Source organism: Anoplopoma fimbria, chromosome 5, assembly GCF_027596085.1.
Source record: "Anoplopoma fimbria isolate UVic2021 breed Golden Eagle Sablefish chromosome 5, Afim_UVic_2022, whole genome shotgun sequence".
Taxonomy (NCBI): Eukaryota; Metazoa; Chordata; class Actinopteri; order Perciformes; family Anoplopomatidae; genus Anoplopoma; species Anoplopoma fimbria.
Genome location: NC_072453.1, coordinates 15,992,795 through 16,064,159, shown reverse-complemented (window position 1 = coordinate 16,064,159; position 71,365 = coordinate 15,992,795). Strand labels below are relative to the sequence as shown.

The following is a 71,365-nucleotide window of genomic DNA, read 5'->3' as shown; positions in this document are numbered from 1 at the left end:
ACCCATAATCAGCTGATGAAGAAGAAGAGGTGAAAGAGAGAGAAAGCTGTAAATAAATGAAGCATAAAGTTAGTATTCCAACTCTGAACTTAAGCTGAGCTTCATCTACAAGACTGAGGAACTGCTAAACTAGACATGTCAATGATATTCTTGTGTTGAGTTTGTTTTGTCAACTTCTTTTAAGGTCAAGAAAGAACTCTCAGTCTTAACTGATGAATTTCTTGTGGACTTATTTAATTTATGTCAGTGTACATGATGTGAACATTTTATTTATGTGATTTCATTATTGTGTAAGTCTTGTGAACAGATAGACTGAAGATAGATAATCTGTGAAGATGTGATGCTGCAGATAACTAGAATTTAGAAAAGTCAAAGGACAGACCTGGTGGTTTAAACGGGGAGACTTTTTTGCGATGTGTCTCTTCATACACATCGTCAATTGTGTCCAGACAGCATGTCTAGACAGGTAAGGTCGTTCATAGTATAGTGTGTTGTGGTCCATGTTTTCTGACAGGACCCTGAAGCCTGATGCACAACTCTTTCCCCCCTCGTAGTCCAAACCCCAACTCCTTCCTCTCAGAATAACCCCCTGCCCCGAACGCCCTCACAACACCATCCAGAATTTCACACTCTCCCCTCAGGCCTCGACTCGGAGCGGGAGGCACCTGAGCCGTTTGTAGACCTCGAGTCTGAGTGACAAACCTGCAGCACAAGCCACCAGTATTCACAAGGTAAACAGACACGTCAATATTTCAGGACTGTTTAGGTGTACGCAAATAGAGACACATGTACAGTGAAGTAAAAATGAATAAATGTTTTAGGAGTAGGCCTTGAGAGTTTGAAAAAAGTGAATTAAATTAAACTGAACTAAACTGAATGGAATTGATTTACTACTTTTTAGCTCTATGTCAGAAAAGCTGTGTAATTTCAGGACAAAACTTAAATCAAAGCACACATTTAAGACATACTGGTAATACTGGAGCACATAGTGAAGTAAAAAAAAAAGTTGATTTGTATGAAAACTGCTTCAAAACAAAATAACACTCACCTTTCAAGCTGTTATCAAATAATTTTATATTATAGCAACAAATATAACAAAGGAAATGATAACAGACAAAGGCTAAATTAAGAATGTAGTCGTTCATCATCGAGCAAACAATGGTCTTGACCTGCCAGAGACATCAGATTCATCAATTTAATTTCCTTTTGCGGACAATCTCCATGAATGGCTTGAGCATAAACATAAAGGCTTTCTTTCTCGTCTCTGTCCGCACAATTTAAGACCGACACTGAGTACAACAGATTTGTCATCAATGTTACTGGAGGCCAACAACCAAGAGAAAGAAGTTCAGTACGGTTTAATATGACAGTTCACAACATACATATTTTAATTTCATAATCCAAGTGAAGTTCAAAAAGTATTTGCTCTTTGCCTCTGCTGCTTAATTTTGAACGAATCTTTTGTATTTCTTTCTGAATCCATCTATATCAACATATGACATTAGAGTGCCCCTTTACGTTATTTGGGAAGATTGATACAGCTCTGCCCCCTGTTGCAAATATTAACAAATTGCAAGTTAAAATGTTTCTGTGTCTATGTGCATTGTTTTTGACATTCAGACAATTGAGATCCTTTAAACACACAGGGAGAAGACGGTGGAAAGAACACATGACCCTTTCAGACCCATAACACATATAGTCAATGCAAAACATTGAAATAATGCACAAACATTTAAGAACAGAGTTCGACTTGTTTATTATTGTTTTTCAGAGCGTTTGAAGTACATAAATTGCATTAGGGAACATAATGCTCCAAGCATGGACTTATAAGACACCTACCGTTGCAGGGGTGTAACATTGGTCACACAAAAACAGAGCTTCCTTTATATAACAGTACATTAAAAAAATAGCTTTTTTTCCAGTCCAAAGTTTAGCAAATAAAGTCTGACAAAAAAAGTGCCTTTATAATAGTCACCCAACCAATAAAACTCATCAGAAATGATGTTATTAAAAACTTGAACCCCTTAAATCATCATATATTTAACAATAAACCTATATCACATTTTAAATCCATTCAGGAAAAACCAAACCAAAAAATGTACATCTCTTTACTCCTTAATCTCAATTTGGATTACAAATTATAGTTAAACATTTCACAGCTCTGGTGTCAAAACACAATATGAAGCATTCAAACATACGAAGCACCAGAAGCATATAAGCATAAGTGATTGCTCCTGCGACAGGACAAAAAGCCCAACCCCCACCCAGCAACGTGTGGCGTCAACCAGCTGCCCGTTCATTAGAGAGGAAAGGTTCGGGACCAGTGTCACCATTTGATGCCACTTAAATCCTTTCAGTTGGCTCCAGATACACAATAGCCTCATCCGATAGCAGGAGAAGGTAAAAGAAGGGAGGGAGGAGAGTGAAGGGGAGGCTGAGGGGAAATTACAGAAGGAGGAAATGATCCAGAATGATGACTGTGGTGCTGCTGCTGGAGGTGATGATATCACTGCCATTGTACTGTAAAAACATTTACAGAATCTGTTGTTGAACAAGAAATTCTACCTTCAGTTTCAATATATAATCTTACAAGTGCAAAATGGTCTTAGATGGTGAATACCACTGATGATATAGGTGCATTGTCCCTTAAAGTATCAATTTAAATATATTGAAAAATAAGAAATAGTTCAGGATATGGAGTAGTATCAGCACTTTATTTTGGAAACCATCTAGTGCCACACAGTCTGACAGTATTAAGTATTACATAGTTCAAACTCTTTATTGAAGCTATATGATGTTTAACAAGACTGAACAATTTCATTTAACTGAAATATTTAGCCTGCCATATTTGAAATCTTTGTTCATTTTATATTGACCTTAAAGTATTAGGTTATATTGGTTAGAATAATGATGATGTTTCTTAATACTTGATAAATTCCACAAAGCATAGTAAATATTTAGCACTTGGTTATTAGACTAAATATGGTCCAGGTCAATGTATTGTGCATGTATCTATCTATCCTACTGCAAATATATTTTATTTGCATAATATTGAAGTCCTTCATGCACAATGAAAATATCAACTAAATTACCCTAATAAATGTACATGTGTGATTCGTCATGTTCCTCTTAAAACTCACCTGTTCCTCTCTGCCTTCCCCTAAGGTCTTGGTAATTTAGATTGCTTGTGTTTGGGTGGTTGTTCAGTTTTAATAGATATTCTTAGATTTCATTATGATTTAAATTCTTATTTTATTTTTTGTTTGTTTTTAGCGTTTTTATTATTATATTTGATTATTGTGATTCTTCTACCCTGTGCAGCACCTTTGATATTTCTTTGTATTTTAAAGTGTGCTATATAAATAAAATCCACTATTATTATTATTATTATTATTATTATTATATTCAGTCATGATGAGAGCTGACCCAGTGACGTCACGATGAAGTCAGAAAAGTAGGAGGGGAAAGAGAGAGAGAGAATGATAGAGAGAGAGAATGATAGAGAGAGAGAATGATAGAGAGAGAGAGATAGATGTAATCCAGTCCTCTGTGTATAAGAGTAATAATAATAAAAAAAAACAATGCATCTGATGTCTCAAGCTGGTCAGCATCCTCTCTGGAGGAGTCCATGAGGAGGGCCGGTGGCCGACAGGGAGCGGTCCTCTGATTCCAGGGCTGCCTCCTCCTCCTCGTCTGTGCAGGCAGAGATGGCCATGGGAGCGTCGGGTCGCAACGTGGTGGTGGAGAGAAAAAACCTCATCACCGTCTGCAGGTCGGTTTATTCACATTGTTTAAGTGCATGTGCTCTGGTGTGAGTGGAGGCTGTGGTTCATGGTATTAATCATCAGTAGAAAGTGTGCATGTGTCATATTTTGCCTTTGGCTCTGATGGTGTTTGTATTCCTATCATAGATAATACATGTATACACTTAAAGCAATGGTTCAACATTTTTGGGGAATACACTTATTTGCTTTCTTGACAAGAGTTAGATGAGAAGATTGATATAACTGTCATTCCTTTGTTAAATATGAAGCTACAGCCAGCAGCTGCTTAGTTTAGCTTACAGTCTGTGCCACAGTGTGTCATTTTAACATGTATTATCTTCTACAGATGAAATTAATGAAATATGATAAATAATTTGGTGAGCTTTAGGGTTTTCATTACCTTTTCAAATAAAGACATATTTTTGACATGCACGCTTACGTCATCCTCATAATAAGTCATTTTAATGAACTCTGTACCATCAGTGGGCCTGTGCGGACAAGGAGCCTGTATGTGCATCACGACCTTTCATTAAAAAACCCCAAAAACATTTGATTTTAATATATACAATCAGACAATCCACAAACAGGACTCTCTGTGTGAGTTTAGCAGTGTCATCCTTGTCAGCACGGTTTATTTCCCCTCCGTCCTGATGGCGTGGTTGCTATGACGACAACCTTCCTGGGGCAAGGACTAGCTGGTACCCCAGGGACTCAGGGCGGGGAGGCAAGATGTTGGGCTGTACATTAAGTCCTGATTGGACTTTTTAGGGTATTTGGATGAAGGTTTGCACTTATATGCCCTTTGCCAGAACTTGAACACATAGAGACATTAACATACTTCATTCATGTTAACCACGCAGTGTATACAAAGACACAAACCATAATTACTGTGATTACATGCATTTATTCTCCAACTTACTGAGGAGACCTTGAGGAAGATACAACTTCTGTCAGATCCAGAGATGCTGTCTGTAGTTGAGTCGAATTTCAAATGTAAACAGCTGCAGTTAAAGTAGTTTGCATCACATTTAAAGCTGCTATAATTCATGATTTATAATAACAATAGATCAAATAATGCGTAATGTGAAGGGGGCCACTTGTAGTGATGAACCCACGGAGACTTTTTAATTCACCACAGCTCTATACGGATCATTTTGGCAGCTTCCAGCTCATTGTTTTGATTTTCAGGCCCTCATCTTTAGAATACTGTGTTTTGGTTCATTCTCACAGTTGTGGCTCATGGTGTCGTAGGTGCAGGCGGAAATATTCTGATAAATGGCTTGAAAATGACTCAGCAAAAAGCCAAAGAGACAGATATTTTCCTCAGTAGACCAAAATCAGAACTAAAAGAGGAGCAAATTGGACTGCCTTTCATTGCAAGTTTAAATAAACATAAATAAAGGATTATCTTAAATCATGTCTCATACACTTTGTGGTAATTAGCTTTGCAGATTTATTAGTTGGTTATTTATGATCAGACATTTAGCCTGCACTGTAGTGATGGACTAAATAAGTTTTAGGCTTTAGGCAAAACCAAGGTGCCGCTGAACTTGGCAGTAAAATATAAAGACAATATAAGCAGGATCTAATTTAGATTAAATAACGTCTTTTCATGTAAAGATAATCAATGTAAGGCACCTTAAAAATGTTTTTGCCATAATGATACAATCCTTAATTCAACAGCGCAGTAAATGTCTAAACCCTGGCTTCATGTTCATGCTCAGTCTCTGAATATGCTGCTCGTTCTGCCAAGATTCAAGTCATTGATGACTTCCAAAGTCAAGTTGGAAGTTCAGGCATCAAAAAACTCATATCTGTTTCATGTGTCTGTTTTAAGGCCAAGTCATGTGACTGGAGTCCACAGACTGGACATGTGGACTCCAGTCACATGTCCATTCATACATTATGTACTTGTATACTGTCAAAACACACACATTCAGATATCTGGTGCAGGTGAACAAGACAGTACCTCTGCGGAGCCACTGACAAGCTTATCTGGGTAAAGTCATGTCCCTGCCGCCTGTAATACAGTGAAAACATGGGGGATTGTGAGGATAGTCATCCAATTATTGTCCAGTATCTGGCCACAGTCAGAGCAGCTCAATGAGACATTGTTGCCTCTGGAACAATGGGGAATGAAATCACTCCTCTCAGTGTGCAATGGCATTGTCTAACGGACACACACGCAAAACACGCAAACTCACAGTGTGTGTGTACTATAAAATGCTTAAATGTGTTTTACTAAGAAGTCAGCAAAACATGACCACTATCTATATCAGAAGTAGTGTCTCTCAATCTACTGCAGAGATCATGGCGACCAGGGCCGTGGTCCATAATGCCCCTGTCACCCCACAGCAAAGGTGTGGACTCAAGTCACATGACTTGAACTCAAGTGCACTGTACTTTAGACTCGACTTGACAAAATCAAAAAAGATTTGCGACTTAATTTGGACTTTAACACCAATGACTGCTGACTGCTGGACTTGAGCCTTTTGACTCTTTGAAAGTATGTTGTTTAAAAAGTGTGCCACGAATCAATTCATTTCCTTTCATTTCCTGATTCAACACATGTTTAACGCTATTAGTTTCCAGTCTGTTGAAACTTAATTCACAGGATCTTTTTTTTTTTTAACAAGTTTAGTCGTACTTGTTTTAAGAAACTTGTTTTAACAAGTAAAATCAAATTACAAAAGGCATTAATGCTTTTTGGGAATTTAATATATTATTACTATCTTGTTAAAATGACATTAAAAGTGGTGAAAACAGCATTATGAAGTAGGATTCAAAACTCAAAGTTTAGGACTCGGAACTTGACTAGGTACGTGACTTGGGAGTTGAGTGAAATGACTTCAGATTTACTTGTGACTTGCAAAACAATGGGTTGGTCCCCCATCTGCCCCACAGCATATCTCCTCACTGGACAAATAGCATTTGGCAGGTGTTTTTGCAGCAAATGGACCTGCTGAATTATTTAGTCTCCAGGAAAATATTAAGTGGAGTGGTCATTTCAGCAGAAGGATAATGTTGCCTTAAATAAACACAATGGGTGTTTATATGTTATGGCAGGAGGTCAGTCCTTTAAATATGCAGGTACTTTGTGACACTAGAATCAATTATTTATTTTTAAAATATCTAGCTATGCTAGCCGTACAGGGATGGCAATGTTGGTCTCTCGGCCCACCACTTTAGTCCACAATGAAATATTTCAATAATTAAAGATCACCATGAATTTGTAACAGACATGCATGGTGACCAAATTGTGCATTTATTTGTCCAGTTTGTGATCAAATACCTGCTAAATGAAATTACATTCCCAACAGCCTCAGCTGTTAGCACTCTAACACACTAATTTAAGGTGGTGGACATCCTTTATGGAATATAATATTCATAACTATGTTTTCATTAGTGTATGATCACCTAAACTAAGAACCATTGTGCTTTTGTTAGCTTAGATTCAGCCTTTCATAACTACATAGGGAGTCCACCGTGTAGCATCGCCATGTTTCTACAGTAGCCCAGAATAGACAAACCAAACACTTGCTCTAGAGAGAGCAACATTTCCTTCATTTTTATTTTTATTTTACAGAACTATTCCAAATAGTTTTCTCCTGACAGTTGTTATACTTAAAACTGTTTATCCTGGTATGTTCGGCTGAATGTGTTTACCCAATTTCCTGATTTTCTCAAAGTGTAAACAATAGGCTACAGCGAAGTGCATCATAAGAGCAGGCATTATTACTGTGATAATAATAATATAATAATAACAACTGTGAAGGTATTACATCAGACTAGAGTCATAGGTTCAAGCTTTCCAGTTCCAAGTAAACTGAGTTATTGGAGCTTCCTGAAAGCTTCTCATGAACAGCTTCCTCGCAGTAAATGGTTGAGTCAGCCGGATATGGATAATACAGTTTGACTGTGGGCAGAAATCCATATCAACAAACAAACATGTGGGATAAACATACAGTGTGTGTTTAACATAGGTTCTGATTTAGATGCTTTTGATGTTATCCATTTCACAGGTTTTTATTATCATTTCACTTTGTTTCACTTTATTCATTATTCCTTACATGGACTTATGTGATTTATTTTTTTCAAGTAGAAAAAGATAAATTATAGTTTGATCAACGAGGTGTTCCTCCTACAGTAAACTGAAACAAGGAAAGCAGTAATCCACTAATCTGTTCACTGACTCATCTATTCCCATGATGACTATATCACTGGAAACCATGCTCTCTGTTTAAAACTTCTCTTTTTCTAGGTTTTCGGTGAAGACGCTTTTAGAGAAATACACAGCCGAGCCAATAGATGATTCTTCTGAGGAGTTCATCAATTTTGCATCCATCCTTGAACACATCCTCAGCCATCGTTTCAAAGGTATTGAGCCTACAGGGATTTTTTCTGGGAATGACTGCATGTTGAGGAAACTCAAAAGAACATCTGGCATTGAAGCAAACAATCATATTGAAATTGTTTAAATGCTGTTATAGATAATGGATTTTGTGAAGACAACAAAGCTTTCCAAACTGACTTTTTAAATATTAAAAATTCAAAAAAAGAAATGAAGTAATTTCTCATTTAACATTACCTAGAATACATTTAATTCTCTCTACATTAAAAGTTTATCTTTGCTTTTAAACAAAATATAGTAGTATATAAAAGGCTATTGCTGTACAAAATTCACACACATAAAGCAATTAACAAACAAGTCTTATTCAATGGCAACAACGTTGTTTTGATCAAACACTGTGGGCTTCCTCTCATACTCTGCTGCCAAAGACTTTACCCGTTATGAAGGAAATACCATTATATGTGTCCACAGCTAAGTTCAACATATCAATATAACATATTCGCATAACAATATTCATGTTTACACTGTCTTTTAGGCTCCGGCAGCTGGTTCGATGGTCAGAGGAGTTACTGGGACTACATCCGTCTTGCCTGCCCTAAAGTCCCCAACAGCTGCATCAGCAGCATTGAGAGCATGGAGAACATCAGCACCTCACGAGCCAAGGCGAGTTGGATAAACGCTCACAGTAATAACTGTCATAGAAAACTAACAGGATATGCAAACCTATTTAGGTCATTGAGCTTATTCAGCCACCTTCTGTGTTATAATGGTGGTAGTGAAGATTTTTATAAATATACATAATGGTAAAAATGGGTGTGTGTTAATTTCTTAACCCTTTTGCGACTCGTTCAGGGGCGAGCCTGGATAAGAGTCGCCCTGATGGAGAAGAGGCTGTCTGAATACATCGCTACTGCTCTGAGGGACAGCAGAACAACCAGGTAAGAGGCCACACACACACCTAACTATACCCCATCCCTACTAGAACCATTTTCTCATCTGCTTGTATTTGTCTCTGCGCTTTAGGAGGTTCTATGCAGAAGGAGCCATCGTGTTAAGAGAGGAAGCCACGGTCCTAACAGGGATGCTCATAGGTCTCGGAGCCATAGACTTTAGGTGAGGGGACTTGACCTTTATACTGGGACATCTTATGCATCAAACTGATTATTTAAGACAGGTATGCAGAATTTTTGACTCATGTCTGTGTGGTTCCACCGCCATAGTTTCTGTCTGAAAGGGGAGGCCTTCGATGGGAAATCTTCTGCGGTGATTGACTTCACACCGTACTTGAAGTTTACACAAAGGTATGTTCAACGACACTGCACAGAAAAAGCATTGTCTCAGCAGATTTAATCTCTGTAATTAAAATAGATTTTAATACTGAGGGCTTGAAAATAAATCATTTGACTGCACCTGTTGTAGCTATGATTACCTGAGTGATGATGACGACCGGCAGAGTGTTGAAAGCAGCACAAGTGACGACAGCGTCCCCGAACATCCCTACGTCCCCCTGGTCACCGACGAGGAGAGCTGGAGCACAAAGTGTCGCAAGATGGAGCAGAGGTTCAAGATTGTCAATGCTCAAAAGGTGTGCAGCCATATTTCTGTGCTTAAAAATATGCAGTATTGTATTGCTTGAAGAAACTGTATTAAGAAAAGTGTTAGTTAGTTAAACATGGCATGTAAACTTTGAGTGTTTTTTGTGTTGACTGCATAGGGTTGAGGAAAAGTGTGCACACAGCAAACTACGACAATTTCTATAATACACTCAGCATCTCAGATGGACATTGTCTAATATGAGTGTCCAAGGGGTGGTTTCCTTTCACTCAGTTCGGATGTGCGTTGTCAGGGTTACCTGGAGGAGCTGGTGCGCCTGCGTGAGTCCCAGCTGAAGAACACGGAAACAGAGAACAAGAGGCGAAAGGCCCGACTGGAGGAGCTACAGAGCCACAGCACACAGGAGAAGAAGGAACTAGAGGCCATAGTACTGGAGCTTCAGGAGCAGCTGTGAGTGATGTAGATAGAGGGTGGTGTCCCACCCTTAAAACCATTCAATATAATACACGCTTTCATTGTTTTAGTTGACCACAGTCAACAAAATCCACAGGCCTGGATTTGATTGCTTCTTAGTAATGTATTTTATCCTCCTGTTTGTCAGGACAAGCTTGATTCCATGTGACCCCAACCACCTGGCCAAGAACCTTTCAATCCCTTTGGTCAACCAGTGGCCGACTCTGCAGCCATACAACAGCCAAGACGAAGTCAAGCTGTTCCGCAGGTTGGTGTTAAAACAGTTCCACGCACACACATACTGCGTTATATCGTAAAAAAGATTGAAGATAATATTCTGTTATATTTACACGGATGGCGAGTAATACGGCTAATTTCTGCTTCTGTAAGGATCATATTTTTTTTCATACATTTTTGCTCAAAACATTATAATCAAAATAGTTGCGCAGACATTTTGAGTCGACTAAATAATTAATACTCATTTCCGTTCTACCAGCAACTTTAAATGTCTATAATGGTTCCAGTGGCATACAACAGGGTCCATAACAACACATTCCAACAGAAATATACTGTAAATTGGCACACTTTAATTCAACAATCAACTCTGGAAATGTATTACATGCCAAAACTTACCACAATCCTCATCACACATAAACACACAATTGTCATGGCTAATCTCTGTTGTCGTGTTAACTCCTTTATTTGTCCTTCTGTTGACCTTTAGGAGGAGTTTCCCCAGCACAGAGCTGCTGTCAGTAGAAATCAGCCTGGATTCAGACTCCCAGAGGAGTGCGGGGAAACAGAATGGAGGAGCCTGGTGCACAGGTGACATTTTGCACAATAGGTTCTCATAAGATAATAAGTGAGTAAACACACACACACACGCACATACACACACTCTTGATTTGACCCACACTTTGTATGTCTATCCCACCCCTGCAGAAAAGGACTACACCCCCTCCATGATGGGCCTCTGTGGGTCCTTGGCCTCCCTCCCGAGCTGCAAGTCTCTGGCTAGCCTCAAGTCCAGCGAGTGTCTGGTCAACATCAGCACAGAGAACAGTCCCGCCCTCTCTCCCAGCTAGGGGGCGCCAAAAATGCACTGCCAGCCACTTAACTGACACTGAGACAATTCAACATGAATACGGAAAGACTATTTTGGGAGGTGGACAAATGCTCTCTTTCGTGGCCCTTTACCTTTACCCTCTGAACCCAGCGCTGTCTTAACTTACACCTTTTAAGCATATGTTAAAAAAGAGTAGCTACCCTGTCTGGGACTGTCCAACAAAGATGCAGGAAGAGCTGCTGTACTGCCCGACGGCCTCCTGCAGTTTCACTGTCTTTAAATGTCTTGACATGATTATGTCTCCTGGAATGCAAACAACTGGTCAACATGTCATGAAGCTTGATTTCGTGCAATTACAGTCATGTCTGTACTGGTCACATTCATCAAAACTCACTATAGGGTTGTCCTGTATGTACTTGTCCATTTGTCTGTGTCTTATCAGTCTGTCGGTGTGTCTTATTCTGCCTCTTGCATAATAGTGGCAGTGCAGGGTGGATGAGCTGTTATAATCTATTTGGCAACAGAAACAATGGTTTGCCATAATATATTACACTATTAGAAGAAAGATAAAAACAGAGGCTTGTTCTGTGCTGAGTTAAAATAGCCGGAGGGATTTATGATGAAGATTATTTGGAATTAACAGAAGCAGCTTTGTGATATTCGGATAAATAATAGGCCTTGTTCAATCATACAGTTGGTTAGACACAGATATTAGGATGTGACGATAAAGACCGGTCAGGTAACAAAGGTTTGCAGAGCCACTACAATGTGAACATAAAAAAGCAGACTTAATATCTATTGCATACAAATGCAAAGTGCATTATGACTATGCAAAATGAATGTTTTCATTGTCTTTTTCCTCAAACCTGGCTTGATAGAGTAATTTTAGCAGGAGAGAAATAGTGAATGTGCAACGTGTGAGTGTTTGTCATTTTAATTATTTTCTTTCTCTCTTCTTTTTGTATTTTAATTAATTTCATGACATACTTCCTTGTATCATTTACCATCGTGTAAATTGCAATCTCGTGAATTGCTGTTGAAAGTTGGGATATATTGTATTATTTAAAACTGCAATAAAACTGCCTTTTTTTGAAACATTAAATGTTGGTATACAATGGATTTGCATGTTCGGGGTTTTTCGCTCTAGAGATGTTAATGTCAATCAGACAGTCCACCACTTTGGTCCATAAAATTACAACAACTATTGAATGTATTGCCAGGAAATTTTTCAACAGACATTCATGTTCCCCAGATTATGTATTACACTGACTTTTCCAATAGCGCTATTGACACTGTCAATTGTGCTTTCATTTAACCCTTTGTCCAAATACCTGCAAAACTAATGACATCCCTGGTCCCCAGAGGATAATCCTAATGGTTTTGGTGATTCCATGACCTTTGCCCCGCTAGCAGGTTAAAAGTGTTCACTTAACTAGGGAAATATCAACTCTACAAGATAGATTGGCATACTACTAGGTACAGATATTCATGGTTTCAAGACAATGTCTCTTACTGATTTAAATAATCCAATGACTTTTCCTATAGCACCACTTGAAATATTCATTTTGTCCAGGACCACCATAACTAATAAGAATTCCATGACCCTAAGCTGCACTTTGTGTTTAGTGTTAATAAGTAAATGTTAGCATGCTAACCCGCTTAACTAAGATGGAAAACACAGTGAAGTCTAAACCTGCAAAACATCTAAATACATGTTAGCATTGTCCTTAGCATGTAGCTGGAGACTTTAAGTCTTGTTTGTTAATGAATTGCAGACACATTTACAGTCAACAGCATCATTTCTTGCAAGTCATGTTTGTTGACATTTGGTCTCTCAGAAACGGCAGAGTTAATTCATTACAAACCTGATCAGACATGAAAACGATTGGGAAGCAAAATAGAATTGGTTCTAAATGAACTTACTGTATGTCCAAGAAACCGGACACACGCTCTCTCGCCCTGTGCAGAGGTCACTTTTTGTTTTCATGCTGCCCCTTTGAACCTAACTTTGTGATGCCCGACATTGTTTCTCTTCAAATGGGTCTGAAATATCTTATGTGAGGTCATAGGTTAGGATCATTCATTCATTAACACAGACAAATACACAGAGCTAAACAAACAACAGCTGAAGGTCCTTTGGTAAACGCTGGAAAAGCATTATGTAGGAGACACATTCCTGATCAACATACTGTCCAATTAACTGCCGGGCTGTAAAATAAATGAATACCGGAAGGTTGGTTTTAGTTATCTGGCTTTGTCTTTAGCTGTTTTGTGAAAGTGACATCAATTGTTGGGTGCAGTTGCACTAGATAGATGAGCTGGCTGCTGGACATATGGTTCAGCACTTCACCCCTCTGTGATAAAGCACATTCACTCCCATTATGGTGTGCCAGACGTATGAGTGTGTTATCTAAGTGTGGGCCGAGGTCTCGTGTGAGTAAGTGCACATTTTGGGCCAAATTGATGTGGGTGAGGGGGGAATGGGAGCCTTTGCACTGGTCTAGGATCTGCCCCTAAAAGTTCATGCCATGTTATCTCTAGCCCCTTCTCTTGTCTGACCATTGGCACTCCCTTTTACAAAGTGTCTGGATATTTATCTCCAAAAACACAGACCCATGCACACACACCACCCAAAACCACTTCACAGTCCACCCAGATGGTGCACACACGCCCATGTGGGTTGATTCGATAGGCCTCACGATAGTATGATGAAATAATTTGTGAATGAAGGTGATGATTTAACCATACCAGCTTTTTATATATATATATATATATATATATATATATATATATGTATATATGATAGGCTGGCGACTTGTCTAGGGTGTACCCTGCCTTCGCCCATTGACAGCTGGGATCGGCTCCAGCACCCCCGCGACCCTTAACTGGATAAGCGGTTATGGAAGATGGATGGATATGTATATACATACACTATTTTATGTTTTGGAATATTGATAATATTTTCCTTTTTGTCATGATTTTTTGTCAAATCACATTATTGGTGTGAGGTTATTCAGCGCAGACTCTTCAAATCAATCTGTGTGTATATGGCATAACCATACAACGATTGTGTAACCCTAACCAAAATGGATGTTTACGTAATTAAAGGAAGCAATACCACAGTGTAAAAAATACACTTAAAGTGCCAAAAGTAAAAGTACTCATTATTTAGAACCAATTTCAGATAAAATATATTTGCACTGAATTTTAATTAGTGATGCATTACTGTTGCATCACTATTAGTATTACTAGTGTTGCAGCTAGTAAAGGTGGAGCTCATTTAAAACCGTCGGGCTTAATCATTTGTATTTTGTATCATTATTCTTAATCTGCAAATTAACTAGCAACAAATGTCAAATAAATGGAGTACAATATTGTTATTGTTATTGTAAAATGGATATACTCAAGTAAAGTGGAAGTACCTTAACATTTTACTGAAGTAAATTAAGTATTCCACCACTGAAAAGTTCTTTCAGGTTTCAGGAGTCTACACAGTTATTTTAATGCTGTAAAATGAATGGACTCCAAGGTAGGAAAACCACATCAAACACAAAATCTCAAACTGTATAGCATGCATTTAAAAATAATCAGAAAATATTCATGATTTGCAGTTTAAAAATAAAATAAAAATAAAATCTTATCACATTTAAATAAATATAAATATACCAAAATGGTAAAATAGTGACTTCAACCATTGATACAGTTTAAAAAAAAAAAGTCTTAAATGTATTATCACAAATCTAACGGTGAAAATCAGTTAATATGAGATATGAATTGGGGGCGGTGACCGAGGATTGACAGCCACGTATCCAATAGGATTGAAGCCAGGGGCTCCATCAACCAATCAGAAGCGAGATGCCCAGTCCAAGCCCCGCCCCCCATATAATTAAACCCACACCAGCGTGGTGGTGGAGGTGTTTGGAGTTCAGACAAGAAAGCGCAGTGGGGGGAACAAGTATGGTCACTTCGCGACTCTCTGGGACATTTAAAACTATCTCCAAACTTAAAATGAAGTAGTTTAAACGTCCAGGTTTGCTTAGAAGACGAGTTGATGTTAGATTTACTTTTTTTTTTTGGTGAAACTGGAGCTGCTTCCTTGTTCGAGAACTGGGGTGAAATATCTCAACATCCTCACAAAGAAACTTTTTTTTTTTTCTCCACCACCACCACCACCACCACCAGTGGAGGAAGGGTTGCAGCTGGTGACTTTAAGCCAGACACCAGCAGTGTTTGGAACCAGCACCTAGGTCTCCACCAGGCAGCACACAATTAGATAGCAGCTGACTGTGTCCAGATTTGTTTCTTTTCTTTCCTTTTGCAAAAAGAAAAATGTCTGGTCGAAATGGAGTCGGGCAGATCCGGGGGACTACTTTAGGTCCACAACCCCTGAAGGCGACTGTTCCCTACCAGCTGACCAGCAAGCCTCGACCAAAGAGAGATGGTATGTATGAGCTCAGCACCTCACATGGATCATACATCATGTGTGTGGACTAGAATGTGATGCCATGATGGGAAATGAATACATGACCTACTTCATTTGATATAATACATAACAACTTTCTACAATCAACACTTTAAATGATGAAGGCACTTGCAAATGACAAGGTAGTACAAAATGTAAACCATACTTTGGTGTTTTCATTTTTTTACCTCTTTATTTAAGATTTCATTAAACTTTTTTTTTTTTTTTTTTTTTTTTTACAAAAAGTACCAAAACACTGGCAACAAGGAAGATGTTGGGTAGATAATAATGAGAATAAATATATAAATATGAAACAAAATTTAAATCATACCCCCTAAATTAGAAAGAAATCTGGTTTGAATTGAAATCAAACACTTTTACAAAGCTTGTTTACAAGACGTTTATCTATAGAGGGAACCATAAAGTGCATCTTATTATTATTATTATTATATTCCTTTATTGATCCCCATGGGGGAAATTCAAGTGTTGCAGCAGCTCAACTACACAGACACAGACAATAAATACACATACTATACAACTACACAGACAATAAATACACATACTATACAACTACACAGACAATAAATACACATACTATACAACTACACAGACAATAAATACACATACTATACAACTACACAGACAATAAATACACATACTATACAACTACACAGACACAGACAATAAATACACATACTATACAACTACACAGACAATAAATACACATACTATACAACTACACAGACACAGACAATAAATACACATACTATACAACTACACAGACAATAAATACACATACTATACAACTACACAGACAATAAATACACATACTATACAACTACACAGACAATAAATACACATACTATACAACAAAATCCATCTTTGGATGGATGGGAAAAACAACACTGACTGGAAATGCTTTTGACTCTTTCAGTCCATAAAGAATTCATAAACAGTTACTGATTGGTTCGGGATACACTCAAACAACAAGGGTAGCTGCAATAACTGAATCTCTCAAATTTGTTATTAACCGATACTTGAGGAAATAGACTTAAATCAGGTGATTTCCAACTCTAGCTCTATATCAACTATAACTTTGGATTTATGACCTCACTCCAGTGATTGGGAAACATCTGTAACATGGCAGATTCCATGAAACAATAAATAATGTCAACAAGGAAGTCACTGCAGCACCTCTGTCTGTAACACAACTTTTGAATTAAGCTGTGAGTTTGTTAAAGTGGGGATGTGTTCTCCTATTTTACCATCATTGGAACTGACTAACAACACTTTCTAATAGACTTAATATAAAAAATATAACAAGATTATATAGAAATATAGTTATAAGGATATTGCATAGCAATTAGAACTATATTAGATTAGTATACTATATTATTTTTAAAATGGCCAAGGATTAGCAAAACATTTTCCAGAGACCAAGGTGACATCTTTTTATTTTTCAACAATCATGTCAAACAAATGAAACAGGAAATGTAATAATTGACAGGCTGAAACCTGAGAAGTTTCCTTAAAGAAATGACTTGTCATTGATGAGTTTATCAATTCAGCTCTAGATGTTGTTAATGGTGACAAAGTAGTTTAAAGCTGAATTTACTGTAAATTAAAGTTTATTTTTTACTTTTTACATTTTGATATAAGAGTTGTTTACTTGATCTTGTTTAACAGTGACATTTTTAGTTTTCTGGTATGTAACATTAGCGCATAAAGCTACAACATACTTACTTATTTACAAACTTAAGATATAACAGGATAATTTGATCTGTTGGTGCACATCGAATAAAAAGTTGTCTCCTTCCGACAGCTGGGAAGCCCAAACCGCACCAGCTGAGCTCTGGCATGAGGCGGACAATGTCTCTTGATGCCATCATCGGGCCGTACCTGCAGGGACACTGGCCCAAAGAACCAGAGGGCCAGAGAAGCCCGTCTCGCAAGGACAAGTCTACACAGGTCGGCTCCAGATGAAGCATATGTGATCATAATAATGCTGAAATGAATGGAATGCATGACGTCATCACAGATGTTTCCATATGTAGAGCTTTGTTTTTTAAGTCCGTCATTAATTTGGCAGGGTCGAATCATGATAAAAGATTAGCTTGCAGTTTTAGGTGAGAAAGAAGTTGCTAGGAGACAGACGGAGGGTGTCCGGCGCTTGCATAGCTATTACAGAGTGAGAACGACAGCCATGAAGTCAGCTGATGAGGCCGTTTTGGCTGCACCCATCCTCTCTGCTCTGTGTGCAGGCACTCGCCACTGCTCTTCGGTTGCCCACATCCTCCCCCCTCTTTGTTTTTCGGTTTCTCCTGCTCTTTCGCTCATCAAGATGTGCAAAGACAGAGTCTGTGGGTGTGGATGTTGTGATGTGGCTGCAGATCAGCCTTTGAGCATGAAAAGTGTGCAACTTTGGTGAAAGATGTGTGAAATCCTGATATGTTGTGTGACTTAAATGTAACAGTTCCCACGTTTTTTACACGATTTTAATATCATTTACGAGGCAGATTTAGGCAAATCATTTTTAGTTTATATGCTTATGCCTTCTTCCTCCTCAGACCCCAGACTCGTGGTGCGATAAATCCCAGAGCAGAAGAGGTAGCAGCAGCCACAAACGATCAGCATCATGGGGCAGCGATGCGCATCTGCGAGAGGTGAATCTCTGACTTCCAGTTTAGCAAACACACACATGGTTGTTACGAACACACATTGAGTAATACAGGCTAAGAGTGAGAAAGCTCTTGAAAAAGGCCTGACTCAATGACTTTGATGCATTTGGCAACAGGAGACCAAATGATCTCATCTACACAGAAACTTCCCTTTTTCGTCAGCTTTCAGGAGCCTCGTTCTTAATGTCCTTTTAACTGAACCAATACATATTATGACTGTTAAAAAGTGAGCGTGCTTTAAACAAGACCCTTGTTGTAAAGCGTGTGACATTTTCATGTTTAAGGACTTCCCCTGCGTGTGTTTGTGTGTGCAAGCTAATTGACTGACAATGACCTCTGTTGATTGCAGATCGCTAAACTAAAACAACAGCTGCAGCAGCGCAGCAAACCTGAAGCCTCAGGGGGGCATGACAAAGACCGCCAGCGTGGATATCCTCAGGGGTGCTGTAGCCTAGGAACTACTCAGGTACCTTAACGTCATCACCACACATAAACACACTGCACTACTTACTCCTTACATGCATCTGTGTGCACACTGGTTGAAGGTAAAGTTGACAAAGACATTTCTTTACCAGTGCAGCCTTGTCTGCATCACTGATAACCTTCATCAGTGTGCACTAGACAGTGCAGCTCATCACCGGATGTGAATTAAATAAAACGCTGAAGCAACAGGAAGACCACTACATCACGTAGTTTCTGCTTTTGAGAGCGAAATGCGTGGTTCTGCTTTTCAGCACAGCTGTCTGCACATTCTTGTTACGTGGTGCCACGCTCCACTGAGCTGAGGCAGTCTCAGACCAAAAAGTGTGGTGAGATGGCGAACCAATGAGAGAGATTACAAACCTCATTTGTTAGCTGAAAGTGTTTATGGGATTTAATAAGCACCAGCACACTGTGATCTTCATAATCGGTGGCTTTAATATTTCACTCTTGAAGAGTGTGCTTTGAGAACTGCATAAGCTTGACTTCAGAATGTGTTTACAATGATGAAGTTTATGAATACAGCACTCCTCATACAAGGAATGCAGCTCAAAGTGCCTCACACAAAGAGCCGACAGGAAAAACTGACTGACTGGTATGTTTAGCGGCCTAGATTCCATTTAACTTGTTTTCGTGTCCTCAGACTCAGCCAATTTCCATCCCCTTGTCTACACTGGTCCCTCGACTGCGCTGCAGTGTGGAGGGCCTCAACCAAGAGCTGGAAGGCATGTTCATCTGCCAGCCTCTGCATCCTCAGCACAGGGTAACTGTCACCTACCTTCCTATCCTGATAGGTGGCATGTAATATTATGGTGGTTGACTATTAACACTGTGTTGTTTCCGTCTTGTCAGCTCCTCGAGGTTCCAGACGGTCACCGGGCTCCGGTCCCTCCGCAGAGCTGCAGCAGTGGATCTCAGAGTGACATGGCCACCACACCCTTGTCCTCATCTTTCTCCTCCTCCTCCTCCTCATCCTCCTCACCCAGCTCCTCTCCAACAAATATCTCCACCTTGCGACCCCACCTCGAAGATGCACCACTGGATCTGCACCAAGGTTAGCTAAGTAAAAGCATAATGTGTCAGTTCCTTAGTTGCAGATCTCATGGTGGTTTAATTAAGTCACGTACAGTGGGGGAAATAATTATCTGATCCCTTGCCAATTTTGTAAGTTTGCCCACTGACAAAGAAATGAACGATCTATAATTGTTATGGTAGGTTTATTTTAACATTGAGAGACAGAATATCAAAAAAGAAATCCAGAAAATCACATTATATAAAAGTTATAAATTGATTTGCATTTGATCGAGTGAAATAAGTATTTGATCCCCTAACAAAACATGACTCAGTACTTGGTGGAGAACCGTTGTTGGCAAGCTCAGAGGTCAGACGCTTCTTGTAGTTGGTCACCAGGTTTGCACACATCTCAGGAGGGATTTTGGTCCACTCCTCTTTGCAGACCTTCTCCAAATCCTGAAGGTTTCGAGGCTGTCGCTTGGCAACTCTAAGCTTCAGCTCCCTCCACAGATTTTCTATGGGATTAAGGTCCGGAGACTGGCTAGACCACTCCATGACCTTAATGTGCTTCTTCTTGAGCCACTCCTTTGTTGCCTTGGCCGTATGTTCTGGGTCATTGTCGTGCTGGAAGACCCATCAACGACCCATGTTCAGTGTCCTGGCTGAGGGAAGGAGGTTGTCGCCCAAGATTTCACGGTCCATGGCCCCGTCCATCCTCCCCTCGATGCGGTGAAGTCGTCCTGTCCCCTTAGCAGAGGAACACCCCCAAAGCATAATGTTTCCACCTCCATGCTTGACGGTGGGGATGGTGTTCTTGGGGTTATAATCAGCATTTCTCTTCCTCCAAACACGGCGAGTTGAGTTGATGCCAAATAGTTCGATTTTGGTCTCATCTGACCACATTACCTTCTCCCAAGCCTTCTCTGAATCATTCAGGTGTTCATTGGCAGACTTCAGACGGGCCTGTACATGTGCCTTCCTGAGCAGGGGGACCTTGCGGGCGCTGTAGGATTTTAATCCATTACGGCGTAGTGTGTTACCAATAGTTTTCTTGGTGACTGTGGTCCCAGCTGTCTTAATTATTATTATATTCCTTTATTGATCCCCATGGGGGAAATTCAAGTGTCAAATTCAGCTCAACTACACAGACACAGACAATAAATACACATACTATACAACTACACAGACACAGACAATAAATACACATACTATACAACTACACAGACACAGACAATAAATACACATACTATACAACTACACAGACAATAAATACACATACTATACAACTACACAGACATACTATACAATACACATACTATACAACAGACACAGACAATAAATACACATACTATACAATACACAGACAACTACACAGACAATAAATACTATACATACACAGACAATAAATACACATACTATACAACTACACAGACAATAAATACTATACAACTACACAGACAATAAATACACATACTATACAAGATCATTAACAAGTTCCTCCCGTGTAGTTCTGGGCTGATCCCTAACCTTTCTCATGATCATCGATACCCCACGAGGCCAGATCTTGCGTGGAGCCCCAGGCCGAGGGCGATTGATGGTCATTTTGTGTTTCTTCCATTTCCGAATAATCGCACCAACAGTTGTCTCCTTCTCACCGAGCTGCTTTCCGATGGTCTTGTAGCCCATTCCAGCCTTGTGCAGGTCTACAGTCTTTTCCCCGACGTCCTTAGACAGCTCTTTGGTCTTGCCCATGGTGGAGAAGTTGGAATCTGATTGATTGATTCTGTGGACAGGTGTCTTTTATACAGGTAATGAATTGAGACAGATGTCTTTCATACAGGTAACGAGTTGAGATTCAGAGTACTTTCTTAAAGTGAGAGGACTAATCTAACCGGTCTGTGGGAGCCAGAATTCTTGCTGGTTGGTAGGGGCTCAAATACTTATTTCACTCAATCAAATGCAAATCAATTTATAACTTTTATATAATGTGATTTTCTGGATTATTCTTTTTATATTTTGTCTCTCACCGTTAAAATAAACCTACCATAACAATTATAGATCGTTCATTTCTTTGTCAGTGGGCAAACTTACAAAATCGGCAAGGGATCAAATAATTATTTCCCCCACTGTATGTGATTGTGTCACTGAGTCAAAGTTGAGTTTCTTCACCAATATCCTGCATTTAAGATGTGCAATGTCACGCTAGATGCTTTATCAGTTTCTAGATAGTGTATAATCTCCCAGATATTTAGTTTTCTTATGTTCATTGTGTTTTGCTTTCATTAAGGTAAATAAAAGTCAGTGAAGTTTTTTATTTTATTGCAAATCATGTAACCACTTACAATTTAGTTCATGTTGTGTGTTTAAACAATTGTATTGAGCGTGGAGTCAGTATGCAGAAATGATTAGCGAATTATTGTTGAATATACAAATGCAATATAAAAATAATTTGTAAGTATTTAAAACTAATACAGAGACCATTCTCTTTAAGAATTGTAGAAAATAACGAGGGGAAAGAAAAGATGGAAAGTAGAGAAAATTAAATTCATAAAAGAAAAGAAACCCATTCCTCCAATGAAATGCACCACCCAACCTTGACTTTCAAAAACAAATCCAAGGATCCTACATTATGTTGCTATCAAAATCTGTAAATAGCATTAAACTTTGCTTTTTAATGGGTCACATCCAAGCCATGGATTTATCTTTTTATATTCAAAATAATGTTAAAACATTGTCCACTATTTGAACAAAGCTAAAATCCCGACTGGTGACATTAATTAATTTACTGCTCAGATACTCGAGACAATATTAAAACTAAAATGTATTTAGTTTCTGCAGGAGTTGAGATGAACCAAGCTTATTTATTTCATGTATTGAGCACATTTAAGTGTAACTAACTGTAAAATCTTGTTGTAAAAACTGCCCTCAGAAGTTTTGCCTATAGAATCTTTTATTTTATATATATATATATATATATATATACCTATACCTGTTTTTCTTTCCCCTGCTGTTTACAGACGGTGCAGAGATGTGCCTCCTGTCTCCGTTCTCCTCCCAGAATGAGGCAGATCTCTCCCTGCCTCTGCTGCTGTCGTCCTCCCCGGGGCCAAACAAGAGTTGCTGCTTCCAGAGAGAGCCACCAGAGGGCTGCGAAAAGGTCACAGTCTGGGAGGAAACCAGGTACGTTTGTTCTTCATCTGAACAGAGCAGGCTGACTTCAATCTCATGTTTCCTCTGAAAAATACCTATAGTCGTCGCCAGCTTGTAGGAGCTATTAGGAGTTCTCCATCATTTTAGCATTGCATTACTATAACATTTTCAGACTTTAAGAAATATATTTATATCTCATCCATTCTTCTCACAGCTCCCTCTGCAGTCACACATGCTGTAGCACTCCCTACGGCCTGTAAACAGACACTGATGTGTTACATGGGTGGGGTCCCCCTAAACTAGACCAGTTTCCAACTACATTATTTTTGGGGGGTGTTTTCCTGACCTCTACTCTGAGAAAAATATAGTAATAAGGGGTTTGTGCATAAACTGGCTCACTCACTTCATTTCAAATGTTGTATGTCAAATGAGGCAGTATGTCGACGCCCTCTGGTGGTGATCTTCACGCAATCTATTTGCCCTTGATTTATACTATATTGAGACATGACCAGCCATTTAATCAGTGTGCTAGAGCCATTTTGATTAAGGTTAGGGATTTAAGACATCCTCTTTTTGAAATGTGTAAAACTAAAACAACTTTCCTAAAGAAATTCAGGTGGGTGCAGCCACTTACTACAACACTGTACCATTATTGCTAAAGTACTGCCTGTTTTTTACCGTATATTGTCGTGTGAAATTAAGGTGCAATACTTCTCGCTACAGCTTGCTGTTTTCCTTTTTTCCCCCCCTTGTGAATCTGTAACTGGTAATGTCTTTGAGTCTTGAGGTAGAATACAGCCTTGCTCAGTAGACTAGTGGGTTCTAGTCATGACTTGTGACTACTTTTTAGTTTTTTTTTGTATGGGACAAGTATACTTATTGTGACATTGACAGTCAACATAACATCTGCTGGGCTGAACATATGTATGTATGTATGTATGTACATATGGGAACAAAGCTTAATCTCTACCACTTACATTTTGACACTTGTACTTAGAGTTAGTTTCTTATCGTCCCTCTCCTCTCATCCTTTAGCACTCCACGCCAACATAAGCCAGCCCTCATCTCCTCCTGCCCAGACCCCAACAAGGTAAACTTCACCCCCCATGGGGGCTCGGCCTTCTGCCCTGTCAGCCTCCTCAAGCCCCTGCTCCCCTCCATGGACATGTTGTTCCGCAGCCTCGCCGTCTCCCCAGCAGGCAGTTGCTCCGGCCAGGAAACGAGCTCCTGCCAGGCAACGTCCTCTGGCAACTGGGCCGCTCCTCCAGATCCTCCCTCCAGCCCCGCTGTCATGGGAGAAAGCTCAGGGGAGGGCCTCGCTTTCTGATTACAGCTGCAGAGGCATAATGCAAATATTTCAGTCGTCTGGGACAGATTTGTTGATGTCGCTTTATTTTAGGAAAGGACCATTCCTTTTCTTTACATATTTAAAATAATCTCATGTTGAAAAATAATATTGGAAAAAATAATTAATATCTTACTCGTACGCAATCCAATGGAAATGCTTTATGAACTACTTGTTTTTTGGGTGTCCGGGGATTGTGATATTTCTAAATTAAGGCATTTCTGTCATTTCATAATCCAAAGATTTATGTTTTTGGCCAAACACAAGTGTGAGATACAGGGCTGTCTTATTCTACTCTTAACTCTGAAAAGTGCTTTGTTGGATGACTGACCCCCTCACATGCTTCACTTATTTGTTTCCCCAAAGAAGCCATGACACACACTTATATTGTACTGGTTTTTAAACTCTGACTGCAGTGTGTCATCTCTGTCCAAAATGTTAGGAGTCTGGGTCAAGTAATGAAACTCTTTCCCAGATAAGTTTGCTTGTTTTTAAGTATTCAAAGATATTATCTGCAATTATTTTTTATCTAACTTGACCTTGCACCTGTTGCTGGTGTACAAAGCACGACAAATCAGTTGGGTATTTTTTATTTACCTGATTTAAAAGAAGAAAAAAAAAAACACAAAAAAACAGGACATAATGAAATCACATTTTGATTATTGTAGACTAAAGGGAATTTTCCAGTTGTTGGACTTGGGTAGCATCAATATCTAAATGCTTCAGCTCATTCATTCCTGCTTTAAAAGTTGTACAGATGTTATTTTTGTTGTCATCTTGTTTACTGGAGAAAAAAAAGTAGCTTGTGTATTTGTTAATAGATAAAAAAAAAAACCCTGTTATTCCTTGATGTTCTAGATGTCTGCTTGATGGTATGTTTATAGTTTTGAGGTTTCACAGCCTAGTTGACTACCTAACCATTAGTGGTGTAGATTTGTCATCCTTAATGTTCCTCTGAAGATGTTCGTGTTCTTCTGCCAAGCTGACAAGTTGATGTTAAAATAGTTTTATTTCTGGTAGACATGTTTGCACAAATTGAACTGCTACTTTTGAGTCGCAATTCTTATTTTTTATATTCACTTTCGTACTTTTAAGAGTAGTTATGTGTATTTTCTACATCTTTTTTCAATTACCTGCAACATAAGCTAAAAAAAAAAAAAAAAAACCCTGTTACTTTTAGTTTTGTCAGTATAGTTGAGGCCGGTGTTAGGTGAGATACTGTATCGGGTGGATTTTTATGCACTTCCAGGAGAGGGTTTTAATGTGGAGGAGGAAATGTTTCTTCCTTAGTCCTGGGTTTATTGTCTCTGACAGAAGTTTTTGTTTGTGTGTGTGTGTGTGTGCATGTGGATGGAAAGTTAACTAGTATGATTGTTTGACTTCTAGTTTTAGTATCCTGGTAAAATACAGATTGATTGAAACATTGTCTTTTTCCAAATAAGCCTCAATTTCAATGTTTTCTGAATCTGTGTGGATGCTGGGGGATGTGCTGTTATCTCAGGTTCTGTGATCTGTCCAAATAAATATATGATTGGTAATGTGTTGTCATGGAGATTTATTCAACAAGTCTGAAGTGTTAACTGCACCTGTAGTCTCATGATCTCAGAACAAGCTCTGTTAAGTCACTCATTTTAAATGAAGTCCCTATTCTGCCAAGTTTACGTTGCATCCGATGATCCAGATGTTCATTTGGTTTGCTTTTCCCTTGTGCTGGATCAGAATTGGATCAGAGCACCCAAAGTGCATTTAATGGCTGTTCTGGAGCTTTCAATCATCGAACATGATCCTCCTCCCCAGTGATCATGAAAAGAAGAGTTTGAGCCAATATGGACAAAAAGAAATCATCTAAGTGCTCAGAAAAAAGGGCCAACTTTTAAGACCTAAAAATCCACCACCAAGAAAATGGTCGAAAGCTCCAGAACAGCTATTAAACGGTCGCTGGGGTGACAGTGGCAAGAGTTTTATATCAAAATTTTATATCAACATTGAAAATATAGCAGATGAGATTTTAGGGGTTTTGTTCACATTACATTACATTACAGTCATTTAGCAGACGCTTTTATCCAAAGCGACTTACAGTCAGTAGTATATTACATATCATTCAGTAGTATATCATTCAGTAGTATATTACATATCATTCACCCATTCACACACTGATGACAGGCTACCATCAAGGTGCCACCATCAGACTCTAACTAACATTCATCATCCAGTCCACACCGATGGCAAGCCTTCAGGAGCAACTTGGGGTTAAGTGTCTTGCCCAAGGACACATCGACTGCCGAAGCCGGGTATCGAACCACCGACCCTCTGATTGGAGAACTACCTTGCTCTCCACTACGCCACAGCCGCCCGAGTGATGTGTGTAAACACTGGTTTTTTTTTGCTCACTCAAAGTTACATTATGTCCCTGAAGGATAAGTGTTCATATCCCCACAATTTGTTTCCATTTGTTACTGTAATAGTACACTTAAAGAACACTGCTGGGATTTGGTCAGTTCTCCTGGCAAACGAGGCAGGATGGATGATATAAAGCCAAAACTGTCAAGCAGTGTGGCATATAATGTAATCTTATAAACTAACTTACTTACTGGGTTGTCTAAACATTAATAACCATTCAGATCCTTGTCACTATGTCGAAAATTACAGCATTACAATTTGAAAAACTTATTACAACAAAATTATTTGAATGCAAAATCATTGGTCACCTCATCTCATCTGCTGTCGTGTCACTGACGGGACTCCAATAATCTCATGAAATCAAAGCAGCTGCAATTTTCAGGCACCACTGTGCAACGTTGATGTATTCTCCAGACTGCAAAACCTAAATATGTGGCAAGTAATTACTGGATTTCCCGTTTACAAGAGTTTGTTAGCTAAAATGCTTTAAATACACTGTTGTGACACCTTTCATGCAACTTGATCTAATGGTATCAATAACACCAAAAACTAATATAAACTCCTGCTTATGAAACCTTGAAGTTAAGTAATTTCTAATGTGTCTTTCATCAAAGCTACTGTGTACTTAAACTGGGCAAACAAAATAACACACAAACATGTGAGATGGCAATAGTTTTAATAATCAACACAAAATCAAAAATAAATTCTTTAATTTTTAAAAAACAGGTGGTTGCCTGTTTTATTCATACAGTCACTGATAAGTGAATGATCCCTTTCCTCCTTCACACTGGAAATGAACTGACTGAATGAGTGCAGCATGCAGCGCTTCATTCAATGTCATCGAGTTAGTTATCTATTTGGCAAAAAGTGCAAAGGCTCCCCGCACTGACTACAATGTCAGAGAAGGAGGTGCTAAGACACGGTGACTTAGAAATCAGGCCTGTCCTTCTTCAGCTTGGCGTAGTCCATGTTAACTGTGAAGAGCTGCAAGTACACAAACAAAAGTACACAGTCAGGTTGAGGGAGGCAGTATGGACTTTGAGACAAGATAACATCAACTGTATGGCTTGTGGTTTAAATCTAACTAAGCAGCTATATAGAGAAATATATTCAAATGGCATAGCTATAGAACTATTTCATAACGATGGATCAACGTGTATCAAAAGGGAAGAAGTTATTCCTACTTTGTACTGATGCGTGGGCTGCAGGTTGTTCCAGGGCTCGGGGTTGTTCTTGCGATCCCATCTGAGGATAAGAAAATATGAAAACTCTTTGTGTGAGCTTGTCAGAATTATATTCACAGCTTTTAAACACATACACTGAGGTTAAATAAAAAGCTAACAGAGGGCTGAAGAAGACTCTGTGCCTGTGCGTTTATACTTTCTCAGATGTACTAGAGACTTACGAGACGTCAGGGTTTTTCAGAGCCAGCCGAGCCAAGTACATCATGCTCATGGTTGCCCCGCCACCAATGAAGATGAAGAGGGGGATGAGCTAGTGAGTAAAGAACAAGATAAATGAATCACAGTGCAGGTTTCATACCAATAACAACTTCATCTGTGAAACTAGGACAAGATTACCAACAACAGAAAATTATTATTCTTTATTCCAGGAAGTTTTTTTAGCTTGGACGCCTTTAAAACAAAGGACTTCTTCAGGTTTATTTGAATAATTTCAGAGGTAAAAAATGATCGGTTTATTAGAGGAAAGTTGAAAAGAGGATAGGAATCATTTTGTGTATTATATTTCTATCCTGTTAATCTCTTGACCCCTCAGATTTGTCTGGTGATCCCTTGTTGGGGTGCCTGAGCAGCTTATATACTGTACAATATTTACAGAATTTAGGCTGATTGTTTGAATAAATGTTTAACAAATTGGTGCAATGTAACTAAGTACATTTACTCAAGTAGTACTTAAGTACATTTTTGAGGTAAGGTACTTCACTTGCGTATTTCCATTGTATGCCACTTTATACTTCTACTTCCATCTCAGAGAAAATGTGTGTTTTTTTACTAGACTACATTGCAGGTTCAGATAATTAGAGTATCATCGACAAATAAATGTCTTGTGATATGTTAAGATAAGTATGAATTGATCCACAGGGGGGGTAACGGTACAATCGATAGTTATTACTTAAATAGATTCAAATAAGCTCCACCTTTACCAGCTGCAACATATCTTGTAACAGTATTTCTACACTGATGGTATTAGTACTTGAGTAAAGTATCTAAATACTTCTTCCACCACTGTTTTTCATATATATGATATTTTTTCCAACCTCCATGATAAAAATGGATCATTGAAAGACAAAAATGTTCACCTAATGCTTCAGGGACAATAACATGTATATCGCCCTATCCAGTGATCTATTAATATGGCTGCTGATGTCAAAGCACACACTGTTTCACCCCGTCGCCCTTGGATAATCAGTCTTGAGTCACGCCGGTATGGAAACCATACTGTGTACGTGCTGCAGCGACCTACATACATGGCTGTGTGTGGGCATGCAAATGTCTAAAAGGGAAACGAGATTTTGTTCCAACCACAGACGAGACTTTGCACTTTAAACAAGCCAATATAAAAAAAATAATTGCTCTTGCATTCATTTATTATTGTCTCATCGGAGACAGAGAAAGAATAATCCTATCATGAATCTCAGGGTTTTGGCAAAGCAAACATATAGAAAGCCTAAACAGGAGGAAGGACAATAAGAGGAATATATATATATATATATAGCGAAGATGAGAGAATATAAATGAGAATTACAGTGTGAAAATGTTTAAGTCTTATATTGCCTTTATCGACAATTTCAACCTGAAATCCTCGGCTGTACTGTCAAGGAATTAGACATTAGACATTAGACATTAGAATTAGACTTAGACATTAGAATTAGACATTAGACATTAGACATTAGACATTAGAATTAGACATTAGAATTAGACATTAGACATTAGAATTAGACATTAGACATTAGAATTAGACATTAGAATTAGACATTAGACATTAGACATTAGAATTAGACTGCAGACATGTTCTGCAGTCATAGACATAAGGAATCTGACAATAAAAACACCCCCAAACGTTTCAGTAATTGAGGAAAGCTGCATAGAAGCTGATGACATAATGCTAGATAACACAGACAATTAAGGTTTCATTTTGTTTGGATGATTTGATGCCATCGCGTCCTTCAAGGTCACCGGGTCGGTCACGTTGCAGAGAAACAGTGTTTAGGACTCACAGCTGGGTGGCTCTTCAGCTGTTTGGCGACGACTCCCAACATGCCGGACGATCCTCTGACAACAGTCCGCTAAAGAGAGTACCTGCTGGGGGAGGGAAGGAGGAGAAAACAGGCTGCAGCGGAGGAGCGTGTGCGTCTTGTGACGGGTCTGAAGCGCACAAACAGCTGATGTTCTGTGTGCCAATCCCACAATGCACCGGCAGCAGCTGTATGCCAGTCAGCAGGTCTGAAGGAGAAGACCATGCTGCATTTTACTGTCCTGTGTTGAAGATCTTATTTCAAATGCACACAGGAAATTACATTACATTACATTACATTATTACATTACATTACATTACATTACATTATTACATTACATTACATTACATTACATTACATTATTACATTACATTACATTACATTACATTACATTACATTACATTACATTATTACATTACATTACATTACATTATTACATTACATTACATTACATTACATTACATTACATTACATTACATTATATTACATTACATTACATTACATTACATTACATTATTACATTATTACATTACATGACATTACATTACATTATTACATTACATTACATTACATTATTACATTACATTACATTACATTACATTACATTACATTATTACATTACATGACATTACATTACATTATTACATTACATTACATTACATTATTACATTATATTACATTACATAACATTACATTACATTACATTACATTACATTATTACATTACATTACATTACATTACATTATTACATTACATTATTACATTACATGACATTACATTACATTACATTACATTACATTACATTACATTACATTACATTACATTATTACATTACATTACATTACATTACATTACATTACATTATTACATTACATTACATTACATTACATTACATTACATTACATTACATTATTACATTACATTACATTATTACATTACATTACATTACATGACATTACATTACATTATTACATTACATGACATTACATTACATACATTACATTACATATTACATTACATTACATTTACATTACATTACATTACATTACATTACATCATTACATTACATTACATTACATTACATTACATTACATGACATTACATTACATTACATTACATTACATTACATTACATTACACATTACATTACACATTACATTACATTACATTATCATTACATTATTACATATTACATTACATTATTCACATTACATTACATGACATTATATTACATTACATTACATTATTACATGACATTCAGTACATTATTATATTACATGACATTATCATTCAGTAGTATATTACATATCATTCAGTAGTATATATTACATATCATTCAGTAGTATATATTACATATCATTCAGTAGTATATATTACATATCATTCACCCATTCACACACTGATGACAGGCTACCATCAAGGTGCCACCATCAGACTCTAACTAACATTCATCATCCAGTCCACACCGATGGCAAGCCTTCAGGAGCAACTTGGGGTTAAGTGTCTTGCCCAAGGACACATCGACTGCCGAAGCCGGGTATCGAACCAATTACATGCCATTACATGACATTAGAGTCATTTAGCAGACGCTTTTATCCAAAGTGTCTTACAATAAGTGTATTCAACATAGGTATTCAAGAGAACTACTAGTCACCAGAAGTCATAAGTGCATCTCCTTTCTTAAACAAGCATCTTAAAGCATAAACCAGAGCAAAAGTATAGTGCAGAGGCAAATTACTACGAAAACAATAAGTGCAACAAGCAGGAGTTTATATTAGTAGTTTTTGGTGTTATTGATACCATTAGATCAAGTTGCATGAAAGGTGTCACATGATTTTGATGTGAAAGTAAACAGTGTATTTAAAGCATTTTAGCTAACAAACTCTTGTAAACGGGAAATCCAGTAATTACTTGCCACATATTTAGGTTTTGCAGTCTGGAGAAAACATCAACGTTGCACAGTGGTGCCTGAAAATTGCAGCTGCTTTGATTTCATGAGATTATTGTAGTCCCGTCAGTGACACGACAGCAGATGAGATGAGGTGACCAAATAAATTTTGTTGTAATAAGTTTTTCAAATTGTAATGCTGTAATTTTCGACATAGTGACAAGGATCTGAATGGTTATTAATGTTTAGACAACCCAGTAAGTAAGTTAGTTTATAAGATTACATTATATGCCACACTGCTTGACAGTTTTGGCTTTATATCATCCATCCTGCCTCGTTTGCCAGGAGAACTGACCAAATCCCAGCAGTGTTCTTTAAGTGTACTATTACAGTAACAAATGGAAACAAATTGTGGGGATATGAACACTTATCCTTCAGGGACATAATGTAACTTTGAGTGAGCAAAAAAAAACAGTGTTTACACACATCACTCGGGCGGCTGTGGCGTAGTGGAGAGCAAGGTAGTTCTCCAATCAGAGGGTCGGTGGTTCGATACCCGGCTTTGGCAGTCGATGTGTCCTTGGGCAAGACACTTAACCCCAAGTTGCTCCTGAAGGCTTGCCATCAGTGTGGACTGGATGTGAATGAATGTTAGTTAGAGTCTGATGGTGGCACCTTGATGGTAGCCTGTCATCAGTGTGTGAATGGGTGAATGATATGTAATATATACTACTGAATGATATGAAATATGATATGTAATATATACTACTGAATGATATACTACTGAATGATATGTAATATATACTACTGAATGATATGTAATATATACTACTGAATGATATACTACTGAATGATATGTAATATATACTACTGAATGATATGTAATATATACTACTGAATGATATGTAATATATACTACGTAATATATACTACTGAATGATATGTAATATATACTACTGAATAATATGTAATATATACTACTGAATGATATGTAATATATACTACTGAATGATATGTAATATATACTACTGAATGATATACTACTGAATGATATGTAATATATACTACTGAATGATATACTACTGAATGATATGTAATATACTAATGATTGTAAGTCGCTTTGGATAAAAGCATCTGCTAAATGACTGTAATGTAATGACATGTAATATAATGTAATGACATGTAATGTAATGTAATGTAATGTAATGTAATGTAATGACATGTAATATAATGTAATGTAATGTAATGTAATATATTTTCATGTTTTTCAACACTGAACTCCATGTAATCCCCAGAGTCTCCACTAGGTGGCGGTAACACTCCCCAAATCCCATTCAGCTAAAATAGAAGAAGACAAATCGTCTTCTCGCGAGATTTCACTTGAAAATAATGCGCGGACGGTGTCAGGAATAAATCCGTTGGACCCGGAAGTGACGACACACAGTCAGCGGAGGGAGAACTTTGAATTAATGCCACCGGTTTGTGAGACTTTCCTGATATATAAACAGACATTTAACATATAAACAGACGTTTAACGCAGTGAACTGACCGTCTGGGTGTCTGAATGGATCCCACGGAGGATGTGTCTGCTCGGGTCCTGCTGAAACACATCCTCAGCACTGAGCCACCCAGGACTCCCATCACCCGCAGGTAACATTAAGGGAAGGCTAATGCTAATGTGTAATTATAGGTATTATTTACTTACTAAAAAGTTAAGATAAGATAAGAGGACATTTACAGGACATTTACAGGATTACAGCAGCATAGAGGATAGTGCAAACAAGAGACATAGTAAAAATAATACAAAAATAGTATTATAAATAAGCAAATGAGCAGTAAAAAACAGTAAAGAATCCACAGTAACTAAAATATTATATATACAGACAGAGACTATTATAACTATTGTGTTGCACAGTGTATTAGTGTGTAACTATAAAATAAGATAATCCAGTGTATTTTATTAAGAAATTTTACAGGATTACAGCAGCATAGAGGATAGTGCAAACAAGAGACATAGTAAGAAATAATACAAAAATAAGTATTATAAATAAGCAAATGAGCAAAAAAAAAGCAGTAAAAAACAGTAAAGAATCCACAGTAACTAAAATATTATATATACAGACAGAGACTATTATAACTATTGTGTTGCACAGTGTATTAGTGTAAAATAAAATAAGATAATCCTTTATTAGAAATTTACAGGATTACAGCAGCATAGAGGATAGTGCAAACAAGAGACATAGTAAGAATAAAACAATATCAAAAATAAGTATTATAAATAAGCAAATGAGCAATAAAAAACAGTAAAGAATCCACAGTAACTGAAATATTATATATACAGACAGAGACTATTATACATATTGTATTGCATAGTGTATTAGTTGTTGCACTTATTGTATTCGTATTTGTTTACTGCACTTATCCTATTCGTAGTAGTTTGTAGCACTTATTGTATTCGTATTAGTCTGTTGCAATTATTGTTTTCGTAGTAATTTGCCTCTGCACTATACTTTTGCTCTGGTTTATGCTTTAAGATGCTTGTTTAAGAAAGGAGATGCACTTATGACTTCTGGTGACTAGTAGTTCTCTTGAATACCTATGTTGAATACACTTCCTGTAAGTCGCTTTGGATAAAAGCGTCTGCTAAATGACTGTAATGTAATGTAATGTAATGTGTATTTGTATTGCAGAGGGTTTTTTTTTTTTTTTTAACCCAAAGCACACCTGACAAATGAGACAAAGAAATTCTTGATTTTCAAATTGATGGAAAGGAGCCCAATGACCTAATAACCAGTATTGAACTAATTATGAGTGATCTTGTCAGAAGTGCATCCAACCCACGGAGCAGCAGCGCGACCAGGAGAAGCAGTAGACTGAGCAAGAAGGATGCCGGTGCCCAAACCCCACAGGACATCTTGAGACGAAGCCTGAGACATAAAATACGCCAGGTGAGAAAGTAGAGCTGAGGTCATGATGCTGGACGCGCTGTTGATTCGCTTGAAGTTGACATATCTACCTTCTCTCCAGAGTATAACCAGGCCATCCCTGCCCGCTACTGAAAAGAGGACCCCCTCTGTCGTGCTCAGAAGGAGAAACACGCCAGCCCCAACCTCATTGCTGTTTGATGATGGAGACACACCGAGGCACATACTCAGGAACATCCTGCGAACAGGTATGCGCATAGACCTGTCTTTATTCCCGCACAATGTCGCAGCTGTATGTTGTCCTTTTTCGTCACATCATTTGTAATGTGATTCAGAGCCTGTGAAGTCTCCTGTGGTTCATGAGAAAGTTGTGTCAGAAGAGCAACACCCATCTTCAGCAGACTCCAGCATTATTAGGAAGCGTCCAAGGTGTGTGTGTAACAGAAATGTAATGTTGTATCTCCACTTTTGAGAAATCTATCCAACAGTATTTTGAATAATTGCACTGATGTTAGTTGTGAAGAATCAACTTTTAATACCATTGCTGGGCCATAACCACATCCACCTTGAATTGCAGTTTCTTCTAAAGCAATATTGACTGTATGCAACTGGCTTAATGATGTTGTGTATGTATGACAGGTTTAATATTTGCTTGACTTTCAGTATTGAGCTGTCAGGGTTGGATTTGCCTGATATAACTATTGCCAACGCACCGAGTACCGCAAAGGGACTGAGCAGAAAGAGACCACGTCGGAGTCTTAATGTAACAGCTTTTGAAAAGCGTCTTAAAGATGGAGAAGGTAAGATTAAAGCCACTGATAGACTTCAAAGCTTTAATGGGGTTTTGTAAGATCCTAAGCATGTTTGTTATTGTGAATTTCTACATTTACAATAGGGTTGGGGAGTGTTGTCTGTATACTCCTTCTATAAGAATTTTAGATGGTGTCAAATCATATGAACTGCATCAATGACCAGTTACCACATATGGTTTTATTGACCAGCTGATGGATGCATGTGCTTACAGATGTAGAGGAGGAAAATGAAGAATCAATAGGCGATCATTCATCACTTTCTTTGTCAAGGTAAAAACAAAACTACGTTGTCTAGTTTCTTGTTACATTTAAAAAAAAGTTAGATTGCTGTTTACATTGTGAATGAGTGAATAGATAACTATGTGCTCTGTCTAATTTTATTTGCAGTTCCACTTCTCTGAGTCTAAAAACACCTTTTGTGGATGTTCGGACCGAGAAAAAGGGCCTGCAGCGAAGAGTTTCTAACCGTCGAAAAATCACAGTGGAAGAATTTGGAGCTGCTGTGAATAAAAGGCAGACGGGAGGTGATCACAATGATTTACGACACTCTTTGTCCTTTTTGTTCCATGTCTGATCATATGTATAGCAGGTCAATGTGAGCACTAATCAAGCAGATATAGCTTCCTCCGGAGCAAATAGTTTTATATGTACGGAAATGATTGCTGATTTTAATTTTTTTCCCTTTGTGGTCCTTCCACTTATCTTGTCACCCAGGAGTGAGCAGCTTTGTGCAGGTGGAGCAAGGTCTCAGTGAGACCGCCTACTCTGAGGGCTTCACTTTGGGTTTAAGCAAACTCAGTGAACCTGATATCACGACTGATATCCTCCACTGTAACACGGCTCTCTACGCCCAGCCGGATGCCATGACCTCCAGCTTTTCCATAGTTGCAACTCAGGACAAACCAACGGTGATGGCGTCACAGCTTCAAAGACAGATGGAGCAGGAGGAGCTGATGGAGGTGGAGCACAGCAAGCTGGGGAAAGATAAATCAACATATGCATTCCCAACTGAAGAGGGGGCTGAACCTCAGAATGAGGAGCTTTTGTCTCAGGTGGAGGAAGATGCGGATGCAGCTGAATCTCAAAAGGAGGAAGACACGAGTACAGTTGATGGTCAACTGGAAGAGGCTGCAGCAATGTCTGAGTCTGCGGAAGAGCAAGATAAAGCTGAATCCCAGACTAGTGGAAAGGATGATACAGCCGAGTCTGAGGAAAAGGAGAACAGCGTGGAAGCTCAAACAGATGCAGGTGACTCTCAAACTGAAGAACAAGATGCAGCAGATTCTCACACTGAAGAGGATGTTCCAACCAGGTCTCAATCTGAGGAAGAGGAGGCTGCAGCAGACTCTCAAACCGAAGAAGAAGGTGTAGTTGAATCTCAAACCGAAGAAGAACAAGGTGGAGTTGATTCCCAGCATGAAGAGGATGTTGCAACCAGGTCTCAATCTGAGGAAGAGGAGGCTGCAGCAGACTCTCAAACCGAAGAAGAAGAAGAAGAACAAGGTGGAGTTGATTCCCAGCATGAAGAGGAAGTTGAAGCCAGGCCTCAGTCTGAGGAAGAGGAGGCTGCAGCAGACTCTCAAACAGAAGAAGAAGGTGCCGTTGAATCTCAAACCGAAGAAGAACAAGGCGAAGTTGATTCCCAGCATGAAGAGGAAGTTGAAGCCAGGCCTCAGTCTGAGGTAGAGGAGGTTGCACCAGACTCTCAGAGCGAAGAAGAAGGTGAAGATGCAGTTGACTCCCAAATTGAGGAAGAAGATGCTGTTGATCTGCAGTCCTTGGAGGATGTTGCTGAATATCAAAGTGATCAAGAAGATTCAGCTGATAATTCCCAACCTGAAGAAGAGCATGATGGGAGGCCGGAGGAAGAAGATGCTGAGGCATCATTGCAGCTGGAACCTGACTTGGAACACACCAGTCAGAGGGCTCATCGCTCTGAGGGTGGACTCGTTATGTCTGTCTCAAGAGCAGGGGGAGATTTGGCAGACACCACACAGACAGGTAAGGACGTCAAAACGTATAATATGATATCTCGCTCTATTTAAGGTATGAACTAACAACTATGTTTTTTTTTTTATTGATATAAAATAAAAACGTGGAACCACATTTGGCATTTTTGGCTAAAAATACATTTTCATATTTTTTTGCAATTAAATTTCTGTCGACTGACTAATTGATTAATTCACAAATCATTTCAGCACTACGTGTTTATTAAAGGACACTGACTATATACCATATAGTGTGCTTGTAGTCTGATGAAGTGAAATAATTAAACTAAGAGCTTGGTTATAAGAGGGGGAAAAGATTCATAACATCTAGATGCCGTTCTTTCCTTATTGCTATTCATTAAGATATTATGGCGGTTTAGAATATTACGCTTGGTTGATATGTTGGACTGAACGATAATTACATATTAATATTCTGCTTTATTTTCCAGCTCAAAAAGACATGCCAAGGTACCTTAAAGTTCTTGTTTAACATCTAAGTGTTGTTGTTTCCATGTAGGATTGTCTGATGGCAAGTCCAAAGACCACAGCAGCCTGGGAATGGGAGGCCATGAGAGCGGTCCGCTTCATGTTGAGATCACTGACGTGGCCGAGTCCTCAACCAAACGACAGACGGATACTTCTTACACAGAGGCCGACTCTGACGCTGATAAAGAGAACTCCTTCAATCTTCCGGAGGTGGCCCATGATAATGAAAACGGTCTGAGTGTCGATTCACCTGAAGAAGAAGCTGCTCAGGATCCAGCTGAGCAGGAGGAAGAGTGGGAGGATGACCAGGATGATGAAGACAGTGATGGTCAGTGTCTCTTTTTGTGCGGGTGTGTTTTTTATTTATAGAAATGACATTGAGAGAAAATCATGTGTTGTTTTCTAAAATCTTCAGAGATCCCCAGCAAGACTCCTGCATTTGTCAGACAGAAAACCAACTTTTTTCAGCCCAATCTTCTGGACTCACCTTCTGTTTTTAAGAATATTCAAGCCAGGTAAGTTGCACTTTTATGATACACTGAAACATACACAATACATATTAAAATGTACCCAGGCTCATAAAACATTGTCCAACTGGAATGTAGAAAAAGTTTATCTGGAAAGCAATAGTAGAGTCATTGTATTTATCAGATTTTATGTAACTGACAAGTCCTTCTACTCTCTGTTATACCAGCAGTAGCACAGGTGACGGTTTTCCTGCACCTAAACCAAAGCAGGTGAGAAAGAGGAGGAAAGGGCCGGCTAAAACGAAAACAGACCTTCCTAAGAGCTACCTGATGTCCGTGTTCAAGCACTTCGCCAAAACAAAGGTCTCTGCAGATGTTTACCCCGTCCTAAAAGAAATGTAAGTAACAACGACTGTAGAGGTTTTGAGTTTATAGACTGTTGGAACTATTGAGCAAGAGTGGGTTGCCTATGTTAATTCTAATTTCTAGGATATCATGGATTTCTGCCACGATATCCTCTTGCTTCATTGTAACTCACTGTCTTCAACAGAATGGATAAATACTTTGACCGGCTGGCAGAGGACTTGGAGACATATGCTGGTCATGCAAAGAGAACAACCATAGAGATTGAAGATGCTGAACTTCTGTTGAAAAGGTAGGTGTGTTCTGTGCTCAAGTGAGTGTGCAAACGGTTTTAGGATTGAATTAATGACATTTCGTGATCTTTGTCTAAGACAAACTGAAAAAGATGAAAATAAAGACTGACTCATTTATTTTATGTTCACAAACAGGGATAGTTTGCCATGTCTCGGAGGATCGAAGTAACATGAATTCTAGTTTACTGTATGACTTCCTGCATGCACCATTTTAATAAAATGTCATGTCAACATAGCTATTTCTACAAAGGCTTATTAGGGCCATATAAAATGATATAACATATTTTTATATTGCCAAGGAACCACATCGCTTAACTATGCAAGGTTGTAAGAGAACTCGTTTTCACTATGTATCTTAAAGGTCTAACATGACGATAAAGTTCAATGCATATCAATGTCAACATTATGTTCATAAAATAACACACAAAATACATGAAACTACTCCTCAGGTTCTGTTATTCTTATTTTGTTTTACCAACAATGACTCTTATACGCCATTGTATTTCACAATAAAATGCATGGTCAAAATTTTAAAAACCACAAATGAGGCAATCACATTTGGAGCTTGTTAAATTAAACACAGACTTAAGACTTCAAACACATCAATCAACCATGAAGAAGAGCAAGAATTTTAGGGTTGTAATACTGTCAGACATATAGTATTAAGATATAACGAGTTAAAGAAAACACTGCCAAACTAGGATTATACTGACCTCTAGATGGCAATATTGAGCTCCCTGATTATTCTGAAATAAAGGACGGGTGACTGTGTGACATGAGCAGTAAGAATAAATAACGCTTATTCGTATTAACTCTCCATCTGTTTTCTTACGTTTAACCTAACTGCTGTGTTTTGCACTCTGCAGGCAGGGTTATGTGAATGACAAGGTGCCAGTGGAAGTGCTCATTGAAAAATATCTTCGCATGGACCAGCGCAAGCTCCTGATCCCTATTGCAACCAGTGGAAATGTTGTTATCCCTAAAAAGCGGAGATGAATGTTTTATATACAGCTACATTTTTTGTCTGTGGTTTCATCTATTGGACTGCTACATATTTGACTAACACTGCATTTGATTTGAACAAGTGATGTCTCCATTTCATTTTGTTAATCAGAACATTAAGGTTTCTGTAAATGTGTAAATATTTGTTACATCTGTATTACTATACTGTTTGGGGTTATGTGTAATTATAATATATCTGTATGAAATGCTGCCATTGGCTCATTTATCATTTTGTGTGCAGGCTTCAAAAACTAAGAGATGTTGAAATAAAGTTCTTTGCTTCCCATTTTAATGATAATTTGACACCTTTTTACTGTAGTATTCCTCTGCTGAGCTACTTTGTTGACCCATGTGAACAAATAAGATAAAGACTGTATGAAAACTAATGATAATGCAGATGGATGCGATGTGAGTGGTTGTGGAGGCATGGTGGACAAACAGCTGGGGTAGTTATGCCCAGTACTGTAACTGGTTAAAAGGTGAACCTCACCAGTTTGTCATGAGACGTTTAAGTATTAAAGACACCTTCAGGGTGAGCTGATGTATCTAGAGATTAATCCATCTGCATCCTTATTAAAGTAAACCTTTTTAATGGCTGATACTTGTTCATCTTGTTGCTCTGTTAATATTAAGGAACAAGGCTATGGCTCAACCAGTCTGCTGATTCAATTTATATCAATTAGTTTTCAATGATGGTCAAACCCTGAGCCTTCCACTTAGCACTTATTGTATTCGTATTAGTTTGTTGCACTTATTGTATTCGTCTTAGTTTGTTCTGCACTATACTTTTGCTCTGGTTTATGCTTTGAGATGCTTGTTTAAAGAAAGGAGATGCACTTATGACTTCTGGTGACTAGTAGTTCTCTTGAATACCTATGTTGAATACACTTATTGTAAGTCGCTTTGGATAAAAGCGTCTGCTAAATGACTGTAATGTCATGTAATGTAAGCATAAATGATGTCAATTTGATTCATAATTGTGCATCAATAACAATACAACAACCTTTCAGAAGTCAGTGTATGCCAGTAGCAATACATACAAATTACAATTTGTTAAACCTGGAAGGCAGAAACATAAGACACTAATAATAGTAATACTGGCCCCAGCACCCATGTTTATCAACTATAGGCATAACAGAGCTATTAAAGCCTAGTCATGTTTGTTTCTGCACTGTACTTTTGCTCTGGTTTATGCTTTTAGATGCTTGTTTAAAGAAAGGAGATGCACTTATGACTTCTGGTGACTAGTAGTTCTCTTGAATACCTATGTTGAATACACTTATTGTATTTCATATTAGTTTGTTGCACTTATTGTATTTCATATTAGTTTGTTGCACTTATTGTATTTCATATTAGTTTGTTGCACTTATTGTATTTCATATTAGTCTGTTGCACTTATTGTATTCGTATTAGTTTGTTGCACTTATTGTATTCTTAGTTTGTTTCTACACTTATTGTATTCGTATTAGTTTGTTTCTGTACTTTTGCTCTGGTTTATGCTTTTAGATGCTTGTTTAAAGAAAGGAGATGCACTTATGACTTCTGGTGACTAGTAGTTCTCTTGAATACCTATGTTGAATACACTTATTATAAGACACTTTGGATAAAAGCATCTGCTAAATGACTCTAATGTCATGTAATGTAATATAATATAATATAATATAATATAATATAATGTAATGTAATGTAATACTGGCCCCAGCACCCATGTTTATCAACTGTAGGCATAACAGAGCTATTAAAATGTATTTGCTGTACATGCAATTTCTCATTTTATGAATGTGCCGTAAATGACTCCGCGACAGCAGGGGGCGCTGTTTGCGACACTTAGCATGTCTGCTAGCCTGTTAGCAACCACAACAACAGAAGAGCCCGGACCACTAGCGTCACTACAGAACCCAACACAAAGGTAAGCCCGTCGATTACTAACACAGTAAACAATAACACACGGACTCAAAAAGCACACGATGATGGCTGTTATGTTGTATTTATTGTTGCATTTCTTGCGGCGACCTTTTCGTGTTGCTCATGTTAGCTGCTAGCTAGCTAGCTAGCTCAGGCAGTGAGCTAGCTAGCTAGCTAGCGTGCTAGCTGTCGTCAGATTTGGTTATTTGCAGTATTTGTTAAGTATTTAAAGTATCCTATCTTGTCATCAATGTTTGGGGCTTACTTTTCTGTATGAGAACACTAGTGTTTATGTGTTTTATTATAAAAGACAATTCAAAGTAAGAGACCATCAGTGTGTTAGCATGTTAGCATGTTAACGTGACTGCCTGCTACTGTCATGTGAGATGAAAAAATAAGTTGACTAAATATAAATAAATTGAATATGGCTAATGTAACGTTTTACATTTAACATAACGCAATAATCATAATTATTATAATTATTTTAATCAATAATATTGGTAATGTATGACTAGAATAAATAATAAATTAATGTATGACTAAAATAAATAATATATTAATGTGTGACTAAAATAAATAATATATTAATGTGTGACTAGAATAAATAATATATTAATGTGTGACTGAAATAAATAATATATTAATGTATGACTAAAATAAATAATATATTAATGTGTGACTAAAATAAATATATTAATGTATGACTAGAATAAATAATATATTAATGTGTGACTAAAATAAATAATATTAGTAATATACGACTAAAATAAATAATATATTAATGTGTGACTAAAATAAATAATATATTAATGTATGACTAAAAATAAATAATATATTAATGTATGACTAAAATAAATAATATATTAATGTATGACTAAAAATAAATAATATATTAATGTATGACTAAAATAAATATTAGTAATATACGACTAAAATAAATAATATATTAATATATGACTAAAATAAATAATATATTAATGTATGACTAAAATAAATAATATATTAATGTATGACTAAAATAAATAATATATTAATATATGACTAAAATAAATAATATATTAATATATGACTAAAATAAATAATATAAAATTAATGTGTGACTAAAATAAATAATATATTAATATATGACTAAAATAAATATTAGTAATATATGACTAAAATAAATAATATATTAATGTATGACTAAAATAAATAATAAATTAATGTGTGACTAAAATAAATAATATATTAATGTATGACTAAAATAAATAATATATTAATGTATGACTAAAATAAATAATATTAGTAATATGACTAAAATAAATAATATATTAATGTATGACTAAAATAAATAATATTAGTAATATACGACTAAAATAAATAATAAATTGATATATGACTAAAATTAATAATATATTAATGTGTGACTAAAATAAATAATATATTAATGTATGACTAAAATAAATAATATTAGTAATATACGACTAAAATAAATAATAAATTAATGTATGACTAAAATAAATAATAAATTAATGTATGACTAAAAATAAATAATATATTAATGTATGACTAATATAAATAATATTAGTAATATACGACTAAAATGAATATTAAATTAATGTATGACTAAAATAAATAATATATTAATGTATGACTAAAATAAATAATAAATTAATGTGTGACTAAAATAAATAATCTAGTTGTGGTTAATATATGGCTGTCAGGAACAAGAGGGTTTAGGACCCTGGCCTTCATCATACTATTCAATGTACTGTAGGTGATCATGTGGTATATGTTTAAGCCTTTCACTTTTCAACATTAATCCTGTTATGGTCTATTTTTACAAGCTGCCCAAAAACTAGTGAGTTTAATATCTGTCATTTATATTTGTTTGGATAGAAAGTGAGAAGATAAGCTTGGTGTGATCAGTGGTGTCTTGTGAATATTGGCTCCTCTGTACAGGTTCACTGGAAACAGAGCAAACTCCACAACAGGGATACCGTGTGTAATGGAATTCCTTCTCACTGAAGGCTGATTTTGTTTATCGCTCATGCTGTTGGTGAACACAGTAACATGAACATCGGTATCTTTATGAAGATTATGATGTTGATTGTTTTAATCCAGACTGTTTTTGAGAAGGGTTGATTCATCTTAATGCATAATGTTTTGGCTATTGTTTGCAGAGTGGAAAAGTTGTGTTCGAATGATTTGGGATGCCTTTTACCTGTGAGGCAAGGCTTGGCTTTTTTGTAGTACCTGCAATCTCTACTTATCTTTTTGCTACGTTATTGCCTAGTATTGTCAAAGTGCTGCTATGCAGCAGATTTAAAACGGCCCTCAATTAAATTTTTTACTGAGTCTTATTTCTTGGCCCTGCAGATATACGGAGTATACATAACTCAGTTTAGCTGAGCTCACCGTAAGTGTGACGGACCAAAGTAAAATCAACTGCGTTTGCACCTTTTGTCCAAAGTGTAAAAAATAAATGTAATTTGGAAAATTATGGCTAAAGTCTCAAATCAGTTTTCAACAACTTTTGCAATGTATGTGATCAAACTTTTTGTATCATGAAAGTGAGTTAGAAACCGTTGTTTCCTCCTTAGTTAAAGCATTTTAAAATGTTCTCTTACTGGAATCTGAAGTCAGCTTTATCTGCCCCAAGTAGATAACTTGTGACCCGGATAATAACATGATAGGTGGAAGAAATTGAATATAAGGAAAACATGAAATAACATCCATAAGATAACACTGATTTTTTTAATTTTTATATATACATCATAAATGTATGAGAAATACCCATAATTTTAACTTTAGCTGTTAGAAAATCAGTGAAGCCTATACAGGGGAAAGATAGAATATATCAGAAAATATTTAGTCTCATTGAGACTTGGATACATTTATTTTATTAGCTTTCACGATGGCATGGACAGGAGGTTCCTGGTAATTACAGGCATAAACAATCCACTGGTTGAGGTCTGATTGGTGTCATATTAATATTATGACATTGAGTCACAATTGGAATTTAACCCAACATATGATGATTAATGTGATCAAGGTTTTTGTGACGTCGACATTGATGCGCCAGAAGCAAATACTTTCTCCCATCACAATGTCCTGCACAACAACAGTGTCTGTCACAATTTTATGAAGATTAATTTTATTTGAAACATCATACAAGCCTAGCCTGCAGTGAGCTTGTCTTTTTAAGAATAATTACCTGTTGCAACTTCCAAAAAAGCAGATCACAGGTTCATGTGAAGCTCAAATTGAAAAATAGTAAAAGTAAAAAGGTCACCTGCTCCCAGATGCCCCTAAAACCCCCTTTTACACCTTCACTGTCTGGACTACTTGCAGTGTATTGCAGCTTCGGGAGTATCTGCCCTTAGAGGTCAACACGTGTTGGTAAGTTGTGAACCAGGTGTGACTTTAGACATTAGATATGCATTGAGGTCCCTCTCCCCTTTAACCCCCCCGTGCATGGTGTAGTGAGGAGGGTTTTAGATAGGAAGTACAGGGAGGAGGTGAAGCCTGGGTGCTAATGCTTTTTTGCCCGCTCAAATCCCCTCCAATGTAATTGTGGGTCTGCACAAAGTCAGGGATAAGAGCGAGGCAAGCTGATCGCTGTAGCAAAATCAATAGTTCATACCTCTCTGAGATTGAGTTTTTAGGAAAGGAGGAGCACCATGACCAAGGACAGAATATGAAATCACTCCCACAGAGGCCCAACACGCGCCGCGCAATCGATCCCCAGTCCCTGTACCAATTATAGTTTTAAGGTTTGTCTGTGGCTCACTGAAGTCCTCAAAGACCAAAGCTTTGGAAATAGACATTGTGTTCACTGACACTTCGACAAGGGTTGCAATTTTTTCATCCCCCCTGGAAATTGCCGCCTGAAATGCCTTCATACCTCTAGTCTTTAATTTAGAGCAGAGATTGATTTCTCTTTTTTTTTTGGGTCGGGTGAGTGAAATGTTAAGAAAAAAAGCTCCGAGGTCAGAACTGCCACCTCATGTATTATATAACTACAGATAAAACGATACATTTGAATTCAATGAGCATAACTTTACTTCTCATTAAGACTGTGACTCCTACATCTTTAAAAAAGTTAGAGCAGTTTGCTGTTTGATGATTTTGGTTTTGCGGCCTTTAGCATTTAAAGAAAAACCTTGCTCAGATTGATTGTTGGCAGATAATCAATATACATTGTTGATAAGTGTATAGATTGTCTGGTGAAAGTTCAGCTGACAACCGTAAGAATTATTAATTCTGCATTTGACCTATGCTGTAGGTGGTTAGAATTTGACGTTTCTTACCAACAAAAAAAAAAAATGCCCTCATGTCATGTCTTTCATGAAACAAATAAATCAGTCCTAATCTTGCAGCGTCAATTTTGAGATAGAGTCGACCATTTGGGCCAAATCTACATCGTGAAATACAATAATGTTAACGCCCTCTGATCAGAACCCTCTGACCATATTTGTCTGTCGTTTCTACTGTTTCATTACAATCTCAGGCCAGCACAGGCCTGTTCTCTCCTGTCTGTGGAATGCCTGCTTGAGCAGCGCGTTTGCGTTCGGAAACCTTCTTGCTTTGTATTTGAGGGCGCATGTTAACAGGTTAGAGCAGCCACACAGCCTGCCTGAGTCGACTGCGTGTCGGCTGCGTCTCTTCTAGAGATTCAAGGTCTCCTATTTTTTGCCGTGCATGGTTCACGGCAAAAAATATAGATTGAAAATTATCTTTTGACAGTATTACCATCATACCAGATAAAACATTATTCTGTAGCTCGAAACATCCTGTTTCCATTTCAAAATATATCAAAATACCACTCTCCTTCTGTCTCCAAGCAGCGAGGAGTGAGGCAGAGGGACCTCAAGGACCGCTGGCTTGCTAATTCTTGCCTTTTTTCAGGTCTAATAAACTGTAAATTTATCAAATTCAGTGCCCCATAACACTTTTTTACAAGCTTCTGCAGCTGTGTCATATTTTTCGTCAAACAGAAGTGGCCGCAGTTTCATCTTTCAGCACACTTTTTAGCATTGTTCAAAATGATGCAGTGGATGGACAAACCAGGAGGTGAAGTTACACTTTAAATCTGATGCAACGTCAAAAAATACAGAAAATGACTATTGCCTTGTTTTATAGATGCATTATTGATGAACGATTTCTTTGCATTTCCTTCAGTTGAATTATTTTAATGTGAAGCGGCAGCAGAATGAAATGTTCAGTCTGCATTAGCAGTAACCTAAAGTAGCTCTGACAGTGTGTAAAAACAGTGAACAGTAAACAGTGAGGCTGTTATCAATGCCATAAAATTGCACCGGATTACGTGCATGCATAGTTTTCTTGAGAATCTGCCATGCTTTGTTAAGCAATCTGAATACAGCGAGGGGATGGAAGATTGCCACTAACAAAAACTACGATATTTACTAAATGTAAATACTTTGATTGGCTATTTCAGATTGTAGTTCTGCAGGATTCTAGTTCAGATATATAGTTCACATCTCAGTCAATGGTAGTAAAAGGAAAACTGTGTGTTGGGACGGTTTCAATGCAGCGTGTGTCTTCATCAGAGTCCACCTGTCCAAGAATCTGCTTTTGATTTCTCTCTCATACCTGTTTGATTTTCTTTTTCTCTCCGTCTAACCGCTTTTTGTGGCAATTTATCTTTTTGAATGGTCGCACAGGCAGTGGGCCATCTTTCATTTGCCACCTGTTTTTCCATTTGGCTTCTCTGTCACTTTACTTTTCATTTTCTCTGCCTGTACCCCCCTTCCTTTGTCTTCGTCTCAGTCCATCTTACTCGTTGCTACGGTTAAAGAATCGAGAAGATTGGTCGGTTCTCCATTCATTGGATCTTTTAAAGAAACTGGGCTGAACCAAGCTTCTGATATGGACCCTTTTGTCTTGACTAGACGCAGGGATGTAATTGGAGCGGTGGTAACGCAACAAATTAATTTAGTGTTTGAGGTTAGACAAAATATCTGGACTCTATTCTAGATGTCCTTACTCAAGTGGTAATGTTCTGATGTACTTTATGAGTTATACTCATATTTTTTCCAGTAAGAACCCCTTTTGCCTTGAGAATAGTCTTTGACTGTGGCTTAGTAGTAATTGCTTCGTTCCAGCAGAGAGAAAAAGATCTTCTATTGGTTAGAGATCTGGCTGTGCAGGCAATTGTACTACACTGTTGCTGTGTAGGAGATATCGTAGCAGATCATGGTACCGATATTACACAGTATGTACTATAGAGGACAGTGTGGAGAGAGCAGAATGGTTTAAAAAAACAAAACTAAACTCCCTATTTTGTTTCCTGAGATGTTCTTTAAGCCTTCTCACCGTCTTCCACATTTAAAAACAATCTTTAGCTTTATTTTCCCTGATTTCTTTCCAAGAATTGAATTGATGGACAAAAGGAATCTGTGTATATCCTGAATGTTGTCGCTCATAAGTAGGATGCATGTTTATTATACATGCAGTAGTTGACCTTAACGTAAGATAAGATAAGATAATCCTTTATTAGTCATGCGGGGAAAGTAGTTACAGCAGCATAGAGTTAAACGTGACCAGTATATTGAGATTAAAGACACTTTGTGAATCATTTTTTTGTCGAACATTGAAAATGTAAATTTTTCATGCCATGTCTTTTTTCTTTCAACACGTATATAAATATCACAAATAAAATGTGATTTAAAGGATTTGTGGATGCTGTAAGTTTGCTGTTGTATTAAAAAATGTTTAATATAAAGGGTGTAAAGAAAAGATAACTTCACATCATTATGCCTCTAGAATCAGTCTGTTACGTGTCTCATACATTCAGTTTTCAGTCTGTTCGGATGTTACAATTCTCACAGCCTCTCAGCAGCATCACTGTCAAACACTCACTTTCAGTCAGTGCAATCATGAGGAGCAAAAAGCTCAGCTCTCGTTATTTGTTATGCTGCATTTTAACCCAAATTGAATTTATGGATGAAGACGTTAAAGGCTCTGGGTGTGACAGGAAGGTAGAGACGGATGAAGTGGCTAAAATAATTGGCTACAGATTAACAGTACGAGGGCCTAGAAGGAATCTGACTAGTATTTTGTTGGACTGAAAAACATTGTGCAGCAAGAAGAAAAAGGCTTATGAATCCGTCAGTGTCGAGATGTTGTCCACAGCGAGGTAATGTGTCCTTATCCCCCACAAAAGGTGTAAAAAAGAGGACAACATAATTAGGCATTGACACAGACTTTTGTGTCTGTCTTTTAGTCTGAGGCAATCCACCAGTTTTTTTTTCTCTACTGCCACTGAAACCCTGCAGGTGTCAGGGGAATTATTGTTAATTATCTTCCTGTATGAGTCAGGGAACATTATCTCTGTTCATGCTGCTAGTATGGTTTCATTTTCATTTTTTAATGTCAAATCAAATGTACCATCTTCATGATGTGATGTCTTCATGCTCCATCATTTCTCAAGTGCATTCATTTGAATTTCCTCCCTTACTTTCCCCTAAATTGCTTATTCTGTTTATGGGCATGGTATCTCAATGATTAAAGAATAATGTATGCTTCTTGTGTGATCCTAGGTAAGATGTATGAGTGAAAAATATATAAATGTAATTCAAAATCCCATGAAGAGACCAAAACCTACAATTTGTTAATTCATCTCAAGTGCATTGGTTCCTACTAAAGCTCTAAATCCATAAATAACAGGCCAGAAATCTAGATATTCAGTTATAAAAAGGGATAAATTAATTCCTGAAACATCTGTCCACTGTTGGTGAAAAAACCCTCAAACAGGATAAATTGGGCATTTATTGGGACTGTTTTCAGTGGTGGAATTATACACTATAATACTCAGCAAATGTGAACGCAAGCGGGACAGTATTTGTGGGAATGACTCCCTCTTATCAGTTATATCAGTCCTTGCTGTACAGTCAACATGTTGTTTTGCTCTTTTGGCTATAATAGCAGAAATATAGATTTATTCATAATATATCACAAGTCTTATCCTTTTTAATGTGTAGATTCACATTTCTGAGTTCCTGTAAATTCTGTCAGAATGCTTTTCTATTGCAACTTATCGGCTAGAATGCTGTAGGTACAGAGGTGTGTTTTCAAAGTTTTTAGTTACATTTTACGGCATCGTGGCACCTCCTATAATTTTCATTCAAAGAAGCTCTGTATCTAAGAGAAGGAGACAAAAGCCAGAGAGGGCCAGGCATCAGGCCTGAATAAACGACCTACAGTATACACACATGCTCTTGAAGTTTGTCAGAGTTTGTGTGAATGTGTGTGTATGTATTTAGAGGAGAGAAGTGTGCATCACAAATCTTCACAACCTTCCTGTGGCTGTGTGAGTTGAAGGCAATTTGGGAACCTTGGATTTTGCCAGTGGCTCCAACCTCCACCACAGTCCTGGGAGGCAGCTTGTTTATTTACGGTTCATTTTTGAGACTTAATTGCAATTGCAGCGGCTATTGATCTTAGAACAGGCATGGGCCATCGATCTCCTGCTGTCCCCCAATGGGTCAGGGACAATTCATCTCGCCACAACAACACAAACCTCAATAGCAGGCAGCGTGGCTGCATGAATTAAATTCTATTGAATCTTAACTGGATTAATGAAAGATACAGTGCTCGTGTGTTGCATATCAATGAGCTATTTGAAAAATGGTTTTCTCTGAATGCCTGCTTCTTTGTTAGAAAAAAATAAATGTGTTTCAGGATGAACAGGATTTTCTAGGAAATGGGATTTGAATTCTAGTCTGATCAACTAATCACACTCATATGGTCTGTTTCTAGGGGGCAAACTGCTTCCATCTGGCGTGTGCTGATGCAGATGGACGTCAGGACTGAACATTGACAAGTGGAAGTGACGGATTCCTTCTCCTCACCCTCTTGCCCCCGACACCTTCTGTCAAGCTGGCAATGTCAAGAGTCCCGAGTCCCCCTCCCCCTGCGGAAATGTCCAGCGGCCCCGTGGCCGAGAGCTGGTGTTACACACAGGTAAAACCATCACTTACACTGTTGTCTTTCATCTCTAATAAATCAAGTATCCTGAGCTGAATATCTTTCCATTTTCCAGATCAAAGTGGTGAAGTTCTCTTACATGTGGACCATCAACAACTTCAGCTTCTGTCGTGAGGAGATGGGCGAGGTCATCAAGAGCTCCACCTTCTCGTCGGGGGCCAATGACAAGTTGAAATGGTGGGTGGGCTGAGAGAGCTGCTCTGTTTCATCATATTCTAATATCCAGTTTTAATAGTTCTACTGCAGTGCACAGGACGTGGACTTTTGAGGAACATCTAGAAAAGTCCCACTCTGTCACCAATTCCAACATTAATGTTAGTACGAGGGGTGTAACGGTACACAACGTTCATGGTTCGGTACGTACCTCGGTATTTGGGTCACTGTTCGGGAAGTGTTTGGCACAATAGGGAGAATGAGAATCTTCATGAGAATGAAAATTAAATTCAATTAATTTGAAAGTGATTCAAATTCTCCAGTTGCCAATTGGCCATAATTCATACTTTAACAGTTAAGGCACTCAAATACTGGCATATTGTAAATAATAAATGTATAATAGAAATGTCTGTCGTGTAAATGTAAAGTATTTCTGATTTTGCAACGCTCCATTATCAGCATGCTACAGCGCCGCTACAGCGCCGCTACAGCTGACAGCAACTAGTGCGCTGCCAAAAAAGGTAAAACTCGCGCTCCAGAATTCCTGTTCTGTGTGCGCGAGTAGTAAATATAAACAGCTGTTTTGGTTACAGGGCATCTGAAAGGATGTCAAATACCATCCGAATGTACTTTACCGAACGGTTCAATACCAATACAGGTATTGTTACACCCCTTAGTTAATACATTATTACTTCCATCCCCTTTACTAGAGATCTTAACTGTTGCACCCTCCACCACCATCAGGTGTTTGCGAGTGAATCCCAAGGGCCTGGATGAGGAGAGCAAAGACTACCTGTCTCTCTACCTGCTGCTGGTCAGCTGTCCGAAGGCCGAGGTGCGCGCCAAGTTCAAATTCTCCATCCTCAACGCCAAGGGAGAGGAGACCAAAGCCATGGGTGAGTCACCTGGGTAGCACAAACTTTTAACTGAAACAGAGGACATCGTATTCTAGATGTAACCTCCCTTTGTGGAGTTTGCAGTTTTCTGCTTCCACTTATTTTTAACTTGGACTCACCGTTTTGTGACCTCTGTGCGTCCCGGCTGTCTGCAGAAAGCCAGAGAGCATATCGCTTTGTCCAAGGGAAAGACTGGGGCTTTAAAAAGTTTATCCGGAGAGACTTCCTCCTCGACGAGGCCAACGGTCTTCTACCTGACGACAAGCTCACGCTCTTCTGTGAGGTACGCTGCCTCGGCCCTGTGTTAAACTCTTCTTTGGTTTATACTTTCTCTCATTAAAATTCCATTTTTTTGAATATTGCATTTTGTTTAATTTCTCTCCCTCAGGTGAGTGTGGTGCAGGACTCAGTCAACATATCCGGGCAGAACACCATGAACATGGTGAAGGTACCTGACTGCCGGCTTGCAGATGAGCTGGGGGGCCTGTGGGAGAACTCTCGCTTCACAGACTGTTCCCTGTGTGTGGCTGGACAAGAGTTTCAGGCCCACAAAGCCATCCTGGCAGGTACAGACCGGAGTCAGACAAATCCTATATATTTTATTTATTCCTCCAGTTCCCCCTCAAAAAAACACAAACACACACACAGTCAAACTTTTTGACTGTGTGTGTGTTTGTGTGTGTGGGTGTGTGTGTGTGTTGTTTAATCCCATAATTACTCACACATTAACATTTTTTGCTCTCCATATTACTACTTTCAGCACGTTCCCCTGTATTCAGCGCCATGTTTGAGCACGAGATGGAAGAGAGTAAAAAGGTGAGCCCATGGTCGCAAAGCTTCTTTTAATTCCTAGAAATATTTTAGTTTTGTTCTTCAGTGGCTCAACTGCTCACATTTTGCCTGCTGTGTTGAGGGGTTAAAGTGAGTGAAGGATTGTTCGCTGTCAAACGCAGCCGTTTGGTGAAACTGAATGATAGTGCACCTGAAATGAAATTGTCCTGCCGTACTTGGGGGTCAGGATTCATCCTTCACTGACAAAGCTGCAGAAGCAGAGAATTGCTTTTTTTTTTTTTTTTTTTTTTTTTTTTTTTTTTTTTCATCTGTGCACATGTAACTGTAAGAAATGAAATTGCATTAGAAGCTGCCCAGATGTTTTTTTTTTTTTTTTTTTTTTTTTTTTTTTTAAACCAAGGCTGTGTTAGATTTTATGTTGCAGCTTTCTGAAAGATTAAATCGTTTCACTCTCATTCATTTATGTAAAATGGAGAGTAGATTTTTGTCTGGAAGGCGACGAATAGATTGCTGTGGCGAGAAAAAAAGTTTGCTATTAATCAATTAATCACTTTTCATTTGTCGAAATGTAAAAACTTAATGTGTAACACTAGCAAACATAATTCAATGTAACAAGGAATACTGTTTTAAAAAATTCTCTAAATTGAGAAAATAAATAATGATTTCTTTATTTGCTGCAAGGTTACCGTAAGTGCACATACTTCATCTACTGATTTGTGACCACAATTAATACGTATGTTTTGGCTTTTATAGTTTTGAACCAAACACTTCATTGAAGTAGTTTAGCTTTGTTTGGTGACTGCTGTTTGGTTTAATGTTGGAAGCTTATTCATTTTACATTCCTTATAGCAGTCATATTATAATCACATATTGTGCTATTTAAATAAACACCATGTATTGACTTCAACAGCTGTGTTGAGATTTACAGCCCCATAGATAATGAAATGCTCTTTCTTATCGTCCCTAATATAATACTGCATAGTGTACAATTTCAAATATTTTATTTTTGGGACATAATGCAAAAACCTAATGAGATAACCTGCAGGTATCATCCACACTGTAGCTGAAGCTCTTGTCATGATGAAACGCTAGAAAATCTAACTTCCTTACTCACCGTCTCGTTCCGCCAGAACCGTGTGGAGATCAACGATGTGGAGCCGGAGGTTTTCAAAGAGATGATGTGCTTCATTTACACAGACAAGGCTCCCAACCTGGACAAGATGGCGGATGACTTACTGGCAGCAGCTGACAAAGTAATATAACGATGCAACTACTGCATCGCTATATTTTCACATATTGAGACAGCGTTCCTTGATAAATAGAATCAGTTGATGTAGGCAGTTTGTTTTTGTATCAATGTCCCTAATACTCCAGACAGCTCCATACATTAGTACAGATGTATTATTGGCTGTATTTAATGTGTTAAGAGTTGCTTATTATTTTGTTGGCAGCATACACTGTGTGCTTGCAGATATATTCCCACAACTAAAGGTAATAAAATGGATTAAGGGCACAGTATCCACTAAACCAATTAGACCAGTAAGCAATCAGGATTTTTAAGAAACAGTTTGATGATTTCACACTGATCTCCCTCCACCAAAACACCAACTGAGACACTAAGCTTCAGACTGGATGGTCTTCGTTAGAGGTGTGACATCATAAACTGGTTTTGAACGCTTAAATGATATTTGCTAAAAAACCACTGAACCCGTCACAGCAGATAGCGAATGAATACTGGTGAAGACAGACGTGTTTAATGACCTTGTGTCTCTTTCAGTATGCTCTGGAGAGACTGAAGGTCATGTGCGAGGACGCGCTGTGTACAAGTCTGTCGGTGGAAAACGCTGCTGAGATCCTCATCCTGGCTGACCTGCACAGCGCCGATCAGCTCAAAACACAGGCCGTCGACTTCATCAACTAGTGAGTGTCACACGCCATCATTTGTAATCAGCTCTCAGGCAACTTTCCTTTTTAAAGACTCGCAGTCCACTGGACATTTAGTCTCTGTTGTTGTGTCCGTCTGTTACATCTCTTCTTTATGTTGAACTGGTTACTGACGGGACCAGGACTCGGTCTCGCCCTCATCCCTCGTTGTCACAGTTATTGACTTAACTTCACATGTCCCCTCATGGAGCGGTCTGTCTGACATTATTAAACACTGTCGAGGCTTTCAGAGGGATCAGGACAACCTGACTCCTCACTAGTTGTGCTGTCGCCTCATCTGTTGTCTGGGATGGATGTGTGATATTAACTCTGAACATGTGTCTGCACTGATGTTAAGCTTGCACATATTATATATATATATATTCCTTCCCGTCCCTCTACACACGATTCATCATTTATTTTTAGAGCGCTGAAACAATTAGTCGATCAATAGATAAGTTGATATGATGATAATGAATTAATCGTTCCAAGTCATTTTTCAAGCAAAAAATCCAAACAGTCTCTAGACCCAGTTTTGCAATTGTGAGGATTTGCTGCTTTTTGTGTCTCATGTTAGTGATTCCCAACCTGGGGTTTGAGTCCCCCCTCCAATGTGTCGCATAATAAATCAGCCAGGTTCATAAGATGCTTATTTATTATATGTTAAAAATAAGTTTTATGTGCCACTTTCTGCTTTGAACATATTATATTACATATAAGCTCCTGCAGGTTGAACTGGGCTAATGTAACACTTTTATGGCTTACTAACTCTTAACACACCATAAACAAACTTGAAGACGTTTGCTACCCCAGCAGTAGTACCTCAATGCTTTCCATTCAGAACGAAAGATCTTGAGAACATGTCGTTGTTTTGTCCTCAAATTTAAGAAGATCCCTACTTTTTCAAACGTTATTTCTAGAAAAAAAAAAAAAACGACCAATACTGTTTACACGAAAAGAAACACATTGCAATAATATATAATTTATACCAATTACTTTTCACTAATGTGCATATAATATTTCAATTATTGTGGATTTTACTGTTTTTTTATTGCTTATTTATAATAGTTGTTTTTTTATTGCTTATTTATAATAGTTGTTTTTTTATTGCATTTTATTCTTATCTTGTTTTTCTTTTACTATGTCTCTTGTGTGCACTTTACTCTATGCTGCTGTAATCCTGCACATTTCCCCGCTGCGGGACTAATAAAGGATTATCTTATCTTATCTTATCTTATCTTAAACTGATGTTTTTGTTTCTACCCTCCAGCCACGCTGCCGAGGTGATGGAGACAGCGGGTTGGAAGTCCATGGTGGCGTCTCATCCACACCTGGTGGCCGAAGCTTACCGCTCCCTGGCTTCAGCCCAGTGCCCTTTCCTCGGACCCCCACGCAAGCGCCTCAAACAATCCTAACAGCAAGACGGCTACAATGATACATACAAACACACACATGCATAAACATACGAAGACACACAGATCCGTCCCCTCACACAGGGACAACCTTTCCCCTCGCTGTTACCTACTACAATACCTCCAGCCTCCCCCGAATCTCCCCCTTCTAGCCCATCCAAACCTGCTGTATTTAGTCTCTTCTAAAGATGGAGGGAAGAAGAAAGAGGAAGAGGAGGTGGATGAGAGGGGCAGGTGGGCTTGTGAAGTGGATGTTTGTTGTTTACAAAAAAACAAAACAACACCCCTCCCCCCTTACTTCCCAGCGCTGGCTTAGTGAGGTGTCTGACATTGTGCTCTTTCCCGCGTGTGAAGGCTAAATCCCTCCGCATCCTGTTAGTTCCTAGTTTGGAATCCGTTCGGGGGACGGACTGGACACAGCGATCCAAAAAGAGCCAACTGTCTGGAAATTTGGAGGTTTCAAGAAAAAGTGCAGATAAATTAGGTCTTTAACTGTCTTATTTTATCATAAGGCTTTTCTTCACTCTGTTCTTAGTGTTTGGAGTAGAGCAGTAGGATAAGTCCCCAAACTAATGGACACATGTGAGAGACTAAAGAAGAAGTCCGTCCCCCCCCTTCTCCCGAGAAAGACAACCAAGGGCTAGTCAAAAAAGCAGATATGGGACAAACTCGACATTAATCCTCCCAAAGAAAGTTGGGAAAACATTGCACTAAAGTCACAGGTCACCCTTCCTCAACTCTTACCAGCAGTAAAGTATAAATACTGTAGGCAAGGACACGTTGAAGCAAGCTTCATGGACTAAATACCAAGCTGGACCACCAAGAACAAGTACCCTTTAAGAAGATTTATCAACGAGTGACAGAAACCGCACCTGTACTCCTCATGTAGAACTCTGCTTCATCTGCATCCGTTTCATTTTTTGAATAGTTGGGCAAAAAACAGCATAGAGAGGAAACAGAAACGCACAACCGGATGTCCTTCTTGGGAAAATTGTATTTTTGTGTGTGGATCTGTCTTTGTAGCCCTTGAGAGGAAATTAAATTCAGAGGTGTCAATAGACAAACCATCACAGAGAAAACAAATGGAGGACAAAATAATGTCATGAAATGGTTTTCAAAATAAGATTAGGAATCAATCCGGCATGTTAATGTTCTTTTATGACTGATTTCTTATTTGTTTTTTTCCTCAGATGTGTCATTTCTATTTTTTTCATAGGAATTTGTACAGACACATGCTTTTGAAGCTGTGGAAACAAAAAGGCATTTTCAACCGTGAAATTGGTGGGGGGGAAAGCGGACAGATGTTTTCTTTGCAGGCATGAAGACTGAGGGGAAATGAAATTGAAATGAACACGTTTTAATGTTCAAAAAAGTCAGAATGTGAAAAAAATGCACACCAAGGCAAACCACATGAAATACATTTGAAGTTATCATTTTAACCTGGTGGAAAATGGTAATCGATAGAAGGAACCGTTGTTGTTTCTTTCCTGTAGATATTGACGGTTATGAGAAGTGACACTTAGTTGTTGCCATTTTTTTGTTCCCAAAAAGATTAAACCACAACTATTTTCTATTGAATGCAATGCAAACTTTGTCTGGTATTTTTATACGACTAACGGGTTTATTATTTTCAGCTGTCCCATAAAACAAGACGTTTCATCTGTAATTCATTATGTGACTTCACAGAAACCAATCACACCTAAAGTGAAGACATTTTAGGGAGAACTTTTGTGGTATTTAGTGCAATGACTTAAACTGAGTTTTATTTTCAGTGTCATAAAGCTAATTATGAAACAAAGCAGTTCATTTTTTGGAGATGTTAAGACTTAAAGTTACTGTTACTGTTGTGATTTTTTTTAACTGGTTATGAAACAGTCTCAATTTAATGCTTATGCCTCTCTATGACATTTATAAGTAAAGGAGACCATCAGCGAGGAGATTAGCTATTGCTATAGTTATTTTCAATGCTTGTCATCGGTGCTACCAGCAGGTCCACCATGAACTCTTCCAGCTCAGTCTCCAGTGGGGCCTCCAGCAAAGACCTGCTGTCTGCGCACAGAGACAGATCTTCTTGGCCGCCGGTGGTGGTGGTGGTGGTGGTGGTGGTGGAGAGCTCCACACCCGTCAGCAGAGACACCTTCCCTGGCCAGAAGCAGAGATCGCCTCGTTGCTCCAATGGTTCCCCCGCTGGGAGCCGACACAGAGGCCAGAAGGTGTTCCTGGGTCCACCGGAGAAAAGGGACATCCAGAACCAGGAATGCCGACTGTCAGTCCTTGCTATAATACAGTTTGAGGTTTTCTAAAGGGATTCTGGTGCCCTAAATGACAAACTACTGTTTTCCACAGGGACTGCCAAAATCAACCAAAAATGTAGGTTCCTCATAGTAGCTTTAATATATCTTCTAGTGTTTTTGCACAATCCAAGACATAAACTCTATCCATTTATCTTTCTGAAAATTGCACTGAAGGAAACCAGCACGCTATAGAGTGTTGGAAACTAACTTATTATATTTACCAAAGTACTTCACTCAAGTAGCTAGCCCACAAATCTGAGGTACTAAGTATTTCAATTAGATCTGTCAGCTTTAGCCAAGTTTTTCTCAAATTTGCTCAAGAGAGTGGCTGCTTTTTCTGAGACATCAACTAGGTGCATTCCCAGGCCTCCAGCTACTCAGTGGAATTTTAAAAAGCAGGACGGTTAATGCTGTATCGGTAAAGCCTCACGGAGATCAAGGAGAGAACAAGAGGGATGGGATAGGACCATCAGCGAGGCCTACGGTCTGCCCATGCACCAGCTGGAACCAAAGTTCCTACAGCTATTGTAGTTTTTTTTCTGAGCTAATGCCAGAAGTGGACATTCTATACAATGTTCTGCAGAAACGGGATATGAATGCGGCTGGCATCAACCAGGCGATGGACACCTTCAAGAAGAATGTAGGGGCGTCTCAGGGAACGAGCTGATGTAGCTGTGCTAGTGAAAGTGGAGCAGAAGGGAACAGGAGGAGGAGAATGAACACGGCTACAATCATGAAAGAGGTCTGTGACACTGTGTCAATTCAGTTGGAGGAGAGGTTAGAGAGTTTAGCTATAATGACAAATCAGACGAAACTGAAAACGAGTTGAGCTTCCTCTACCAGCACAGTGAACTAAGCAAAGGATTCACCGCATCTCTCTGTTGAAGTCCATGAATGAAAACAACCTCCAGGACGCCTTGTCTGGAACCGTGACACTTCTTCAAATCATTATCACAAACGCCAATGACCAGAGCTAAATCCCAAAGAAACTCCTCCACTCTGAGAAGAATAAAGACGTTTACACAGAATGAAAGGGCGCAGCAGAGGTTGAATGCACTGGCTGTGCTATCTATTGAAAATGAACTCGTCGATGGACTGTTGAATTTGAATAGCAAGGTCAAAGAGAAGTTGGCACACATGAAGGAGCGCCGCACCTCATTCCTCTTCAAGAAGTGAACTCCAATATGTGGCCAGATCTTCATTGTGTGATCGTAAATGTCACAACTCTGATGGAATTTTGTCATCATTGCCGTTGGCGACACACTGGTCACAGCTATGGCCGTGTCTCCCCTCTCTCACTCACACCCAGTTTATTGGTTGTTACAGTTTGTTTCAATGTGATATATTTTTGGTATGTATGGATTGCTTCATTAATTTTCTTGTATGAATATTGTGTGGCCCCACCAGAATTTTCCCCATCAATAGGAAAGGTTCTCTTTGATCCATTTTTGCCACGGTTTTGCACTTCTCTTAACAGAAGTCGAGGAAAGGGAAGAGTGCGAAGACGGGTATTCAGTCGGTTGCAATCTGCAAACATGCTGCTATGCCACAAAATCTTACACACTGGTCCTTTTACGAAGTTTGAATTGCTGTTAAAGATAAACGTGTTACTACATTTACTCAACCATTTTAAGAAGACAATGTACTTTCCCAACAAACTGAAATAATAGGTTCTTAATGAGGTTACTGCTTAGACATATACCTACACATGTTGTTTATGGTCTTCATGAAGTCTAAACATCTTCATGAGTAAGTTGTTGTATGAAAAATCCAAGCGATTGTACGAAATAAAAAATACCAAATGAAAAATTTAGATTCTTAAGAATGTTAATTTAGGTCATTACAGCTGACTTATATACATATACAGCTCTTAAAAGCCCAATTTTTCTCATTATTTTGTTATGTTGTGTTTTTCTCATTTGTTTTGGAAGGTGGTCCTCGGAAAAGTAACAATCACAGGTGGGCCTTACGTTACCAAAGGTTGGGAACTCCTGGCTTAAAGGACTCACTTGGTAATGGCAACAGTATTTGTTTTTTATTGGGCGACCACAGTAAAGAATGTTATGAAATACATGAGATAGGAAGGATGACGTATGACAAAAGTGTACAAGGTAAATGCAACATAAAAGGTGTTGTAAAAGCATTGTATCCTGATATATCTATTATCTAGTATTTATTAGTGTTTCAAATAAAGACAATAAAAGAATGATGATATATTAGCCCTTACAAACAGAAAGACGTGCTATAATCTAGTTCACACAAAGTATTATTGGAGGGAATGTGTTTGAGCATAAACGGATTACTTGATTATTTGATTAGAAAATAAACGTCAGCTATTTTGAGACTCGATTAATCGTTCACATCTTTAAAAAATAAAATAAAATGCTTAACATTACCTAGCTCCAGCTTTGTCTTATTTGATAGTTAAGGTCTTGTTATACGCATTTTCGCAACTTTATCATTTAATAAAACCATTTAATAACTGTCACTTCAATCAATAATGAACCCAATCAGTTGTTGCAGCCCTGATTATATGCATTTCATAAAACCAGTCATATACAACTCTGGAAGATATTGCACCAAAAACATATAGGCTACTTTATATAATAAGGATTTGGCAATACTAAGATAAACATATTCTCTAGAGTAAAGCTAAACTTCCTTTTAAAAACTTTTGTCGGTCAGGCCAGTTACTAGCTGCTAACACTGAATTTTCTTTGTGCATTAATTGAAACATTGTCCTCCACTGGTGTCCTTGACCTCAGGCTAACCTGTTGGCAGGTAGGCTCCTGGTTTGTGGCTGCTGTAGTCTGGACACACCTTTTGTACCAGTCTGTAGTCAGTGCTGTAGAAAGACACGTAGATGCAGATGACCTGGAAGGGTTTGGAGCACATCCAGGTGACGTGGCTCTGGGTCTGCTCCTGAGCACACGTCTTGGACGGGTCGTAGTTACACAGCATCACCTTTTTGTTGTGTTCTGTCTTCTCATAGTCCACCCTGCAGTTGAACGTCTTCGAGTCTTTGGGGTTGACCACGCTTTGGCGCTCCAGATCAAACTCCACATCTTTCATGGGTGGGACGAGGCTGACGGACACGTTGCCCACACCTGTGGAGTTGTGGCGAAAATAGACTCCGAGAGAGCCGTTCCCGTGATCCACAATCTTGCCCATTATCAGCAAATTTAATTTGACGGTTTTGATGTTTGAGTAAAAGTCCCCCCAGCTGAACATTCTGGAGAATTTAGATGTCCCTTGGACTTTCATGATGGGACGAAGCTTTATCTTTAAGGACGGGTTGGTGTGTGACTGAGAGTTTCCTCCAAGTATTTCCAGAAGTCCCTGCTTTGAAAGAGGGATAAAAGGACTAATGGGTAGCTTGGTGGTCCTAGTTTGAAGCGCCCAGTCTTTCTGTGAAGAAGGGTCTTGGTCTCTGTTGATCTCGGGTGATGATCTCTTGCTGAAGGTGAAGTTTGAATGATGTTGCCCAAGAACCAACTAGACAGAAAATTTAGGAGAGAAATTTCAACATTGAGAAGTGAATACTCACTCTAATTCTCTAAGGAAATCTGTTAAATGTTATGTTATGTTAAGATGCATTTTTAATCTTGCTCATGATCTAACTGAACACAAATACTGTTTAAACTCCAAAAAAGCATTATATTTGAATAGATTGTTGCTGTTTTTGGCATGTAACCTGCAAAATAACCATTTTACAGAAATATATGGTGGCATAAAAATAATTATTTCTATGCAAAATTTAAAAAAGATTTAAAAAAAATACTTTAAATACAAAGACGTAAGTAAAGTGTCAATAGCTCCCAACAACACTTATTGAGTACTTGCTACATTTTTCTCCAGTCTAGTTATTTTACTCACCAAACAAAAGGCTCCATCCAAAAGTATCCAAACAAAGCACTGCCTGGCAAACATTTCCATAGTGCAGATATTCCTGTCTTAAGATCCATCCACGTTCACCTGAACTTAATTCAGGTAGAGTTAAGTTTTGAGTTAATCAAAACATAGTTATGAATATTATATTCTGATTCTTATATTGTTAAATCCATGTGGAAACAGCTACATCCACATTAAACGCTGGTAGAGACACTCAATTGCACCATCAGTAAACCTTCTGTGAGCTGCACGGTCCACTCACAGCACACACACTGGGAGGCTTTTAACACTCAGTTTTCACCCCTCTCTCTCTCCCTCTCTCCCTCCATCCCTCTCTCTCACCCACCCACCCACACAGACCCTTTTATTTAAGGATATGCATTGTTAACAGTATCACCCTGATGTCCTTCCTGTTGTGTGTGTGTGTGTGTGTGTGTGTGTGTGTGTGTGTGTGTGTGTGTGTGTGTGTGTGTGTGTGTGTGTGTCCCTCCCTCTCTTTGTCACTGAAAAATGTCTTGCATTAATTTTTGGATGATTAAATAATTCAGTTGGCACTTTTTAAAAAGAGAATTTTATTTGGATTCACATGAGGTAACGTGACACTGCCACCCCATGGCCAGATAGCAAACTGCAGTCCGAGCTGAAATAGAGGAGCCAAATTAGATGGAATTATCCCATGACACTACATTATGAATAATTGCCCTGCAAACTGGTTTTCAAATCCAGTCCCCCTATACCATTGATTAGTCACGATTAAAGCAATAATGAAAGTAAGTTTTAAGAAAAACCTTATAATAGCTCATTATGAAATGTTTTAAATATCTTACTATAGTATCATCATTTTTACAACATAGTATATTATGACATCTTATGGTACAGTGTGTCGCAAAAAAGTAATACAAACATCATAGTATATCATTTAAAAGTAATTAAAATATAATTGTATAGTATGTAAAAATAAATCATTAAACTGTCATAGTATAGTATGCCATAAAAAAGTCAAAGGGTTAAAGGAAATGGGGCTCACTGAGCAGCCAGATTGTTTAGCCACCAGCATCACTGACACTTAATTCAATTTATATTTTATTGGTGATGCAATGTGACAAAAAACAATATAGTGACTTAAAAATGTAAGACAGAGGTATCATAGTAATAATAATAATAATAATAATAATAAGCAGCAATAATATTAATAATAATAACAATATAATGACATTTTATCATATAATGGTCATATAATAATACTGATTTAAGCAATAATAATAACAACCATCATAAAAGTTATGATTACATTGATAAAGCAATTAGGTGCGAGGCCAGACCGAGGCAGCAGAGAAGCAAGCGAGAGGTCCACCCTGACTCAAGGGCAGCTTAACCAGGAGCCCAGATTGGACACTTAATTATATGAAGACATTCCTTGCAGGGTGTGTGCAGGTACATGGCTGCAAAAACTGGCACTGAACCAACAAGAAGATATGACTGAACGCGTCTTGGCACAGATTATCTACATTACTTCCTGCAAGTGACATATTATTGTAACAATAATTGTTGCTTGAATAAAAGAAAGGTGACATGCGCTTAGTTTCCTGGAAACCCCATTAATCAAATTTATTTGATAATACTACTAATTTGTAGTTCAAGATAAAGATAAAGTTTAAGATGAGATCAAATATGAGTTCAGTAGAGTTCATTTAATTGATTCATGTGCTGTAGATTTTTGGGAGTCTCAGATTCTTGGATAATCTTGCACCTGGAAAATCTCCCACCTCTGCCTTTGCTTGTTGCTGCGATCATATTGCAGGTTTTGTTTTTCTCGGATTTAGTTTCGAGGGTCAAAGTTACGGTAAGGAAGGAGATTAAAAGGTTATCAAATGTCCAATTCTGGACAATTTAAAAGAGTGATAAGCATTGTTGGCTGTTACCAAACAAAACTAAAGTCGTGCTTCACTGAGCAACAAGCAGGCATTTAAATTAACCCTCTTAGTGTAATCCAGTTAGCACTGACTGAAACTGTTTTCTGATTATCATAAACTGTCACGAAGCCCTACACACTAGATACTCAAAACAGTTAAAAAGTTAAAGTTATAAAGTTAATGATTACCATTTCATAATTAGTACATCAGAAGCCAAATGTATAAGCATGTAGCACACAGAGACATTTGTTTCACTTAGATTCTAATGTGGGTTTTTTTGGCTTGATGTTATTCGATTTTTATTGTGCTTAATTGCATTATTATTATTATTGATATTATTATACACAAGGGAGTTTGGATAATAAAAAAGCCCTCTTGTTGTCCCCATAGTAATTTTTTTTGCTCATTTATGCAAAAGGATCATTTTTTTAAACTAAATTAAAAATATAAACAATGAATTCAATATAAATATGTGGACATAAGTGGTGGGAATTAATTTGTTTGAATGTTTTAAGAACAAACAGATGCATCAATCAGTAAGTTGGGAATGTGATACCCCAGAGGAAGAAAGCAGCTAGATTCTGTATTTGCAATCAGAAATGACAGTAGAAATGCTCTTTCTATTCTATGTGAATGTTTCTTTTTGCATTAACATGGTAACCCTTTACTTTACTTAACTTGTTCAACTGGGTATAAAGTGTTGTGCCAGAACTCAAGAGGAAGATTGTGAGGAATTCAGGATATCAAACAAGAACATTGGTTGGCAGAACTGCATTCTTGTGGGTGAACAAATAACATTCCTCTGCATGTTCTGTAAGTGTTTAACAAGAGCATCTTGTTGGGTCACGAGCAGACTCACCGTAGCCTTCAAGTCCTGCAAAGAACGCACTTTTAGATGATGTGAATTTTGGATTTGGGTAAAGCTGGATTGGTGCATCTGTAGTATCGAACAATCTGACATGCAAGTACTATGTCTGGGAGTCATTTTTGGGAGCTCTGTTTTACAGTATCTCACTAAAGCCACTAAATAACACCAAAGTCTTTGAAAAACAAACGTCATATGAAGAGATTTAATGCTAATTTTGTAAAAGCAAATACAGACACTTCAGACCCGTCTGTGCGCTAGAGGTCATTATTCAAAACAGAATTGAAATCATGAGGTCACCAGAACAATCCTCTACACTGCTCATGTGTGTTTAGAGATTGTTTATATCAAAGATGTTTGTCTTTTAATCTGTCAAGCAAATTCTTATAACTAACCTTTGACAGTGAAAAGGTGAATATATAAGTTCAATTCAATTCAATTCAGTTTATTTTGTATAGCCCAGAATCACAAATTACAAATTTGCCTCAGAGGGCTTTACAATCTGTGCACATGCGACATCCTCTGTCCTTCCCTCACATCGGCACAGGAAAAACTCCCCTAAAAAACCCCTTTAACAGGGAGAAAAAAGGAAGAAACCTCTGGGAGAACGACAGAGGAGGGATCCTTCTCCCAGGATGGACAGAATGCAATAGATGTCATGTGTACAGAATGATTTCAGACATATCAAAATACAAATCAAAACAAATAACACCAAACAAAATAAAAAACATGACACTACAATAAACAAAAGCGACCAATTTCACAGCATAACAGAGATACAACACATTCAATGTATATGACATAAATGATTCATATAATAAGACTACTTATAATAACAGTAGCAATTATTACAGTAGAATTATAGTTATAAGATAAGATTATTACAGATAATCCTTTATTAGAATTATAAAGATTCAGGCATAATTACAGCAAATAGAAGTTATGAAAATAGGGATAGTAATGTGACTAATAATAATAATGGAAGTAGCAGTGGGTGTCAGTCGGCTCACAGCAGGAGGCACGACTACGGTCCAGGTACCACAACGATTCATGGAAACCTGCAGAACGAGAATATAAGTGAAAGGACACTCCTGAGCCCGGTGTGCCCCATGCATAAAAGCTCCAGCAGTGAGTCATTTGTTGGGGGATCTCCTCTTGCAACAAACCTTTGTTGATACTGGTGGTTTATTTGTCTTTGTTTTTACAGCACCACACCCATGCAGCACCTTTATGCACATTCCCTCCCTACACTTATGACTTTACAACTTCCTTCCATCCATTTATTTGACTTATATTAAGTTACTTTTTGGTTAACAAATGGGTTTATTTGTTAAGTATACCTGTGTGTCTCCCGTTAATGTTTCTGCATAGAACCGGGCTATGACAATTTGAATTTTTGGCAAATGATGCAATTTGCATTATTACTGATTCCAAGTATTGGAATTATTAGTGTTGCAATGTAAATGATAATATAATGAAATTCATTATGTTTGGTACGCAGATCTGAATTGGCTGGGAGAATGGCATGTCACATCATGTTGCCTGTGCTGCTTTTGGGGATGAGGAGTAAGTAGTTCCAATCAAATATAATTTAATTTTAGCATATATTTATATATATATATATATATATATATATATATATATATAAAGGTTGTCTGGTTGCTCTATTTCTAATGACATTTTTGAAATAAAAGCTTTACTTAATTCTTTGGTGTTAGTGAAGTTTCTAGTTGTATCTGTTTATATGTGCATCATTGCTTCGTTTTTGTTTAATTTACAGGCGCGATGGCTCAGCTTTGGTAAATTGAACTCTAGATAAACCAAGATTTGTCATGTGAAATATCATTAGTTCATAGCGACCATTACTTCAATATTATTCTAATGAATACTAACGCTGTATGATTATAAGTGTGGCTGTTAGCAGACATGACTTAAAGGTAGATTGATTCATCATGATAATCTGATCCATGCTGAGCAAATTTACAGTAAATCATGAACTGGAATTACCATTAAATTAATACTTGCATATTTGTTTGGATACATATTGTTCATGTTAGGAATACAAAATGCAAAAATAAGATGTGTTTTGAGCATTGACACTGTACATACTTTATTATTTATTGAAGCAAAATCAAAACAGCCACTAAGGCAGCAAGGCTGCATCTTTGTTGTTGCTGGTAAATAGCAATAAATTGCCAGTTCCCTCATCCATCTCTGTGACATATTTTCTATTTGTGGGCCAACAGTTATAACATTTAAAGCCAAGCCAACATGTTGATATTTAAAAGAACTGTATTGTAAACAACAGTTTGCTATGTAAAGATATAGAGGAATAATGTCAACCTCAGCAGAGAATGAAGTCTCTCTCCCTCTCTTGATGCCACTCTGCACGGCTCTCATTTGGTGGTTGCAGCGGACACCCACCCTCCAGTTCCCCTTCAGGTAAACAGCATCAGCGTTTTCGCTATGGTTTGTAGTTAGCACTGTTAACACCATTGGCTGTGATCTACTGGCTTTCCGTCGCCATGTTGAGACCCGTTGAGAGGCCATCAAAATTCTCCCAATCCCATATCTTGTACCTTTAAACATCATCTGGTAGGTATGTTTTCTCGTGATTTTTATGGATTATTTGGGTTTTTGTATTAACTTCAAGACTCCACTAAGACACCCCTGCATATCTTTAAGGGTTTCATAGATTTGTGAAATGGTTTTGTTTCTCTGGAAACAGCCTTGCCACTCTTCTCGCTCTACACAACATCTCTGGGTTCTGTTATTCGCTCGCATGACTTCTCTTATCATTGTTATGCCGATGACACCCAGCTGGTCTTGTCATTTCCTGGAGTGGAGGCACGCATTGCTACGTGCTTGGCTGACATCTCGAAATGGATGGCGACACACCACCTGGAGGAAATGCTCAACCTGGACAAAACCGAGCTACTGTTCCTCCCGGGGAAGGGTTGGAAACTCGGACTGTGAGGAATCTGGGTGTGACCCTGGACGACCAACTGTCGTTCTCAGCAAACATTGCATCTGTCACACGCTCCTGCAGACTCCTCCTCTACAACATCAGGAGGATTCGCCCTTCCTCACTGAGGAGACGGCGCAGGTGCTCATCCAGGCTCTGGTCATCTCCCGCCTGGACTACTGCAACTCACTACTTGCCGGAGCCCCGGCGTCGGCCATCAGACCTCTGGAGCTCGTCCAGAAAGCTGCAGCACGTCTGGTGTTCAATCGCCCCAAGTTCTCCCACACAACTTCCCTTCTCCGTTCTCTACACTGGCTCCCTGTAAGAGCTCGCATCCAGCTTAAGACTCTGGTGCTAGCCTACAGGGCAGTGAAAGGAACAGCTCCTTCCTATCTCCAGGCCTTGGTCAAGCCCTACACCCCCCGACCACTTCGCTCTGCTGCCTCGGGGCGATTGGTTGCCCCGTCGCTCAGAGGTCCCTGCGGCCGATCCACCCGGTCACAGCTTCTTTCTGTCCTGGCCCCTCAGTGGTGGAATGAACTCCCCACTGACGTCAGGACAGCAGAGTCGCTGCCCATCTTTAGGCGCAGGCTGAAAACTCACCTCTTCAAGAAGTACTACCCTGAGCCTTCCTCGTAGCACTTATTGCATTCGTATCAGTTCGCTGCACTTATGGAATTCGTATTTGTTTACTGCACTTATCCTATTCGTAGTAGTTTGTAGCACTTATTATATTCATATTAGTCTGTTGCAATTATTGTTTTCGTAGTAATTTGCCTCTGCACTATACTTTTGCTCTGGTTTATGCTTTAAGATGCTTGTTTAAGAAAGGAGATGCACTTATGACTTCTGGTGACTAGTAGTTCTCTTGAATACCTATGTTGAATACACTTCCTGTAAGTCGCTTTGGATAAAAGCGTCTGCTAAATGACTGTAATGTAATGTAATGTAAGCATAAATGATGTCAATTTGATTCATAATTGTGCATCAATAACAATACAACAACCTCCTTTCAGAAGTCAGTGTATGCCAGTAGCAATACATACAAATTACAATTTGTTAAACCTGGAAGGCAGAAACATAAGACACCAGAGACAAACCTGAGGCAGTTCAAGTATGCAAACACACAGTGGCTTAACTAAGACATTTTTCTGACTGTGTATTTGTCATAATACATGATATGAATATTACACAGGGAACTGCAGTTTAGTGTGAACACACAAGGTTACGGTAAATAAATGTACTGAAGTACTTCAGCTGAGTAAAGTTTAGAGGTAAAAGAACTTTGGGTTTGGAGTTACAGACACTATACGTCAGTGTTTCCCTTTTACCAAGCTTCTGTCAGAGATGACTAACCAGATACATTTACTCTTTTTCTGTACTGAAGTACACTGCTGAGGTATGCCTACTTCAACAAAGAGCTTAACATAAACTAAATATAACCCAATGTGAAACTGCAGTTAACTCAGATTTAATCTGGATTATTAAAAAATCTATCGTACTTTTTCTATAGGGATAGCAATATAAATATAATCATTTATTTCCTCCACATTGTAATGGCGTTTTCATTATGTCATCAACAACTATAGATGATAATAACAAAGTACAGAAACATGAAAGATTTTTACTGGGAAAACCCCGGGCCAAATACCAACATTGTTTTTATCTGCCTCTACAGTAAAAACAAACACCAACCTGCCTTGGATCTGTAAACACGCACATACAGTACATGATTAAGCAAAACTAAAAATTAAGCTTATGTGCCTAAAACTGACTGCCTAAAATCTGTCATTTCATAATTTACTGTAACATTTGTTTACCGTAAATCCGAGAACAGAAGTGATGAATGACTACGGTTAGTTTATTGGTCGATCTCATGATCTATATCGATTGTCATTCTTTAATATTATAATCTATGATACTCTTTATTGAAATCACTACATGAGTGTTTGTTGATTTTATGCTGTATGCCAAAACTCCTTTATCGTCCACTCTTAAACAGCTGTCACATTGTTCAAGTGCCTTTTATTTACCTAAACATATTTAATTAAACATTGTTTGTTTGCAAGGTTTCATTTTCCCCAGAAAGTTACACACCTACTTCAAACATGTTCAGATTCAGATTTACTGGCAGGTAATACATTGTCTTTGTTTAGGTACGGCTACTACGCCCATTTCAAACATTTTATACATGTTATTCCTGTATTCTGAGACACTGCAAACAAACTGGAGCGCTACAACTCAAATTAGTGACTTCATTAAGTAGAAAGTGTTCAAATGCTAAATCCACAATGAATTGCAAACAGTGTTAGAGATGACACTGATAGCACCCAGGGGAGTGTTCTTAATATATATGGTTTCTGTTTCAGAACACTACGATAGAATAAATCTAATTTGCAAATAAAAATAAAAACAATCATCTGTGGGTTCACAAAATCAATCTCCCATCCATTGTTTATAGAGCAGGTCCAGACTTTATTATAATTAAAGATTTACTAATTGAGCCAGGTCTTTGTAAAGATGTGGGCACAGACTTTTGGTTGCTTGGTAAGCCCAAAGTCTTATTTCATCCATCTTATTTGCCTTTGACTGGACATCCAGGAGAAAACTGGGGGGTGAAACAGTGTTAGGTCTTAGCTGGGTTAGCTTAACTTCCAGCTCTCCTCCCTCCCCTTATCGGGTGGTCAATGATGCTCTTGGTTACATTTGGTTGGACTGGTCTGGCAGGATGGTTGTAAGATTCCGTCTGCGGTGATCATCTCAAGGCCTGCGTGCCATTAAAAAAAAAATGAATACTACTTTGGAACAAGTACCTTGATCCTTAAATGGTTTTCTAACAACTTCCTTGTTGCTTCCTTGGTTCTGTACTAAAGCCTTTGGGAGAATAAAACACAACAATGCTGATAATCTGCATTGTTGTGTGGTTCACTTGTTAAGAGGAAGCTATAATATTCTAATGATACTCCTGTAACTAGTCAAACAACAGATTTATGGGTCCGTGCCAACTTTTACTGTATAAAACCTTGTTGCAGTGCTGCAGTCTCACATGGAAGAGATGACTAGGAGCCAAAGAAGCGCATGTGAACAGGTATTGAATTGATTGTGTATTTAAATGCGAAATATTTTCAAACTGCTTGCTTAATATTGGTAGTATTTTCCTTATTCATAAT

General features: G+C 38.1%; 6 protein-coding genes across 8 annotated transcripts; 4 read left to right on the top strand and 2 right to left on the bottom strand.

The window, feature by feature from the left end:
• The first annotated feature begins 3,707 nt into the window (after positions 1-3,707).
• Positions 3,708-11,207, top strand: rundc3ab (RUN domain containing 3Ab). The gene is made up of 11 exons (XM_054599519.1): positions 3,708-3,772; positions 8,026-8,141; positions 8,651-8,778; positions 8,968-9,053; positions 9,139-9,228; positions 9,336-9,416; positions 9,535-9,700; positions 9,962-10,119; positions 10,271-10,390; positions 10,847-10,947; positions 11,065-11,207. Exons 1-11 carry the CDS (start codon positions 3,708-3,710, stop codon positions 11,205-11,207), a joined length of 1,254 nt encoding a protein of 417 aa, XP_054455494.1.
• Positions 11,208-15,105: 3,898 nt separating this feature from the next.
• LOC129091314 (protein FAM117A-like) lies at positions 15,106-25,848 on the top strand. Its single transcript, XM_054598891.1, has 8 exons — positions 15,106-15,629; positions 17,473-17,618; positions 18,218-18,313; positions 18,678-18,794; positions 19,452-19,571; positions 19,661-19,862; positions 22,840-23,002; positions 24,008-25,848. Exons 1-8 carry the CDS (start codon positions 15,518-15,520, stop codon positions 24,297-24,299), a joined length of 1,248 nt encoding a protein of 415 aa, XP_054454866.1. The 5' UTR covers positions 15,106-15,517; the 3' UTR covers positions 24,300-25,848.
• Positions 25,849-27,377: 1,529 nt separating this feature from the next.
• On the bottom strand, positions 27,378-30,153 carry ndufa4b (NDUFA4 mitochondrial complex associated b). The gene is made up of 4 exons (XM_054599268.1): positions 29,956-30,153; positions 28,123-28,211; positions 27,902-27,962; positions 27,378-27,701 (listed from the first exon to the last, which is right to left on the bottom strand). The coding sequence occupies exons 1-4, from the start codon at positions 29,995-29,997 to the stop codon at positions 27,645-27,647; spliced, it is 249 nt and encodes an 82-aa protein (XP_054455243.1). The 5' UTR covers positions 29,998-30,153; the 3' UTR covers positions 27,378-27,644.
• A 3,152-nt stretch (positions 30,154-33,305) lies between these two features.
• cenpt (centromere protein T) lies at positions 33,306-40,567 on the top strand. 3 transcript variants are annotated; one of them, XM_054599057.1, is made up of 14 exons: positions 33,306-33,510; positions 34,685-34,808; positions 34,888-35,032; positions 35,120-35,213; positions 35,448-35,584; positions 35,809-35,866; positions 35,984-36,120; positions 36,311-36,994; positions 37,100-37,597; positions 38,102-38,398; positions 38,486-38,585; positions 38,768-38,935; positions 39,088-39,192; positions 40,060-40,567. In XM_054599057.1, exons 1-14 carry the CDS (start codon positions 33,425-33,427, stop codon positions 40,187-40,189), a joined length of 2,763 nt encoding a protein of 920 aa, XP_054455032.1. In that variant the 5' UTR covers positions 33,306-33,424; the 3' UTR covers positions 40,190-40,567. The 3 variants fall into 3 exon arrangements, with proteins under 3 accessions (XP_054455032.1, XP_054455031.1, XP_054455030.1); XM_054599056.1 differs by having other exon boundaries at positions 34,688-34,808; positions 38,765-38,935; positions 40,060-40,565; XM_054599055.1 differs by having other exon boundaries at positions 38,765-38,935; positions 40,060-40,564.
• A 1,450-nt stretch (positions 40,568-42,017) lies between these two features.
• Positions 42,018-57,882, top strand: LOC129091177 (speckle-type POZ protein). The gene is made up of 10 exons (XM_054598687.1): positions 42,018-42,104; positions 50,864-51,067; positions 51,147-51,268; positions 51,989-52,140; positions 52,296-52,423; positions 52,529-52,706; positions 52,901-52,956; positions 54,063-54,185; positions 54,710-54,852; positions 56,126-57,882. The coding sequence occupies exons 2-10, from the start codon at positions 50,990-50,992 to the stop codon at positions 56,268-56,270; spliced, it is 1,125 nt and encodes a 374-aa protein (XP_054454662.1). The 5' UTR covers positions 42,018-42,104; positions 50,864-50,989; the 3' UTR covers positions 56,271-57,882.
• A 3,445-nt stretch (positions 57,883-61,327) lies between these two features.
• Positions 61,328-62,497, bottom strand: LOC129091660 (neurexophilin-1-like). The gene is made up of 2 exons (XM_054599353.1): positions 62,438-62,497; positions 61,328-62,056 (listed from the first exon to the last, which is right to left on the bottom strand). Exons 1-2 carry the CDS (start codon positions 62,495-62,497, stop codon positions 61,328-61,330), a joined length of 789 nt encoding a protein of 262 aa, XP_054455328.1.
• Positions 62,498-71,365: the final 8,868 nt, after the last annotated feature.

Bases quoted from the DNA above. Each gene is read 5' to 3' on its own strand.
- LOC129091660 (XM_054599353.1), bottom strand. From the start codon at position 62,497: ATGGAAATGTTTGCCAGGCAGTGCTTTGTTTGGATACTTTTGGATGGA. The intron at 62,057-62,437 runs GTGAGTAAAATA...TTTTCTGTCTAG, and splicing joins TGGATGGAGCCTTTTGTTTG to TTGGTTCTTGGGCAACATCA.
- LOC129091177 (XM_054598687.1), top strand. From the start codon at position 50,990: ATGTCAAGAGTCCCGAGTCCCCCTCCCCCTGCGGAAATGTCCAGCGGC. The intron at 52,141-52,295 runs GTGAGTCACCTG...GGCTGTCTGCAG, and splicing joins AGAGGAGACCAAAGCCATGG to AAAGCCAGAGAGCATATCGC. The intron at 54,186-54,709 runs GTAATATAACGA...TGTCTCTTTCAG, and splicing joins TACTGGCAGCAGCTGACAAA to TATGCTCTGGAGAGACTGAA.
- ndufa4b (XM_054599268.1), bottom strand. From the start codon at position 29,997: ATGTTGGGAGTCGTCGCCAAACAGCTGAAGAGCCACCCAGCT. The intron at 28,212-29,955 runs GTGAGTCCTAAA...TTTACTCACTAG, and splicing joins AGCTGAAGAGCCACCCAGCT to CTCATCCCCCTCTTCATCTT. The intron at 27,702-27,901 runs GTAGGAATAACT...GTGTACTTGCAG, and splicing joins AGCCCACGCATCAGTACAAA to CTCTTCACAGTTAACATGGA.
- cenpt (XM_054599055.1), top strand. From the start codon at position 33,425: ATGGATCCCACGGAGGATGTGTCTGCTCGGGTCCTGCTGAAACACATC. The intron at 38,399-38,485 runs GTCAGTGTCTCT...TAAAATCTTCAG, and splicing joins GGATGATGAAGACAGTGATG to AGATCCCCAGCAAGACTCCT. The intron at 38,936-39,087 runs GTAAGTAACAAC...TGTCTTCAACAG, and splicing joins TACCCCGTCCTAAAAGAAAT to AATGGATAAATACTTTGACC.
- LOC129091314 (XM_054598891.1), top strand. From the start codon at position 15,518: ATGTCTGGTCGAAATGGAGTCGGGCAGATCCGGGGGACTACTTTAGGT. The intron at 19,863-22,839 runs GTTAGCTAAGTA...TGCTGTTTACAG, and splicing joins ACCACTGGATCTGCACCAAG to ACGGTGCAGAGATGTGCCTC. The intron at 23,003-24,007 runs GTACGTTTGTTC...CTCATCCTTTAG, and splicing joins ACAGTCTGGGAGGAAACCAG to CACTCCACGCCAACATAAGC.
- rundc3ab (XM_054599519.1), top strand. From the start codon at position 3,708: ATGGCCATGGGAGCGTCGGGTCGCAACGTGGTGGTGGAGAGAAAAAAC. The intron at 3,773-8,025 runs GTCGGTTTATTC...CTCTTTTTCTAG, and splicing joins AACCTCATCACCGTCTGCAG to GTTTTCGGTGAAGACGCTTT. The intron at 9,054-9,138 runs GTAAGAGGCCAC...TCTGCGCTTTAG, and splicing joins AGGGACAGCAGAACAACCAG to GAGGTTCTATGCAGAAGGAG.